This window comes from Lactuca saligna, chromosome 1 (assembly GCF_052625555.1).
Source record: "Lactuca saligna cultivar CGN05327 chromosome 1, ASM5262555v1, whole genome shotgun sequence".
Lineage (NCBI taxonomy): Eukaryota > Viridiplantae > Streptophyta > Magnoliopsida > Asterales > Asteraceae > Lactuca > Lactuca saligna.
In genome coordinates this window covers 63,417,576-63,489,664 of record NC_136417.1, presented here as the reverse complement: position 1 = coordinate 63,489,664, position 72,089 = coordinate 63,417,576, and the positions used below count along the sequence as shown (strand labels likewise).

At 32.1% G+C, this 72,089-nt stretch overlaps 6 protein-coding genes across 7 annotated transcripts; 1 reads left to right on the top strand and 5 right to left on the bottom strand.

Moving 5' to 3' along the window:
- The first annotated feature begins 6,874 nt into the window (after positions 1-6,874).
- Positions 6,875-9,594, top strand: LOC145007300 (uncharacterized). The gene is made up of 5 exons (XM_078966263.1): positions 6,875-6,885; positions 6,977-7,160; positions 7,590-8,148; positions 8,253-9,444; positions 9,555-9,594. The coding sequence occupies exons 1-5, from the start codon at positions 6,875-6,877 to the stop codon at positions 9,592-9,594; spliced, it is 1,986 nt and encodes a 661-aa protein (XP_078822389.1).
- A 4,664-nt stretch (positions 9,595-14,258) lies between these two features.
- On the bottom strand, positions 14,259-15,052 carry LOC145038106 (protein RALF-like 24). The gene has a single exon (XM_078986694.1). The coding sequence runs from the start codon at positions 14,958-14,960 to the stop codon at positions 14,595-14,597; it is 366 nt and encodes a 121-aa protein (XP_078842820.1). The 5' UTR covers positions 14,961-15,052; the 3' UTR covers positions 14,259-14,594.
- A 22,783-nt stretch (positions 15,053-37,835) lies between these two features.
- On the bottom strand, positions 37,836-39,740 carry AT-HSFA5 (winged-helix DNA-binding transcription factor family protein). The gene is made up of 2 exons (XM_078986693.1): positions 39,377-39,740; positions 37,836-39,077 (listed from the first exon to the last, which is right to left on the bottom strand). Exons 1-2 carry the CDS (start codon positions 39,605-39,607, stop codon positions 37,998-38,000), a joined length of 1,311 nt encoding a protein of 436 aa, XP_078842819.1. The 5' UTR covers positions 39,608-39,740; the 3' UTR covers positions 37,836-37,997.
- Positions 39,741-41,734: 1,994 nt separating this feature from the next.
- Positions 41,735-43,507, bottom strand: LOC145038058 (Pentatricopeptide repeat (PPR) superfamily protein). The gene has a single exon (XM_078986690.1). It carries the CDS (start codon positions 43,400-43,402, stop codon positions 41,807-41,809), a length of 1,596 nt encoding a protein of 531 aa, XP_078842816.1. The 5' UTR covers positions 43,403-43,507; the 3' UTR covers positions 41,735-41,806.
- A 3,675-nt stretch (positions 43,508-47,182) lies between these two features.
- Positions 47,183-52,771, bottom strand: LOC145038074 (putative acyl-activating enzyme 16, chloroplastic). The gene is made up of 18 exons (XM_078986691.1): positions 52,349-52,771; positions 51,455-51,643; positions 51,257-51,371; positions 51,027-51,114; positions 50,692-50,915; positions 50,475-50,593; positions 50,240-50,389; positions 50,079-50,146; positions 49,816-49,921; positions 49,545-49,703; positions 49,251-49,304; positions 49,078-49,158; positions 48,834-48,971; positions 48,507-48,666; positions 48,331-48,410; positions 47,785-47,930; positions 47,592-47,649; positions 47,183-47,377 (listed from the first exon to the last, which is right to left on the bottom strand). The coding sequence occupies exons 1-18, from the start codon at positions 52,592-52,594 to the stop codon at positions 47,285-47,287; spliced, it is 2,274 nt and encodes a 757-aa protein (XP_078842817.1). The 5' UTR covers positions 52,595-52,771; the 3' UTR covers positions 47,183-47,284.
- Positions 52,772-56,533: 3,762 nt separating this feature from the next.
- LOC145038032 (putative acyl-activating enzyme 16, chloroplastic) lies at positions 56,534-70,641 on the bottom strand. Of its 2 annotated transcripts, none has more exons than XM_078986688.1 (18): positions 70,237-70,641; positions 69,897-70,085; positions 69,699-69,813; positions 69,509-69,596; positions 69,120-69,337; positions 68,467-68,585; positions 65,701-65,850; positions 65,527-65,594; positions 65,141-65,246; positions 64,859-65,017; positions 64,575-64,628; positions 64,397-64,477; positions 64,161-64,298; positions 58,273-58,432; positions 57,681-57,760; positions 57,087-57,235; positions 56,838-56,895; positions 56,534-56,682 (listed from the first exon to the last, which is right to left on the bottom strand). In XM_078986688.1, exons 1-18 carry the CDS (start codon positions 70,480-70,482, stop codon positions 56,590-56,592), a joined length of 2,271 nt encoding a protein of 756 aa, XP_078842814.1. In that variant the 5' UTR covers positions 70,483-70,641; the 3' UTR covers positions 56,534-56,589. The 2 variants fall into 2 exon arrangements, with proteins under 2 accessions (XP_078842814.1, XP_078842815.1); XM_078986689.1 differs by lacking the exon at positions 56,534-56,682 and adding an exon at positions 56,684-56,784 and having other exon boundaries at positions 56,874-56,895.
- Between the last annotated feature and the right edge of the window lie 1,448 nt (positions 70,642-72,089).

Genomic DNA, 72,089 nt, shown 5'->3' with positions numbered 1-72,089 from the left:
TATAGTTTTATGTATTTATGTGTTTTTAAAGCTTATATATAGTTTTGTATGTTTTTTATATATATTTAAATGTATACATATTTTTTTACGTACTTATATGAATTTTAAGTATTTTTACGTACTTTTATGTAAGGCTGTAAAAAACATTTCACGTTGGTCAGAAAATCCAACTTAAGAGATTAATCAATAGGGTGATGATTAATCAGAGATCCGAAATTATTAGTTCTTTAGTTTTTAAAAAATTAAGTATGACTAATATAATAATAAAATCCGTAAATATCAGTAATATTACAACAAAATAGGTTAATGTGATTAATAAAACACTAACAATTTCTTAAATAGTTTTTATTGAGATGTATAACATCTTCAAAATGTTAAAATTTTATCTTTTGCTACTGCTTCGGTCATTGTTGTAAGTAGAGATTAATTGCTAATCGTTTTCTAATGGGAAAATGAACTAAATGCCCTACAAACTTTTTAGGGTTTACCCGTTGAGTCTTTAAAGTTTTTATCGGACTTTATAACTCCCTAAACTAGGATATGATATGCTCTTTTAGTCTCTGTCAACCTGTAATAGTCGGTTCACTGACCTTTTAGACAAAAAAAAAAAAAAAAAACTCACATTGTGTCCCTATAAAACCAAAAAAATAAGTTCGGGGATTAATTCGTACAAAATAACTCTCATTTTCTTCTAAAGCTGGTACACTCTCAATTCGTATTGATTCTCGAACTTACTTTTTTTGGCTTTATAGGGGCACAATGTGAGTTTTTTTGGTTTAAAAGGTCATTGAACTAACTATTACAGGTTGACAAAGACTAAAAAAACAGGTCATACCCTAGTTTAGGGATCCATAAAACCGACAAAAAACTTTAGGACGTCAACGGGTAAACCCTAGAAAGTTTATAGGACATTTTGTGTCATTCTCTTTTTTCTAATTGGTCGGGTAGCGTCTAAGGACTAATCGGAGATTAATCGAGACCTAGTCGAGATTTTTACAACACTGCTTCATGTATTTTGGTATATTCTTCACATATTTATGTATTTTTAAGTATTTATATGTATCCTTTTAAATATTTTTATGTATTTTGTTATAATTTTTTACGGATTTATGTATTTTTTTATTTTAATTTTCATTGGAAAGATCACTATTCGACCTTATAAATGAAGGAAAAAAAACATTACAGGACTTCAAAACATATATTATTCAAATAGGATCCCTAGCAATCAACATTATTTTTTGCAGTTAATTTTTTTTTTTTTTTAAATTCAGTTTGTAGATGAACAAAGTTTATGAATATCTTTATTAACAACAACTATACGCGTAAACTTTATTCATCTATAAACTGAATTCAAGAAAAAATGAAAGATTTTACCTGCAAAGTTAACATTGATTGCTAAGGACGTCATGAATAATATATGTTTTGAAGTACTTTAGTGTTTTTTTCTTTAATTACAAAGTCTAATAGTTAACTTTCAATGAAAATTGAAGTAAAAAGAATACATAAATATGATAAAAGATATACTAAAATACTTTGAAAATACATATAAATACATAAAACAATACGTTTATTTATTTGAAATACCTAAATATGTAAAAAAACTAGATAAAAAACTTTAAAAAATCACATAAAGACGTGAAAAATATACCAAAATAGTTAAAAGTACGTAAATTTTTTTAAAAATTTATAAAAATATATAAAAAATATGTTTATACATTTAAAATACATAAAAAAAAACATAAAAAACTATATAAAAAACTTAAAAACACACACATCCGTAAAAAATATAGAAAAATACATATAAATATGTTTATATATTATATACAAATTTTGAGGAAATCTTTAGAAAAATGTCCCATTATTTTTGGAAAATTTGTCGGTTTCTGTAACACCCGTAGATTCGGGTTAGTCAATTTGAATATTATAAACGTTAAAATTGACTTTTTGATAGAATATTATTTAGGATAAATAATTTTAACAAAAATTATAGTATATGTGACAAGGATTCCGTATATATAGCGAAACGCCTAAATTTGACTTCGTAAGAAGAAGTTATGGATTTTTTTTAAAGTTTTGGCGTAATAGTATACGACTCAAAAACATAAGTCAAGATTGGTTGATTGTTAGGAAAATCAATATAAACGAGTGTTTAAAATCTCATCATTACCTATCCACCGATATAAAGACAATCGAGAACTAATATCATATGATAGCGTTATGAATTTTTAACAGAATTTAACAGTCTAAGCATGCTAAATATATAACTTTAAAAATAAAGTCAAAACTTGCCAACAAAGTCTAAATGAAAGTTGTAGATCTCGTCGATAGCTACACATGGATATAACACCGGTCGAAAACGAAGCTCGTATGAAGAAAATGAATTTTCTAAGAAATCATAAATTTCTGTGTGCGGCCGCGCACAAACAGCATGCGCGGCGCGCACTAACACTCCACCTAAAAGGATGCCACATGTCACCACCCAAATTTCGCCATGTCACCCTGCTGACCACTTGTGCGGCGCACCAAGACAGGGTGCACGACACACAATACCTTGTCTAGCCAACATAATGCTCACGAATGCAAGTCATTTCTCACTCAATCCTCCAAGATCTTTCTAGAAATCTCTCGTACATTTAGTCTCTTTTACCCTCCGAGTTTCCGGTTACTTTCGCGAGGCCCTGCGGTGCCAGAGTGATGGCAGTTAGAAGCTCCCAGATTAGAGTTCTGCTCATATAATTCCCAATATTCATCAGAATGGTCTGTAAGTTAAGCTACATTATTTGATTCAAGTGTAACTTTTAATTATAGTCATAGTCATTATTATGAACCTATAATTAAGATTTATCAGTAATTCCAAATCATTATACTGATTGATCTACTTACAGGGATGAGGTCTAGGCTGTATTTAGTGAGGTGTTTAAAGTGAGCTTTCCAAACAGTATACTTTGTATACCAAACAAACCCCACCTCCGATATGATCATACCTGGTTGTTCCTTACTTGATGGATCTTGATGTATGCACTAGGATTAGTGAGGAATCTAGACTATTATTTAAATAGTTGCTAGGGTTATGAAACTTGGCTAAGACTTAGTATTATACAGTTAGCTCTTTGAAAAGCGTGAAGGTGAAACGATGCCCTAAGTTTGAGTCACCTACTTTTATCAGGTGTGTGCATAGTTACTTTCAACTTACACATATATACGAGTATTCTAAATGGTTAAATATTGTGTGTGTTGTTTTTGATATGTTTAACCTACTTGTACAATATGATATAATTGCTACTTGATCTAATCGTATATTATACTAAATAATATGATTGGATAGTAAAGGATTGTGCGAAATAATAAATGAAAGGCTATGATACAGCCGTATAAGATAGTGGCTGTGATAGTTTAAGAGTTGTGCAAAATAATAAGCTGTGACTTGTCGTGCCTATCCGGAGTACTATTGTTCTGTCATGCCTACCCAAAGTATTATTGTACTCTTGTGCTATGTCCAAAGTATTATTATTATACTATCGTGCCTACCCATAGTACTATTGTACTACCGTACTATGTTCAAAGTATTATTATATTGCCGTGTCTAATCATTTTGGGAAATATAGAGGGCTAATGTCAAAGATCCTTTAGAAATGATATCTTGAGATCATCATGGGAATGGGGTAATTGAGATATTTAAATGCTGAAGATTTTATGATTAAAAGAATGTAACACCCCAAAAGGCATGATAATTTTTTTTTTATTTTTTATAAAATATTCACATAAAACCATAAGATAGTAACCCATTGTTCTAAAATTAAATCATAGAATTAGAGTGTACGATCATGCCTTGACTTCACACAATCAGCGATGATACCTAAAAAATATTTATAAACAATTAGGTAAGCACGAAGCTTAGTGAGTTCCCCCAAAATACCCTACACAACATTATATATATATATATATATATATATAAGTTCAAATAAAAACAATAAATAGTGTGAGAACGTAAAAACACTATGTTTATGTTATTATTCCGTAATGAATGTTGTATATGTATATTGTTGAAGTAATTATAATATGAAAATTAACATTTGATTATTCATATATTAATTAGAATGTTATTATTCTATTATAAATTCATATGTGTACATTTTTGTAGTAAATTTTAATTTAAGTTTTAACTTGTGACTATTCATTTATTCATTGCTGAATAATGACATAAAGCCGTGGATACAAATTCATTGCAAAATAATTACATAAAATAGTGTTTTTATGTTCTCACACTTTTTACTGTTTTTATTTGAACTATCCCATATATATATATATATATATATATATATATATATATATATATATATATATATATATATATATTTAATGAATGCATAATGGGCCTACAACACAATATTTGACCGCACTTGAGCCTGCAACATAAATCTGGACCGCTCTTGAACCTACAACATAAAGTTGGACCACTCCCAAGTTTGTTGGCCTACCGCGCAAAGCAATATCGTCTCAACACAACCACACTATCCTAAGCCTACAAAACGAAGTTGGACCGCTCCTAAGCCTACAACATATACCTGGACTGTTCCCTTGGGCCTACAATATCAACTGGACTACCCGGGTATCATGGCCTTCAGCACAAAGCAGGACCGCCTCAACCCATCCATACCATGTCGACTTATGTAACAAATAAACATAAACATATAACCAACAAGTACATGTAATCATACTGATATACCAATCTAACAATTCACAATAGAATAACAACATCCTATATACCAAGATACATAACACAACCTAGTGGGCTGACATTGGTGTATTCGGACCACGAGTACAATGAAGAAAAATCACCTCAAAGTTTCCAATATGGAGGTTTACAATTTCTTAATGGATAAAGTTTCCAAATTTACCCATCAAGACAATCCCATCAAGAAAGATCTAAACTTTATGCACTAAAATGACCAAAATTGCTAACACTACATCCGTGGCATAAAGAACAAGTACCAAGTCCAATAAGTCTCAACAGTGTTCCATATACCTCAAAAGGTGTTGGAGTTTCCTCAACTCCCAAAACACAAGCTTAAAGGGCCAAAAAGTGACAAAAATGGCCAATAACAAGATCTAAGAAATCAATGAGTAAGATAGAAGCTTTTTACTCACAATGGTCCGTAAATGAAGCAACCTTGTTGGATCTTTACTTGAATCCTTCTTTCATGCACTTTAAAAACACCTTGTTCTTCAAGATTTAACCTCCCAATGGAGAAATAAGCTCATAAAAGATGCCAAGTACAAAAAAAAGCAAGATGAGGCTAGGATTTTTCGAGGAATGATCTTAGGTGATGGAGGCTGGTCATGAGAGGGTTTCCCAAAAGTTTGAGCCCTTAAGTAGGGCTTAAAACAGAAGAATTGGGGTTTTGATCTACACCGATCCACATTTAGAAAGCTACGCCCTACATAAACTAAGTTACGCTATGCTTATCCCATTAGAAACACGATCCACATTCATAAAAACTACGCCTTGCGTAACTTTCTTGTGCCATGTGTAGGAAAAAACCACCAACATCCAATTCACCTTCAAGCAACTATAACTTCTCTGTTTCAACTCCATTTTAGGCGTTCTTTATATGAACATAAAGGTATTAACGATCCCCATACTACTATCTAGTTATCTTTGGCTTAACACATGTCGAACTAAAACCATAATCCATGCAAGAAGCCCGATACATAACTTTTTCCATATTACTCTTTTCTTCGAAACGTAATTCAAGGGCTTTAAACACTTAACCAAACATTGCCATCATCCGATAGGGTCTAAGGTTTATTCCGTTGTAGTCCAAGACCTTTACTCGATCCATTTACGACCCACTATCCTGATAAAAGAAACATCCAAACTAAATGTTACAAAAAATATAATATTGTGGGTTGAAAACCCTATGTGCTTACCAGGTTTCCCAACCCGACCCCCTCAGTTTATTTGAATCGCAAGTAATTAAATAAAGATACTTAGATAATGATGTATGTATCTGCTGAGAGATTCAAGGGGATGTAGATCATTAGTATATTGAGACATTGTTAGTCCCCGTTTATGCTTACGTTTCTTGTATCAATTATGACATCCACATTCTTAATAAATCAATGGAAACATTTCTCGGAAATACTTTTATGAGACCAAATTCCACATTAATAAATAAACTTTGTATTAAATAAGCATAAATAAAAGTTTTAAAATGACCGTAAAATTTGAGAATGTCAAAGTTTCCAAAATAATGAGGTTTTTCTTAAGATCTCTCTCTCAATATTAGTCATTGTTATAATCGATAAATATTATGCATTTTATTTTTGAGACATCCTGATAAAAAAGTTATTCAATCTCGTGGACGCGGCGGAGGGAGTGGAGGGGCTGCCGGATGCTTAGCCCCCTCCAATACAATTATTAGAATGTTAAATGTAGTAGAAGCCCATGAAGTACTTAAAAGTTCATATAATAATATAAAATATATGTATCAGTTAGCCCCCATTTAGCTTTAAGATTGTTAGACAATTAATTTAGAACCACATGTTTCATTTATTTATTTATTTATTTGTTTTGAAACAGTGTCTTGGTCGGTGGGTCCTAAAACTAGAAACACATGGACTACAAGCTAGAAAAGCCCAATTAATATTCATCTTTAATTTAATTGGTAGAATTGGCTTTTAATATTAAACCTAGCCACACAAACCCATAAATTACATATCCTTTTTCAATTAAACGACAACTTCGAATACAGAATACATTTTTTTGTTTTTGCTTCTGCCTCCTGTTACACCAATTAATCAGGTAATTTTTCTTTCTCATTACATTTAGTTTTTCTAGCAATTTGTAATTGATAATATTATCAATTTGTAAATGGGTAAATCGTAAGTAGATAACCAGACAAGTAGTTACATGATATGGTTTTGCTAATTTGGTCTATTACAATTATAAATTTATAGGATATATTATGAGCAGGAAAAGAACCATCGATTCTTTTTTCAAACGAATAGAAGATGTACGTGATCCACAATTGCATTCGGTTACTGATAATACCAAAGAAGATGATCATAATACACACCCACAACATGATGGAAATAGTAACATTGAAGAGTCCAATAATATTGAACCAGAAAAAAATGATATGTCAGCTTTAGGAGAGGTAAAATTAAATTTTTTAATTCGTGATCCAGGAGAACGACCTTCAATCTTAAGCTATCCAAGTAACCAACGTAATGAGATTAGACGATTATACATTAAACTTGGACCATACCAACTTTAAAAATCAAAGTATCCATTCAGTCCAAGTGGTCGTAGCGGGTCTATGCGTAGTTTTCAACAAGCTTGGTTCAAGAATTTTTGGTGGTTAGAATATTCTGAGAAAAAGGATGCAGCATTTTGTTTTCCTTGCTTTCTTTTTAATAAAAAACCTATTGGCAAAGCCGGGTCAGATACATTTACCGTATCGGGGTTTAATAGATGGAAAAAGGTAAATTGTGGCAAAGATTGTGCTTTCATCGTACATGAAGGTAAAACTCCAGCCTCAGCACATAATTTTTCTGTTAGATGTTATGAAGATTTAAAAAACCAGTTATGTCACATAGAGAATGTGATAGAGAAACAAACGACCCAACAAGTTATGGATAATAGACTACGCCTTAAAGTTTCTATTGAGGCCATTAAATGGCTCACGTTTCAAGGATGTGCTTTAAGAGGTCATGATGAACGACCTAACTCAAGAAATCAAGGGAATTTTCTTGAATTGATAAAGTTCCTTGCTTCTTATAACAAGACTGTTGCTGATGTTGTGCTAGAAAATGCTCCTCAAAATGCAAAATACACATCACCAGATACCCAAAAAGAAATCTTAAGTGTTTTAGCTACAAATGTACAAAAAACAATTCGTGATGAAATCGGGATGTCAAAGTTTTGTTTAATAGTTGACGAGTCTCAAGATGAATCTAAGAAAGAGCAAATGGCTATTGTTGTGAGATTTGTCGACCAAGATGGAAATGTTAAAGAAAGATTTTTGGACTTAATTCATGTTAAAGATACAACTTCATTGACCTTGAAAAATGAGATATTATGTTCTTTATCTTATCATAAACTTAGTGTTCAAGATATCCGAGGTCAAGGATATGATGGGGCTAGTAACATGCGTGGAGAATGGAATGGGTTGCAAGCGTTATTATTAAAGGAATGCCATATGCTTATTATATACATTGTTTTGCCCATCAACTGCAATTGGCTCTAGTTGCAGCGTCGAAAGATGTGTCTGAGGTACATAACTTCTTCAAGACTTTAAATTTTGTAGTTAATGTCATATCTTCTTCTTCCAAACGTAATGATCAACTGCAAGATGCTCAAATTGCTGAAATTTCTCATTTAACCGAGGTCGGAGAGCTTGAGAGTGGAAAATGTACAAATCAAATACGAACACTGCAAAGGCCTGGAGATACTAGGTGGAGTTCTCATTTCAAAGCAATATGCAGTTTGATAAGATTGTTTGGTCCATCTTGTGCAATATTGAATGACATTGCTTTAAAAGGTTCTACATCTTCTCAAAGAGATGATGTGGCATATGCACTTACACATGCATTATCATTCGATTTTGTCATTGTTATGCACATGATGAAAGAAATAATGGGGATAACTGACAAGCTTTGCCAAACCTTACAACAAAAATCTATAGATATTGTTAATGCTTTGGCCTTGGTATCTACAACAAAAATATTGATTCAAAAGTTGAGAGATGAAGGTTGGCAATCTCTATTGGATCAAGTGGTTTGTTTTTGTGAGAAAAATAACATTCCTGTCCCTAACATGAATGAAGCTTATAGATATATAATTCGCCAACGCCGTGAGAAAGACAATATAACCACAGAGCATCACTACCGAGTTGAACTATTCATTGCTGCTATTGATAGTCAGTTGCAAGAGATGAATTCCAGATTTAATGAGTCTGCAACAGAGCTTCTCCGTCTCAGTGTTATGCTAGATCCAAGAAAGTCCTTAAACGTTGAGGATATATGTAAATTGGCAACATCACATTACCCTATGGACTTTATGAAGCACGAAAGGAATTTGTTGAAACTTGAGTTAAAACATTATGAAATAGATGTGCAAAATCACCCACAACTGAAAAATTCTTCTACAATTTCTGAGTTGTGTAGAGGCCTACATGAAACAAGAAAGTCGAGTACTTATCCCTTGCTTGATAAGCTGATTCGTCTTATATTGACTCTCCCTGTTTCTACCGCGACATCTGAAAGAGCATTTTCGGCAATGAAACTTGTGAAAACACGACTCCGAAATACCATGAGTGATGATTTTCTTAAAAGTTGTTTGCTTGTTAACATTGAGAGAGAGATTGCTGATACATTTCCTACGGATGAGATTATAGATGATTTCTATTCCATGAAACAAAGACGAGCACAACTTAAAGTGTATATATATATATATATATATATATATATATATATATATATATATATTCTAATATTCTAAAATAATCCATATGTATATATGTTCTAACTAATTATTTTAATATTCGCAGGTTAATGGATGAATATAAGTCGATGCTTATAGTTAGTTGAATTGAAGATTGAGGTTAATGGAGACAAGTATTTAATTCTTTGTCATTTTTATTTCAAAATTTTAGACATATTAGTTTATTCGGATATAACATTATATTTTAATATATTATTATGATGTAAGGCTATCAGCCCCCCTTATTCTTAAATCCTGCCTCCGCGCTTGCTCGTGGTACCAAGGTTATTTCGACATCATTATATACTTAACCAAAGGTTCTAAAAAGCTTGTAATTTTCGAATTACAGTAATATTATGCTAATTTAGTTGTTCATTGTATGTTGTCATCAATATATATGATAAGTTCTTTTATGGGAGAATTTCATATATACCCTTAATAAACATTAAAATATCATATTTGTTCGATCTAATTTTAAAATATCGTATATACCCTCTATAAATTACAAAATATTATATTTATCCAAATAATTTTTAAATATTTTTATAATCATTTATCATAATTTAAAATCATTATAATTATAAAACAAATCTTGAATACCTATAATACCCTTACTTTTTTTTTTTTCTAGGATTACATGAATTAGAATATGAGAAATACAAATGGATCGATCGCAGCGGAGGACGATTCTTCCATTGCAGATGTGTTCTAGGTTTATGATGCAATTGGGTTTTTCCCTCTCAAACGTGACTTAGGTGGCTAGGTTTTAAGGACGATGAAGATTTAATTAGGGAATTATAAAATCAAATTCAGGTCTTGCCTTTAATAAGCTTGATGCGATACACATGGTAAGACACAACCATTTTTCTTAAACTCATCCAACATAAGAATTAATGATCACTCAAAATAATAACTGAAAAACAGGGAATTGCTTTTCCAAGCGAGGAGGAATGTCTACGAAAATTGATTGGAGGAATGTGTGAAAATTATCTATTAATGGGTTCTGTAAATGGGGAACATTGTTGCTGCAATTAAATTAGTCAAGAACATGGAGAAGAGAAAAACAGAAGTTAGAATGCAACAACTTAATTGGAATTTCAAGGATGCACCATCAATCCTTTTATACATACTTTAAGTACTATATATAATTTTTTCATTTAATCTTTATAAACTGAAGGCAAATATTGATTAAAAGAATAATTATGTTTCGTACATGTAGAAGAGTATAGGTTGAAAAATAATAATTTTGTTTCAATACTTTTTCTTAAACAATAAGGATAAAAAGTTGATTAAAAGTATAATTTGGGTAAATATGATATTTTGAATATTTAGGATGGATATAGATGATATTTTTAACTTAACCTTATAATAAGGGCATAATAGTCAATTGATTAAAACAATGATTTAAATGATTATAAAATGTTAAAAAATAAGACTTAGGCAAATATGATATTTTGAAATCTTATAAAGGATATATATATATATATATATATATATATATATATATATATATATATATATATATATATATATATATATATATATATATATATATATGATATTTAAAGATTAGGCCGGATAAATATAATATTTTGATGTTTATTAAGGGTATATATGAAATTCTCCCATTTTATATGATCATGTACCCTATTAATTATCAATTGTTTTCAGCACTCTATAAATTTGCTATCTATAAATCACATAAAAAACTACACCCTAATGTACCACATTTGTAAGTTCCAAATCTACACAACATACAAATAATGATAATGGAAAATAAGTTGTAACTAGAACACACATTGGGGGTTCATACCCCTGCAACTAATACGAGGACTTTATACCTCTAATTCCAGTATACATGGACTTTATACCACTCATACACATTCGACCAGACCACTACTTGGCTGGAGGTTCCATCCTAGCAATGCCTCAAAATGTCTAGATAATTTCAATTTATGATCATATTCTATTGGGGATTTCATACCCCTAGTCCATTATCAATGATTCGCATATCGCGTGACAATTAAATAAATTCTAAATTCTTCACATCAAATAGCTTTTAACATTTCAATAAATGAAGCATTCATAAACATTCAACAACTATGACATGTGGTAGGACTTGGGAAAACCACTATGTACTCACCTTGTTAGGTGGGTCACCCAACTATGAAAACTCCTTTTGCTCTTATGTTTGCCTTTTTCCTTATTCCTCCTATTTGACTCTTACAGCGTTCATGAACAATAATTCTGACAATTCAACACCATCCATAATACAATCCTATATATTATTGTCCATTTGACATGTGGTCCTTTTTATGACAATTCCATATCATTTCTTCATATTACCACATTGGTCGTATAGGTATTTAACATGGTATTTGGATGGGTGTTAGTTACTAATTTACTTCATGATATAGTTCATAACAACCATATGAAAAATTCCATAATTTGACTCTTTTGATATTTCAATCTAATCACAAGTATTTAACCAATTTCTAATAAACTTTCCATATTCAAGAATTTTACTCATGCTCTTAAGCATGAGTTGTACCTTACCCTTGGTATTGCATTAACCACTTGTACCATATTTGTGATTTACAATTAAACTAACCTTAACATGTGCATGTTCATGAATAACATGTTATCTAGTATCTATCCCCCATAAATGAAAATCAGATGTTACAAGCTGGATGTCCCAGTAGTGTTATTTAATTTATCTTTGTCGTTTAGAAACCTAACGAACAATGGATTTATTTTAATAGATAACTATCGAATATTATTATTATGTTGTTGTATTATAATTTATGAAGTATAAAAGAGTTGTGCTGTCGACTACCAACTATAATCCGAGAATTACACATGCAAATTTCATGCAAAGAAGGTACAACTCGACGAAACATCATGTGCATCTTAATTTATCTACTATAATTAATAATAAAAGTGTCGATGATAATGATGAGTTATTGTATAACTTTACTGGTTATCAACAACTTATTGGGAAATTAATATATTTGTCTTTTTCAATTCAAACATTAAGTCATTTCATGTAAGCTCCTAAAAATCTCGTTTGAGATTAGCTACTAGAGTTCTTAGATACTTAAAACTCTTAATGCAATATTCTTGCGTGTGGGTTGTAAATTAAGTTGCATATTTGTTCACTAAATCTCTTAATGCAATATTCTTGCTTGTGGGAGGATATAGAGAACTATATATAAGCTAGGAAATCTCAAATGTTGGTTAATCTTTAGTTATTTATTTTAATATTGCTGGTTTAATATTTTGTGTCAATGTTGCACTAAACAATTTTCATTGTTATACACAATTGGGCTTAAAAGATGTTGGACTTGGAGTTGGGCTTGGAGTTGCTATTGATGACTAAATAAGTGCTTAAGTAAACGTGGTTCTATACAAATTGTTTATACTTTTAAGTAACATGCTTCTTTATCTTTGTCAAGAGGTCCACCTATTTAATCCATCATTTCATCAAAGCATAATGTTATATAAAAACACAATCTTAACATTTTTGGATCACTAAATGTTACCTTTCCAATTGCATCCTTCTCGAACCAGAGTTCTACTCCATTTCAGAAATTCTACTACTTTGTAGCCTCATGTGATCATAAATGATATTGTATCACATGGCCACTTTTTGTTGTATCCCAATACACTATTCACCAAAACATAACAAAAGCAGCTATAATTTATATGGTTTCTTTACAAAAATATAATTTAATTAACCAATGTGGTTCCTTTTTTAATGATCTTCTTGTGGATAGTTTTAATTTTATTATTTAATTATTTTGTATTTCGACAAATTTATGATATCAATGTGCATGATTTATTCTAATTCTAAAATAGTTTTAAAAAGATTTTGTAGACAAATTACAAATGCAATGACGATGAAAGTATTTACATTTTTTTTTTCAAATATATATATTTGTTACATAGTTGCCAAATATGTGGTTACATATTTTAATATTGAATCTTATTCTTTTCTTTTCTTAGATAAATAGAATGCTATGAACATATGTGATGTCAAGTGTATTTATGTATACAAATCCAAATATAATTGATATCAATCTTGAATCTTGATGCATAAATGATACCTTATTGTGATTTTTTTGAAATTATGATGATTAGCCTAAGGTATTTGTTTGAATGAATTGGTACAAATACAATCACCCGATTAAACGAATCCAATCTTATTGCCATCAATGTTTTAAAACCCGGGTCGACCCGGCCGGTTCAACCGGTTGGACCGTGACCCGGGATAAAAGGCGGGTCAATTGAGACCGGTTTTTTGTAAAAATACGAACCGGATCGAATCGGCCGGGTTTCCCCTAAACCGCGGTTCGACCGCTTATGTTGAACCGGTTAAACCGGATTGACCCGTTTTAATAAACCTTGGATAGTTGGATACAAGTAGTGAGCGCCTAAACAACAAACCGTTTGCGGATTCTTCAATGTTTTTCAATGTTTAAACTTTGTAGACATCAAATTATTGGTTTTATATGTTTATGCATTATGCATGAAAGTAAAAATATATAGAAATAGAAAAAGATCATAAACCGGGTTGACCGGCGGTTCAACCGGTTGAACCGTGAACCGGTCATCACACCGGGTCAACTAAAAACCCGGGTTTTAAAACATTGATTGCCATTTTTAAAATACAGGTTTGAATAATTTACAATCTTGTAAATAATTCCTTTTTTTTTTTTCGATCCATCAAATAGGGTTCTTAAAACACTTCTATTTGGAAACAACACAAATCTTCAAAAACCAAAATTGACATTATAAATCATGTGATCATGTCTCATAAAGATCTTGACAGTGGATCATTCTGTGAGGTAATGCCAAATGACAAAAGTGCCCCTGCCTCCCCTATCCACCATCGTTTTAGGGTCACAAAACAGTACATACAATACATACATACACCTTAAGAACCAAATTATCTTGCATTTGATTATTGGAAAGTAACATTGTAACAACAACATGAATGATCTCTAAGTTAAAGTAAACCAACATAAATCAAGAATCCAAGAAACATGGATACCCCCAAATAGAACCAAAAGAAAGATTAAAACTTTACCATTTGTACCCCTCAAGATTATGTGTTTATAGCATCTCTAGCACATCTTGTGATGATTTCACAGCCTCTATTATAAGGGTTAGCGACCCCTTTGCCCTTACAATTGTAGTACGAAGCTCCAGGTGTACCACAAGGTACAAGATCCCTCTTTAAAGTCTCATAGCTTATGTACTTTTTCTCCATTAACAAGATCCTCCTACTGATCTCAGATTCCATCATTTCATCTTCTGAACACCCGCCAATCGTCCCACTACAAACCCGTTTCACCATTGGATCGAATTCATTGTTTGTTAGAAAATTAGGGTTTAAACTTGAAACCCCGGATGAAATCTGGAAGTGGCAATGTAAGAAGATGAAGAGGAAGAGTAGAAGGGGGGACTTCATTTGAGGGTTTTGAGATGATTTTTGCAATTTGGGGTTTTTAGAGTGAAAATCTAAGGAGGATTTTGATCACAATTAATGAAAGAGTATGAATGTCGTAGTCTCTCACCTACCAGGAAGAAAAGACCACCCAGTAGTGGGTCCCTTGTAAAATCAACTTCTACTTTATTTTAAGTAAAGCATTTGTTTATACATGAAAGTTTGGGAACAAGGTAACGTTTTTTTTTTTCTTATTTGAAAATTAGTTATTTTGTTTGGAAAAGACATTTCAGATTAATTGCAACCGGAGTTGGTTAAATTTGAAGTAAAAGTATAAGAATCATGTATATTCTAGAATGGCAATGAAGGGGTGAGTATTTGGGCCGATCTTTTTCGGAAAATATTGTGTCCTATTGATTAGATAGGAAGAGACTTACCGAGTCCAAGCTCAGGGTTTTTTGATTTTTGGACCAATTTGAACTGATACAACTTTACATGCATACGGTATAACTTGTTAAAATGCGTTTTTGGGTTTGATACGATTCATTAAAACGAATATGTCGTTGGGTTTGATATGTTACAATTCGTTAAACTGAATACTTTTTTAGGTTTGATACGGCACAACTTGTAAAAATGAACATGTTCTCATTTCTTGTGCTCTTTGGACCGGTCAAATTTTGATTGTTTATATTTTATATCATTTGTTTGAAGGATTGTAACTGATTGAATATAACCACAAAAAACAATAAAATTATAGTCTAAACTCTTTTACAAATTCTAAATTACATGTGGGAAAAAACCACATGTCAATTCAACTTAAAACAAATTAGAATTTTACAAAATACAAAAAAGTTTAAATTTTTTGCTGAATAGCTAAAATATTTTTGTTTTGATATCTCGTCTTAGAAGAATTGTAACTCATCGAATATAACACCAAAACAATAAATTTATAGTTTAAAATCATCTACAAACTTTAAATTATACGTTAGATAAAACCGTATGTTAATCCGACTTAAAACGAATGAGATGTAATTGTTTAAAGAATTTCACATAATACAAAAATTTAAATTTCTTGCTGAAAAGCAGAAATATTTCAGCTTTGATATCTCATCTTTGAATGATTGTAAATTGTTGAATATAACATCAAAAACAACAAAATTATAGTCTAAAAGTATCTACAAACTCTAAATTACGCGTTAAAAAATATTGCATGTCAATCCGACTTAAAACAAATGAGATATGCTTGTTTAAAGAATTTCACAGAATATATATATATATATATATATATATATATATATATATATATATATATATATATATATATATTAAATAAGTTGGTCCAAAACCTGATTTTACCCTGAACCGGCCGGACCGGACCGGTTTTGCTCAAATCCTAGATTCGAGAACTGGTCGGGGGTAAAAAAAAAACGGTCCAATCCGGTCCGGTCCACATGTCCAAATGCTCACCCTTACCGGAATGTACGAAGTTTCAGAGTAATATTCTGGACTGGAGAAAAAAAAAAGTCTAAATGATGAGTTCAGAGTTCTTATTCATTTGTTTACTTCTTTATGCATTCTAAATTTGTTTAGAGTTCCAAATCTTCATTTATATAATTGAGTACAGGTTCATGTAATAAGTATTTCAGAATACTTGTTTGTAGTGGAGGACTATAATAGCAAATAGACCACTCTATGCATTATATTACTTCAGATCACACATGTTTTGTTGTCAATTTTACCAATGATATCAACGTTGGTGGGTTGATTAACTAGGTGGATTCCAAGTCCAACTTAAATACTAATCATATATGTCTGTCTTTTAAATGTCTCAGATTAAACATAGTTATGCAGAATATGTATGTCTTTTAAATGTCTCAGATTAAACATAGTTATGCAGAATATTGACGACATAATATCATATACTTTGTATGTATGCGTCCTAAAACAATACAATTTTGTGTTATTAATCATTATGTGGAAAGTTGTGTAGATCAATATATATGGGAAAACTATTATGGTGATAATTAGTAGTCTGATTTCGGGAGTAACAAAGTATGTAACTCATTACCTATGATGTTGGCTTATCGGGTGTCTGTACAAGTGGGGAATGTTAGGTATAAAGGTAAAGAAGTTGCTTACATTGTTCCTGCTTTATGATGATGATGAATTAGAAAACTAACAGTAAAAATTAAAGATGTTGGTTATGATATAAACGTACTTGCACACTACAAACTTGTTGAAGAGTTCAAGTTTTTAACATGTTATGATGATACATAATTCGATGACGAAGAAATTGAGCCCTGGTGACCCCGTAACGTTAATTCTTCATTTTATTTTTCCGAATCTAAAGAAACTCAAACAACTCACTTGGGAATAATTTTACAATTTTTGGTATGGTTTTCTTGCTCGTTTTTGTATTCTGTTTGATTTGATTTGTTCGTTTTCATCGATTTTGAGGGTTTCGTTTTGTTTGGTGGTTTTGGTGATTATTGTTGGAGTTTTGCTTTGCTGCTATCTGGTTTCATTTTCTATGTGTTGGTTTTGGTTTACTGTATCTGGCAATATGATACAAGATGATTCTCTTTAGTCAATTAGTACACAACTCGATGGAAAGAACTATTCCTACTAGAGTTATGTTATGACTAATTTCTTGCGAGGGAAGAATATGTGGGGTATTGTGAAAGGTAACAAGGGCAAACCAACAAATAACAAGGATGCGAAGTATGCAACCTTACTGGATTCATGGGATACCAATAACTCCAAGATCATTACTTGGATTATTAATTTTGTTATCCAGTCTATTGGTACTCAGTTGGCTCAACAATCATATTAAAGTGATATTTCTAATTAACATATGATACTAATGAGTCACATTAACAACAACTTGATACGGTTGACTATTTATTAAAAATTGATTTTAATAAATATTTAATAAACGCTTATAATTAATTGGAAATTACTTATTTCATGAAAAGCAAATAACATTATATATATATATATATATATATATATATATATATATATATATATATATATATATATATATATAAACATGATTTATTAAGTCATGTACAACGTTTTGGACTATAAAGACTTTTTTTTTGTCTTTTACAAAATAGTTAATGTTTATATTTTATAAAAGAGTTTATAAAATTCACAAACTTTCTATTTTTTTAGACAAAATTGCAAAAATGGTCCCTTTAGTATGCATTTTTTTGGGGTTTTATTCCAAACCTCCAATTTTTTTGGCTTCGTGGTCATTTTGAGCCAGCTTCATTGCGTTTTTAGTCCATCTGAATAGTGAAATGACTGTAATACCCTTGGGTTATTTAATTTTCATTTTTTTTTAAAATCTAAATACTTATTTATTTATTTAACTAATTAAAAAAAAATAAAATTATCTCTCTCTCTCTCTCTCTCTCTCTCCTTTTAATTTGTTTTTTCATTCTGAATCAGAACCCTAAAACAATTTATTTTAATCAATCGCCTCCAATGATTCATCTGTCGAGAAAGGAAATAGGAGAACTAGGGTAGCTTATGCTACCGACGACATGAAAAGGGACCTCCGGTCTTTGGTTTTCATCTGATCGAGAAGGATAATCACGAACGAGGCAGTGATAGGGAAGGCTCGGTGGTGGAAGACCCGTTAAGAAGAAGAGCACCTCCAGTGCCTTATTGGTTTGTAGTTGGGGAGTAACGAAAGCAACTATGGCTGCTTAAGCAACTCCTGCGCTTCTTCTGTCTCGGAAGGAAGGTGCGAAGGTGGGAAATCAAAAGCGGGTTGCCGCCTCCGATGTTTTCTCTGGGGGAACACCCACTTCGGTGGTGGGTTTAAGCCAGGTAACGAAGAAGAAATGGACGATGAAAGGCAGCAGCGATCACAACAATCTTCAGGTGGGGGGGGGGGGAGTTCATGAGATTCAATTTTGCTCCATATAAAGATCTTCAAAGAAAGAGAAAAAAAAATCACTGGAAGTAGTTGCAGGTTTTAGAGTGGAATCCACAATCTGGGGCCTGAACACACCATTTAACTGAAGCCATGTTCTTATCACATCACCATTGAAGATTGGTTTGGACTTGACTTTTCTTCAGCTGCGCATTAAATCCTGATCTGAAGAATTTTTGGGTTTTTCAGTGACTACTCCAGCAAATGATTTGAGAGGAAAAACAGAAGAGTGTACTTGCATCGGATTTGAGTATATTCAGAAGCAAAAGGACGTTGATGTTTCGTTAGCGGTTTCATCTGATACAGAGCCACCGTTCTCCTTGTATGTTTCCCCAAGGTTGTTTTAGTGAACAACCACAAAACGACAGTGGGTTTGGGTAGCTCAACTCTAGGATGTGATGGAACTGGAGGTTCTCCAGGGTTGTGTGAACGGGATCTTGATGCCAAATCCATAATTGGGAAGATTGAAAATTGAGATAGAGAGAGAGAGAGAGAGAGAGGTGGGTGTCTCTAAACATCATTCTTCATCAACTTCCAAGCCTCCCAAGAGGATCCAAAGAACTACAAAGGTTGTAATTTATTTATCTTCTTCTTTGGTCGTGTTTAAATCTTTCTACAATTTGCAAGAGGATCCTTGGTGGGTATAACTTGGTTTTTGATTCAACAATTGGTATCAAGACCCACCTTGCAAGTTTGGTTAGATTTTTTGATTTTTGGAAATCTTAGTTTTTGGAGAATATGGATAACTTGGTTTTGTATAAAAACAAGTTCATACATATTTTCTATGACAACATTATAATTGTTATTATTTTTATGTGAAAAAAGTTTCATGCATCTTTTATCATTTAAAGAAAGGTTGTTTCATGTGTATGTAGATATGTATGATGTGCATAAACTAGCTAAAACCATTGTGTTTGTTGTGTTTCTTGTTTTTGTTATTAAAATGGTTGTAATAATTTATTTATTCATATGGTATGTAATAAATTAAATAGGTTTGTTTTCTTGGTTTATTTTTGTAAATAATCGATTAATTGTTAGAAATAATTTATTTGTACACAAATGTAACAAGAAATAAAGTTGGAGCCATTTTTTGAAGACAAGAAGACAATTTTCGAGGATTTGAGGTGTGTAGGGACAAAGACAACCTTTTCAGCAATTTGTTGTAAAAGAGGTTGTTGTTGACAACTTCCCTTGGAGTTGTTGGACCTAATGCAACTTTTTTGGAAAAGTGTTGTATATTGTTGTAATGTTGTTTTAACGAAGTTTTTCCAATCTTTTGCAAGCAAGGGGTGTTTTTTCAAGTGAGAGATTCTTCAACAATATCACAAGAAGATTTTTTTGGTCCCTTAATATGTCCCTTTAGGAATGGACTTGATATTTTTTTGTGTTGGCTCACAAAAAAATGATATTAATTGGTTATGTTTATGCACATTTATTTTTATGCATATTTGTGTTGTTTATTTTATGCAATTATTATGTGTGGTTGATAAATTAGTTTTTCACATGCTAAAATATTTTTGGACAAGATAAACATAACACGGAGTTTGGTTTTTAAAATTTATAATGTGGATGTAAGATGTAACAAGTTATAGTTTTAAAATAAAATCCGCTTTTATAAAAACGTTAATAACATCAAATTTTGAAATACTCACATATAAGTTTTAAAATGGTGATTTCTATAACTTATACAAACTCCAAATATATAAGTAATAAAATGAAGTTTTATTAAAGATATAAAAGGTTCAAATTCAATCAAACTTAATACCGAGTATTAAAATTGAATCGCATATAAAAACTAAATTTTTATATAGAACTTTAAAAAGTGATTTTAAAAAAAAAAATGGTATGCGTGTAATACCCATGATATCATATGTTTTTAAAACTAGAATTATAAAACATATAAAAGACCCTTTTGCAAACCTCAAATCTATGCAATCCATTTTGAAGAGCGTACACACATCTCTTGTATGCACTAGTAGGATAAAGGATACCTAACCGCTTAGTGTTATCTTTTGATGGTCAAGGTGTCTTCGCGATTTCTATAACCAAGTTATAGGTTGATTACACTTGTTTTTCAAATTTGATGATTTGATCGGATGTCTTTTGTGATAAAGGATACCCAAGTAAGAGAGTTCTGATGCATAGATGGGATCAAACATGTCTAATTAAATTTTTTATTAGTGATCTCATAAATCTAGGAATTATATAGTAAGATATATCTGATAGTCGATATCTACCTGGGTTGAATTCAAGTGGATGGGATAAAGGATATCTAACTGTTTATTTGTTTTGCAACTTGGATCATAGACATTGATAATCAGTGTTTTTGGAAACTAAAAGAGTATTGATACTGGCATATTTATACACATTTTTAGGCAATATCTTAATACATTTTAAGTAATATTTTGGTTAATTGCAAATATATGTGATACTTATTGAATTAAATTATATTTTGCATCCAAATAGGACATTCTTGAAGAATAAGGACCAGAAGTGACAAACATTCGAACTTTGGAGAATTGGAGCTTAAAAGAAGATGATTTCAAAAAAAAAAAACCAAGCTCACGATGTGAGACATTAATTCTCACGACGTGAGGAGGGAACTTCTAAAAGATTAGTACGTGGAAGCGAGAATCCTTGCACGATACGGATAAATACCGAGCTCACGACATGATGTGTCAAAGCTCACGACGGGACCACAATTTTCTGAAAACTATAATTAGTCCTTACATTTATCGATTTAGAGAGCTTTTAGGAGGAAGGATATTTTGAGATACTTGAATTTGGAGGTCAGAAACCTACGAAAAACATCTTTGGAAGGAGATGTCACTTGAAGATTATGAATTTGAAGATTAAATCATTACACTCGGTTGCATTATTTAATCTTGTCAATTTCTTATGAATTCGTGTGTTTGATTTCATTTATGAGTAGCTAAATTAGTTTAGCTAAATGAAACCTTAGAACTATCATTTAGTTTACTATTTATTGGATTTTATAAAGTTGGATTTATGCTTGTGTTTGATTATCCTTACCTAGCATGTTAAAGTTCCTAACTTTGTTGCTTAAATTCATGTTTAGTGTATCTTAGTGACCATTAAATTACATGAACTTGTTTACCTAGTAGTTTAGTGACTATTAAATTGCTAGAGCTAGAAGTGACGACATCTAGATCAAGTAATAAAAGTAACAAACTTAGCTGTGTTAGAGAACACAATTGTGACCATAATTGTGTTTGCGTAATTGCTTAGATAATTGTTACATAGCTCAATTATAATTAATAACTAATTATGTGTTTGCTTGTGTATGACCATACATAGTAATACATGAACTAGTGAAAATATTAGTATGTTGGACCAAGATTGATAATTACATAATAATTGGTAACCAACTTTATTAATCCATAAATAGTAGCTAACCATAGGAAAAAGGTGGATTCGAAACTAAACGAAAGTGTTTTTAATATATTTAGTAAAAAATATTTTTAATGGAGTGATTAAGTTTTTCTGAACTTGCAAAATCAGATAAACCCCCTTTTTAATTATTTCTTGCTTTTAAATTAACTTTTAGCAGTTATGTTAGTATATTAAATTCGTTCCCTAAGTTCGATACCTGATTGTTCGTGCTATACTATTTGCAATTAGGTCCCTTGCCTTAGACGTAATAGTTAGTTAAATAGTTGGTTAAAACTAGTAGGTATAATATTAAGCATCAGATATTAATTATTAAAGAGTTTAAATATTGAAAATACTAAATGAATTTCATTAAACTTCTGTAGTTAGATAATCCATTCTATTTACCATGAATTGCCATTTTTTCTTTAATGACTTAATAAAACAATAACATTCACTAGACACAACTTCAATAAATAGATTCATGTCTTAAGAGACAATCTTGTGAGAGATATGAAATTGTATACACTTAAAGGTCCTAGTCCGAAACTATTTGATTTGAGAAATAAGCCTAAACATTATACCTAGTAAAGTCATCAATGCAATTGTAACCTCCCATTTTCACAACCAAATTTTTTTCATTTTTATTAAGGTAAAACTTCCCAATTTATAAATCCGTTATTATGAAAACTGTTTATTCTAAATTATATTTATTAAAAACCAGAGTAACATAGAAAATGTTAAATCCTCAATGTTGTTGTTGAGTGTGTACAGTCTCGCCTTTGCCTTCCCATAGCTACCGTTGATATCTGATACAATAAACAATTGAGTAAGCACAAAGCCTAGTGAGTTTCCCCCAAAATAACTCATACGATAAACATATAAGCATCCATAACTGCCGCTCTTCGAGCCTTCGGCATAACTGGACCGCCTCGCATGCCTTCAGTTTATCCGGGCTGGAATACTAGGTTTTGTTGGCCTACCGCCTCAACCCAACCGCTCCTCCCGAGCCTCCGTGCCTACTGCTTATAGCTGGCTCGCACCGGGAATCTTGGCGTACAACACAAAGCATGGTCGCCTCAACCCAAACCAAACACAACATGTCGACATATAAACAATCAGGATCAAGTAGGCACATAATACAAGAAAACAACAATCATACAACTCACTACCACCTACTAGTCCTCTCACAGCATACAATCTTGCTACCATCTAACCTCCATAGAATTCGTAACCATAAGTAACCTAATGTGAGATAACCACCCGAATAGATGATCCTACTCTAAAGCCACAACCAAACAAGGAACAGGCAAGAAGGCCTAGACCAAGAGTTCTCAGGCTATCCTACATGACCACAAGCAGTCCCTAAGGGCACTCCATAGATGATAACCATCAAGCACATATAACATATATTTCTACAGATTATTATAACAAAACAACATACTCAATACTAGGAGACAGATCTAACAGATCACTACAACATAGCAACATACTCGATATCAGAACACAGATCTAACAGATCACTACATCATAGCAACATACTCAATACCAGAACATATATCTAACATATCACTACAACATAGCAACATACTCAATACTAGAACACAAATCTAACAGATCACTACAACATATCAGCATACTAAATATCAACAATCCAATGAATGCATGGTTGTATATACTCAGAGGTGAGATAGTCACTCGGACAGCTGATCCTACTCTAGAAACACAACCAAACAAGGAACATGTAAGAGATCTTGGATCAAGAGTCCTCAGTCTATCCAACATGACTATATACAGGCCTTAAGGTACCCCTCTACTAACAGATCACAAAAACTAGTGGAACGGAATTGGTGCTTTCGACCGACGAGTTGTTGGATCTATATGCCCAAGAATCATTATGGAGTGATATTGCTAATAATATATGATCCTATAAGGTCACACCTTTATCAAGTTGACACATTTTGTATATTTATTATTGATATGATTATTAATAAATAGAGTAAATTACTGAAATTGTCCCTGTGGTTTGGTCAAAATTGCACGTTTGGTCCCTAACTTTTTTTTTTGCAATCGGATCGTCCCCGTGGTTTGATTTTGTTGCGTTTTTCGTCCCTATGGTTTGGTAAAAATTGCATGTTTGGTCCCTAACTTTATGTATGTAAGGGACGAAAAATGCAACAAAATCAAACCACAGGGACGAAAAAACGCAACAAAATCAAACCACAGGGACAATCCGAATGCAAAAAAAAAAAGTTAGGGACCAAACGTGCAATTTTGACCAAACCACGGGGACGATTTTAGTAAGTTACTCTAATAAATAATATTGATTCTTGTATTTTAATTAGGGAATAATTATTGTTTTGTGAAAATAATAATTATAAGAGAGTATTACTAGTTATTATTTCATATGGTATGAATTAATACGCCATGCACAACATTTTGGACTTGTTGGATTTTTTGTCTTTTACCTAAAGACATTTTATATTTTATAAACTTGGAGTTTATAAAAAATAGAGTAAATTACTGAAATTGTCCCCGTGGTTTGGTTAAAATTGCATATTTGGTCCCTAACTTTTATTTTGCACTCGGATTGTCCCTATGGTTTGATTTTGTTGCATTTTTCATCCCTATGGTTTGGTCAAAATTGCATGTTTGGTCCCTAACTTTATGTATGTAAGGGACAAAAAACGCAACAAAATCAAACCACAGGGACAAAAAATGCAACAAAATCAAACCCTAGGGACGATCTGAGTGCAAAAGAAAAGTTAGGGACCAAACGTGCAATTTTAACCAAGCCATGGGGACGATTTCAGTAATTTACTCTAAAAAATAAAGAATCTTACTTTTTAAAAAGGCATAATGATGGTGTGGGAGGTTGCCTTTTCAATCTTCCCCCTTTTGTCTTCCATGCTTCTAAAGTCTACCATTACTTTAGATTATTTTCATGGTTAGACCTTACTTTTCATGGGCTATATAAGAGATGCATGAGGCTCACATTTTTGCTAGAGTGAAGCTCTTCTTCTTCCTCTCTTTTCTCTCTAGAACTGTGGGTTATTCTTCTCTTCTTCCTCTCTTTATTTTGAAGTTAGTTTGGTGTTTAGAAGACTTCTTGAGTTGTTCCCTTTAGTGCTTAATTGAGTTACGCACTTAAAGGCTTTAGACACTCAAGAATACAAGAAGGGGCTAGCATTTCAAGTGCCTTACTCTTGATGGTGGATACTTGTAGAGAAGATCATACACTTTGATCTTTTGTTATCTTCATCAACACCCCAAAACTAAGTGGGTTCAAAGGCTTCAAATGTTATCTCTAAAACATCCTATGGTTGGTTTTATTTCATTCTAACCTCTATAAATGGATCCATGATGGGTCAGTTTTGTTATGAACTAAAAACAAACTTGTTATTTTTAAAGTCTTTAGTAGCCGATTTTTAATGAAAAAAAAACTTTTATATCGTATCAAAACCCAACAGTGGTATCAGAGCTATCTTTTATATGTTAGAATGATTTTTTTATGTTTGATAATCTTTGGTTTTTGGAAAACAAGCATGATTTCTTTTTGTTAAGAAAAATCCATATTTATCTTTTTTGGCAACTTCTTGGTTAAAATTGTTTATTTTTATATATAAACATTTTTCATGCATTCCGGTTACATAAAAGTTGCATTAGAAAAAACAAAGAGTTGTTTGTTATAATATTTGATATGTTGTTGTGTATAAACAAACTATTTAGACCTTTTTATTGTGTTGGGTAGATATTTATTTATTTATAAGATGTAATAGATAAATAGGTAATTTTTCATTCGTTGATTTGTTGTAATAAATTAGTTAGACTAATTGTATTTCTTTTAAATGTAACAAGATGAAAAAAAGACTTTTTGAAGTGTCCCTTAAGTCATTTAAGAAAGATTTAATAATTCTTGTGATGACTCACAAAAATTATCAATAGATATGGCTTGGTTTTCATAAAATAATATCACTTGGAGTTTGAGTTAAACTAATTTAAAAGATAACATAAGATGGTTATAAATTAATATTTATAAAAACGTTTTACCGGTTACAGGTTACTGATTACCAGTTTACTGGCTAAAACTTAACTTTTTTTTTGTTGAAAATAGTTTTACTATAAAACTTATAAATACTTAACTTTAAAATATTTGAAATGGTTTAAAATATTTTTAAACATTATATAAACTCCATGTCTTTATAATAAATAAGGATTTTTTTTTATTAAAAAATACTAAAATTGGTTTATAGCGTTATAACAGAAAATAATAAAACTAGCGATTATTTTTTCCGTCGAAACTTAATATATGATATTGGTGTTTTAAACATAATGCAACATGTTGATATTATGTTTTATGCATGCTAAATGAGATTTAAAACATAAGTATCATCACCCAAGTTTTGGGTTATCAAAATATGACTTTTATCATACGGTTCATAAAGTTGAGTTTGTAAAATAAAATGAGTTTATTCTATAAATTCATGGAGTCATAAGTTTTTGATTGTTAAAAGAAGATTTAAAATAGTGATTTTATAACTCATCCAAAACTCCAAGTCTTAATTATAAAATATAGTTTTATTAAGATTATTATCAGTTTTTAAAATCGATCTATGACTAAACTTTAAAATACCGGATTTTAGTTTATAATTGATCGCGATTAATGGAAAATAAAATGAAGTTTTATTTGGCACCTAAAGGACCTCATAACAAGTGATATGAATTTTACAAAATGGTACATGAATTGTTGGATGCATGCAATATTCATGAGACCATGTTTTTATAAACTATAATTGTGAAACATATATAAACCATTATTTACAAAACTTCAAATCTATGCAATCCATTTAAAATTCATTTGGAATTTTTGTGCAGTTTATATGGATTTTAGGGTCACCTTATTCACTTGAGTTGTTAGAAATGACAATGTGTTTTGGTATTTGCTTATGAGATAAAGGTCACCTAACCATTTTCTGAAATAGAACTCACATGTTTTTTAAAAGGATGATTTGATCAATTTCTTATGTGATAAAGGTCGCCTATGCATAAGAGTTTTGAGGCATAGATGGGATAAACATGCCAAGCTAAACAATAGTTGTTTGGGATCTCATAATCTAGGAGTTACATATTGTATCAATTGGTAATCACTACCTACCGAGTTTGATTAAGTTTATGGGATAAATGTCGCCTAATCATTTACTTGTTTCGTTACTTGGATCATAGACTTTAATAAATTAATGTTTTAAGAAACAATATAAGGTATTAATTTTTAAAGACTAAATATTGAAAATAATAAATGAAACTAAATTCTGTTGATAACTGTTAATAATTTTATGCCCTGCAAAACCTCTCTCTAGTTGAGTTTCAAGCGACAGTAACATTTGATGGTTATAATTTTTATAACTGATATAATATCTTCAGGTTCTACCTTTAAGATAAATAGAAATTATATATACTGAAAGATCTCATGTCTGAATAACCTCTGCAACTAGTTAGTCTGATCATGATACTTTGATGAAAGTATTATTGTGATGATGATGATACTGAAGAAATTCAAGACCATGTTAATGGCTAACTCCTTTAGAAAATCGACACCCAGGTTCCCTAGTGTGTCAATGTACGGCTTTATTTTATGAACGTGCGCACACACAAAATTCTCATCTTGATGTTATAAGCCATCAAGGATTTAATGATCTCGAACCTTTCCTGCAGAGCTTGCTCATGGAACATTTCCTTGAGATGCTCATTAATTTCGAATGCCTGAAGACTCTCAAAACTCTTTTAAGCTCAGGAGACATTGTTTCCAACATTACGCAAGCAACTTTAGTAGATTCATCGATAGGTTTATTATAAGCAACTATTTCTTCATCCTAGGGTTGTTCATCCACATAAGGGAGATTCTGATCGAGGACATACTCTCTGCCCTTGTACCTTTGGGAGATCCTCAAGGTACGAATCTAGTCCAGATAGTTCTGACCGGTGAGTTTCTCCTTAGATAGAATTGAGATGAGAGAGAGGTTCGAGTTTGAAGATGGAGGAGGAAAAGGGTTGTCATTTTTGTTGTTTATCATCTACAAGATGAAATCGGTTTAGTTAGTTCGAAATTGTCTTTAAAATAAATTTTTAACCAAAAATGAACTATTAATAAGGCTACAATCCATAGTTGGCTTTTACAATGCGTAAAAAAATGTTGTAAATACAGAACAAAGTTTTTTAGGTAGGCAATGCAATTTGCCAATTTCAATCGTTTGAAACTCATAGATCACTTGAGATTCATTAACGATCAATGACATGTTAATCTCGTTTGTGATCATCTCAAATCTAATGATGGGGATACCATGAACCATTAAATAGATGGTAAATCAGCCATGCAAAACGGTGTGACCCTCGAAATGAAATTATTCTCATGTTGACGTGTCAGTTAACAATACACGATTCGTCAACAAAATAATTTCACGAGTGACACATCATATTAACTTATATTTTCGCAAATGAAATGCTGAATTTTCATACACACTTCATCATCGAAATATAAACAATATGTTCGTTTTTTTGGGTAACAAATGACTCTCGTTTTTAGATGAATAAAATAGCTTTTTTTTGTTTTATTACTTGATAAAAAATTTTAGTCTTGAAACACAACCGAATAAACTCTTTTGGTAATTTCGTTCTCAAAATAAAAATATGTGGTAATCGTGGTAAGCGCGAAGCATTTTAAAAACTAACTCCATTAGGAATCATAGAGACTTGCTTAAACCTTTCTTGAAGTATTAGAGTGGGTGAAGATAGTATTGATTCAGCGATAATAATTTTATTAACATGTGATATAATTGTTATACATATAGTAATTATACCATATACTAAATTTAAACCTTTTAAATTTATGTTCTTGTCTTTCTAATTTAATTCTCTTATTAAATAAAGTTCAAGATAGATATTCCAATTTTAATTAAATTTTAAATAATATTCACTTTTATTTAATTAGATATTCAAATTCAAATTCAAATTAAATTTAAATAATTTCATTTTAAATTAATTTGATATTCAAAATTGAATTCAAATTAAATATTATTTCATATTAATATCAAAACTCGAATATTCAGATTTAAATAGTTAAAATAATATTTCAAATTCAAGGCTTATCCCTAGATTTCCAAAAATTCAACAAAATCCAAAATCTAAAAAATCTGGACAGATGCACCGCGTTGGCCAAGGATGCACCGCATCTGTCGATTAAACAAGTTTCTTTGTTTTTTGGGTTTTACAAATTTGTGCAATTAACTAAAACCTATTAGGTTGTGATACCATTATTAAGTTTTATTTGCATCAATAAACTGTCTAAAGGTAGCGGGAATAATCTAAAGATTTTACTTAAGTGCACATACATCCTAGACTTAGGTTTTAGTAGTTATAGCAACAGACCTTATAAAACAACATAAAGAAACAAACTAACATCTAGATTGCTCAATTGAGGTCTCGTACGTGTCAGTGCTTGTAATAGATGAAGGATCCAAAGTTGAACCCCTCTAATGAAGTCATACCTACAACACTACAAGCAAAATGAATAAACCCTAGTTTAAGGTTTAGTCGAAATTCTCTAACCCTAAGAGAGAGGTTAATAATTTCGATTATGGAGAGAGAAAGACAGAGGTTGGAAGATTTTAATAAAGGATTCAATGCCTCTAGGGTCTACCTCTAGTAGTCTATTTATAGGTTGCAGATAGATTTCTTAAAGGATTCAAAGTCTAATGTTAATCCTTATCTGATCCAGACCTGCCAAATCTCTATCAAAGGGAGCCATCGAAACCGTCAACTCCTAGGTCTTTAATAGATTCTGGAATATTCCAATTTATCTCTTGGATTAATTAATATTCAAGCTCTTTAATTAATTAAAATATTTTAGTTAATTATTAAAATAATTTCCAATTAATTTATTAATTCCTTAATAAATTAAAACTTATTTATCTCCATTTCCTTATATTATTTTGGGTGATGAAGCCAATCCAAAAGGACCCTAGTATTGTTAGAAATATTACCAAAACAGTTAATGACATTGGATATTATTTCCACCAAAGAGAAGGGGTGATGGACAAATACCCCATTATAGTTGAGCTCCACTATGCAATAGAGTCCAAAATGATCATAATCGACATGTATGCTCAGATGCTCTATAGTGAAAGAAAAAACCTAGCTTTTTGTTGTGCTCCATTGTTAGGTTTGTGGATCGAAATGAATGAAGAAAGTTTATAGGTTTATGGCTGGATGTATAATAGCTGTTTTAAGAGGATGTGAGTTTAATGACATGTTCAACAAAAATAAACATTATTATATTACATATCTATGTCATCTATAGAAACCGGATGACTACTTCAAGTTCCCTATAATGACTTAATTGACACACAAACTAAAAATTAAGTGACTATTGCGTAAAAAACCATTAGGGATGTAATCGGGCCAAAAAGCAAATATTAATGGGCTACAATGTCATTTTCCTTTATGAAATTCTTGGAAAATGAAACATTAGTGTTAGTCCTATATCAACTTCTAGAAATTTAAAGCCAGTTTTGTTGTTAACAAAGAAACATTTTGAAGACTAGAAGCCAACGTAAGGTTTTAAATGTATTGCATTTGTTTGTTTTCTAACGTATCTTTAGATATGATTGTGTTAATGCCTTTCATTAGAATGAGAATATCTAATTAATTTCTCATGTATTTTGAAAAATCACGGAGTTTAGTAATTTTTTCTTGGTTCATAAGCTCTCGCAGTTACGCTAAAAAGATATTGATCTTCAATCTCTGTGCCTTATTAGAGTTGGTGATGGTACCTGCACTTCTTTTTGGCATGATGTTCGGAGGGACGATATGCCCCTGTCTGCTACGTTTCCTAGAATCTATGCGTTGGATTTACATAGACATGCTTCTATTACAAATATATTGTCCAAGGGTTTGGGAGTTAACACTCTCAGACGTGACCCTAGAGGTAGTGCGGAATAGGAGCAATGGAACAACTTTATTTGTCTTTTGTATAATTTCCAACTCAGTCTGGTCCCAGATAGACTGGGTTGGGATATTGATGTTTCAGATAATTTTTGAGTTTCTCCGGCTCGTAAATTCGTGGATGGTCTTACGCTTAGCAAGGGAGGTAACTCTACTCGTTGGAATAATTGGGTTCCAATTAAGATCAATATTCTTATTTGGAGAATTAGATTGTTTAGTATCCCTACTAGAGCACATTTATCCGATAGAGGTATAATGGCGGATTCTGTTCTTTTCCCTGTCTGTTCTTCTAGAGTGGAAACTGTTGACCATATTTTTGTTGACTGCCCTGATTTGAGTGATTTATGGTCCCGTATCGCGATCTGGTGGGGTGTCAATTGTCCTTCTCAGCAGACTGTGGATTCGATTATCAATTGGGCTGATTCTACCATCCGGCGTATTGGGCAGCGCAAAGCTTTTAATGCGGTGATCTTAACCGCCTTTTGGTGCATATGGAATTTCAGGAACGGTTTGATTTTTAGAGCGACTACGTCTAAGAAAACTATGATTTTTGATAATGTTGTTCATAATTCTTTTGTTTGGATTTCTAGTAGGTGTAGTAAAGCCAAGTTTAGTTGGTCCTCTTGGCTTCATAATCCTCTTTCAGCTACTATTTTGATGTAATTCTCTATCCTACTTCTTGCTAGCTTTATAAAATTCCGCCGTTCCAAATTTTTTTTGAGTCGTACATATTGTGATGTTCTCAATAGTTCAAAATCCTAAAAATAAGCATTTTTTAGACAATTAAAATTAAATTAGTTTATTTTTATGTTATATAAATTAATATGGATACAACAAAGTCATATTTTAAGATGACTTATCAACCAACAATTATATATAGTTTTCTTGGAAACATAAAAGTGTTATTCCATCGATAACAACATCAAAATCAACCTATAAAACCAATGATAATCATGTTGCTAAAAAGACAATCATATTATAATGATATTATGATGAATAAGTTTACTCACAACCTTTAGAAAATAAAAACAAAATATGTATCTATAAGTATATTTAATAGCCAGGTAGTGTCTAATTTTTGTTTTTCAATAACAATGTACTTTCTATTTTCTAGCCATTATAACCCTAATGGTTAACTAATATTAATAAATAACCGAATTGTATTAATCAACTAAAACTGATAGGAACAGATGCCCAATGGTTAAGGAATTCCAATAACTAATTGGTTCGGTTATGGTTCAATTTTTGGCCCCTAACCAACCATACACTCCCTAGTTACAATTTAGAAATGAAGATTCCATGGATGGTTAGTTGGTTACCCACGTAAAGATAGATAACAACAAGCGTTTTATTTTTTTAAGAATATTTTGTAAACGTGATTTATAATTGCTGTAAAATTTTGTGATTTGATTACTAATATAATTTTGTAGATTCGTGCATTTAAAAACTACATGCATCCCTTATTGTACTTGATGGTGTCCACCTGAAAGAGAAATGCTTGAGAACTATGTTCCTAATAGTAACCATGGACGACAACAATTACAATTATTCATTGTTAGAAAAACAGAAAGAAGTGAACGATTAATATTGTTTTTATTGAGGCTAAAGAATGTATTGTGGATATGAATCATTTAGTCACCATATCTAGGACCATTTCCATTGACATGGTCATCCAAGTTGTTTTCACAGAAACATATTGTAGGCTATGATGTCGACATTTGCTGATGAATTTGCAAAAAAATGATCAAAAACATGAAAGAATCGAAATTTTGTTATACGAGACATGCAAACATTATAGAGAGTTGATTTTAAAAATAACTTGGATAGGTTACGATATACACTTACTGATGAGTGTTGTACATGGATAGACATAGTTGGTTACCATAAATGAGCAAGGGTGTGTTTCCTGGTGGTAATTAAAACATCTAATCTCTCGATCGTACAATTCTCCACATAATCATAGATAAATGTTAATCAAAACATTTAATAATATGATATAGAAAAACTATAAAGTAATATGCATACCATGGAAACATCTATGACATGTGCACATTTGGTCGAACCTAGACGCCTAAACCTCGACTATTCCATGACCTGATGAATCACACACAATATTATGTTATATAGCGCCTGACGGTATGAAAAATCTCCATGATCTAGATCTATAATAGGTCAGACTTTAGCAAACATAATCATGGTAAATAAAAGATATTAATACGAAATACTTTTTTTCACCTTAAAAGCATACATAAATCCCTTCATGTTATAAGAATATCTTTGGCCTGCTCTTGCATCGGCGGGGTTAACATTCTCCTTGATTTTGTTGAACACAAATGACATCTGTCTAAAGGTGTAATCTCATGCTACCCTATCCTAGGGTGCCTTTGGCAATATATATATATATATATATATATATATATATATATATATATATATATATATATATATACACACACACACACACAAGTTATTTAAGAAGCTTCAATCGATTAAAAGTAATCTAAATTCGTAAATTATTGGATACATGTTGAACTGGTTTGGATCGGATATACCAATGCAATGTATTCGTTGTTCATTAATTGGTGATGGTATCAACCACGAAACCCATTATCCAAGATACACAACAAGGAAGATCGTCGACATTCAGATAACTCATCAAGTGATTTATCAAAAACAAACTCCATATCAAATAAATTTCACATTTTACATTTCCACGACAAATGGAAACACCCGATGTTGGTACAATGTGGCCTTCAAACGAGTAGTGAAATAGTCATCCAACCGCAAACACATTATCAGGCAAAATTTTCTCTTAGCAAAGCAAAGCTCGTAGTCTCCCTATGGAAGTAATAGCTCATCCACATCGGTTCATGAATCAATCACAAGCCTCCTTGCAGAACAAATATTGGGCAAGTAATGGTTGCCCTTCCCCGCCCAACGATACATCAACCAACGTACCAAAAACATGACTCCTTGAAAAGCATCGCTCGTGTCAGGTTATGTCGTAGGCTTAGTCTTCAAATAATGATCCAACCCAAGTCAAATTTGCAAGTAGTAAGGACTAAAACGTCTTACACACAATCACATTAAAATAAAGATGAAAAACTTAACATTATGACATATATCATATTTATCCTTCATAAACCTTCAAAATATCATATTTACCTAAATCTTTTTTTATAATGTTTTTAATATTTTATAATCATTTTTTATACCTTAGAGTTATTATAACAATTAAAAAAATTATAACAATATTATATTTACATCTATGATAATGAAATATAAACTCCTAACTTGTTGGAATGTCGCTCTCTTGACAAACAAAATAATTCATCTTCAACCCTCTCTATAGAATGTATATTTTGATTGTTTAGTTTTTGTTGTTGATTGTTATCATGTTGTATATTGATGATATTTTAGATATTACCATTGATATTTTGATGTTTAAAAAATACATATACAATATTTTGATATTTAAAAAGAACATATATGATATTTTGAAGTTTAAAAAGAACACATATGATATTTTGAAATTTTATGAATGATAAATATGATATTTAGAAATTAAGTTGCGTAAATATGATATTTTGATGTTTAAGAATGACATATATATATATATATATATATATATATATATATATATATATATATATATATATATATATATATATATATGGGCACATACAGAGAGTTAGATACACGACCTACATCGGGTCTAAAATGTCCATTCCAAAAATTGTTTTTTTTTTTCATTTATTTTTATAAATATTGTTAAAGTTTATTGATTAATGAAGGTTATTTACATTGTTACTAGTTTGTTATCAATTTGTGTGTTATTTTATTATTTTGGTTGCATAAGTTGATACCAACAAATATATAATTATATAAGTTAATAAAAATATATCTTATTATATAAATTAAAAGAAACTTTATTCGGCAAACAAATGATTAGCTCTTTCTTCTAGAAGTGTTTAACTTTGTTGCATAGTTAGTTGACGAGATTGACTTGAGATCATAGTATAAACATGGATTCTTTATATTGTACAAACGTAATTAAGTTTTCAGATAATAATATGTCAATTTAGTAAATGCTAATTCAAACTCTTAACAAAACTTAAATAGTAACATAATATTATTAGAGGCATTTCAACAAGCCCACAAATAATACTGTTAGAGACACGGTTTCTCACTATCACACACTAGAGAGAAAGAAAGAAATCGGGAGTGGAGAAGTGATGGAATCACATCATTGGATTTATTTTATTTTATTTTTTGTTCTCATTTTGTTTTCTATGATGTCGACATCATTTATATATAAATAGAAGGGTTTTTTTTTTTATTATTTAAATTTTTTTATTATTATTTTAATTACAAAAGTTTATATTATATGACTCGTAACAAAAATTTATTACATATTTACACAGATCCCAAAAGGCCAAAACCTAACATTTCAATATGTTAGAATGAGCTTTTTTGGGCAAGCATAAGGTTATGATTGAAATGGATATGATTTCTTTGAACTCAAGCATAGTATTGGTAATGGTGAAACAAAGGTTGGCACTTGTTCTTTTTCAAGCATGATGACATTACAATCATTGCCAAATATTTCTGATAAGATTTATATATATATTTTAGAAAACAAAGACAAAATTACTCAGTTTCTAAGGCCATTTAGAAAACAAAGACAAAATTACTCAGTTTCTAAGGCCAGAGGAGAGAGAGCTTTTGTTATCTTATTTTTCAAAAACTACTCGGTTTTCAAAAAACTAATCGTTTTCTTTTTTAATTTCAAGTTTTAAAACATTTTTCAACCAAACTAAATACTAACACCTGTCTTTATTTTTCACCGTCTATCTCAAACATTCAACACTCATAAACTTCTTTCAAAATGGCTTCCTTAAACCCTCATCTTTGGAGCCCGACTACTGAGGTGACTTTGACTTGTGCATAGGTTGATGTACATGAAGACTCGATGGTCGATTTCCATGAATGCGGGTCTTCTTTTTGGAGCAAAATTACCCGAAGATTCCACAACAAAAAGAGTCAAAGTCGCTACCGAAGCAAAGAACAAACTACCAAATGGAGGCACATAAACCAAATGACAAGTTATTAAGTTTAATACATTGATATGTATTTTGACAAATGGTGAAAATGGTGAAATGTTGTAAAACATTGTTGTAGTTTTCCGCCAAGTAAAACATACACATTTCTTGTATCTACGGTTGTGACAAGTTGCTAGAGGGAGGGCAACATGGTGCCGATATATTGACTGAAATGGTGTTATTTTTATGATTTATGTTTCCTTTATTTCAATTTCATGTGTCAGTATCTATTATTATCAATGATTTGTCAGAATGATACCACTTTCTCTGGCCTAAAATTTAGTGAAAATCAAATTTCACGGTTTTCTTTTAAAAAAATCATAAATTTTGAAAGATTTTTTTGTTAGAAATGTTCATAAATCATTTCCACAACACAAAAGTTTTATATTGTATTTTTGACCTATATAATAACAAAAAAAAAAAAAAGATTTATCACTTTTTTTCAAAAGATTTTTTAGATGTGAGAAATCTTCTTTTGTTATTTCCGCAGGTAAAACTACAATATTAAAAAATATTGTCGTGGAAATGATTTTTGAATACCTCTGACTGACTCTCTCTCACACACACACCAAAAAAAATGTTGATTTTTTAAAAGAATTTTGTACCTGTAAATTGGATTTTTGCATATGACATCTATGAATAAAATTTGATTTTTTTAAAAATGATGTCGTTTCAAAGTTCGCAAATGTAATACGCAAAAATCACAGATTATTTTGGCCCAATAGCTCAAATCTTGAAAAGTATATAGTAGGATTCGTTGATTTGTCCCCTTTTCTTTTTAACATTCTACAAGTCGATTTAAATTAAACTCATTAAACAAATATTTCACACATCAAATGTTAGAATTCTACTAATTCACATGTAACAAGATTTTCTTTTTGTCGATTATTTTTCACATTTGAAGCTCCCGACTATCGTCTTGTCTTATCATGCTTAAAACGCTTGGCATCTTGTTTAGGGTTCTGATTTTCAACGTAGGGTAGGTTTCTTTTGAAATTTTTGTGATAGTCATGACATGCTACTTTTTGGACAAATAAGTACATGTAGTTCAACCTACCATAGCATACCATATTATTTTATTATTAGATAAAACTCTCTTTTATAAAGTATTGATATATCTCACAACAAGAACAAATATCACATAGTTATATGGAAAAACTATTGACAAACGTACATTATTTGGAAATACGAAACACCATGTCATTTTGATATTAACTTTCATAGTTATTGGCTTAATAATTTTTTTTTTTTAAAACTAAATACCTATATATGACAAAAAAAAAAGGGTCACTCGAAGTCATATATTATGATCATGATTTTAACTACTTTAATTCTTCATCTTTATGCATCAATACTTCTTGAAGCTAAAAACAAACATTATAATTTTCATCATACAACATATTACAAGTGGAAGCAAATTAATATGAATACTATCATACCTTAACTATCCCTATAATCAAAGGATAATGAATTCTTTCACATCATCTTATTCAATTCAAAGTTCAAACTAAACATATAAATTAGTAAACACATAAATATAAATAATGTACATTAAAGTTGACTAATATATAAGAGTTATTATACAAACAGAGAAAAGAACCTGGAGATACATAAGTAGCTTCTTCCTCAAAGAGTCAGATTCTGCAAATTCCTCGAATTCTCAAATGACGAATTTGCCCTCAGATTCGAACTCGCTTCCTCAACATCCAAAGAACCCGGTCTTTCAGTCAAAAACTGCTCCCAAAAAACATCATTAACCCTCGCCTGAGCAGTTGCAGGTGCCACCGGAGCCGCCGGAGTTGTGTTCTTTTCCGGGACTCTGGCGGCGGCAGCCGCCCACTCAGGCGGCTTTCCGATCTCCTCAAATGACTGTGGCATTGTGTCGGTATCCTGACACGTGTCGATTTGTGAAACACAAGATGCTAAAGTTAGATTCAATTGACATGAATCGTGGCCTTTGGTGGTGTCTTTATTGGAATCTAAACATGTTTTGTTTATGAAAGAAGATTCCATGTTGAAGCCAAATGAAGTGCAGCTATCTGAAAGTTCTTGGGTTTCTTGATTAAATGGAAGGCTGCCATGTGTCCTTTCAGATACTATGATTTGAGGGCTTCCAGTTCCATTATCTTCGTTTGAGCTTTGAGTGCTGTTGGATACAAAGTTTATGTCAGAAACAGCTGGCGATAACTCTAATCGAAGTTTATTTGAAAAATCACGATGAAAAATGTTTCCAAAATCTGGTCTAGATGGGCTCTGAGGGAGACTATTGGTATTAGTATTATTATTATCTTCGGGGAAAAATCTTCTTTTTTTGTTATCGGCTGAAAAATCCATCGATTCGAGCTTTTGAGCAAGGTGCTCGACAAAATCGGGATTTTGAGCGGCTTTTTTGAGGAATGTTAGGAGGGTGTCTTGGCGTTCTTCGATGGTGTTGACTCGGTGAGTGAGGTCTTCGAGTTGGAGCTTAGAAACTGGTTGTTGTTGTTTGAATCTCGTGATGTTTTTTTCGAGTGAAGTTTTTTCACGTGTGAGTTTGTCGATTTCTTCTTCAAAAGCTGCTCTTTCGGGATCGATGGTTGAAGATTGTGGATTACTGTGGCTGTGAATTGGTTTTCTTCGATGAATGTTCTTCAGAAGGTGTTTTTGATCTTTAGCGAATTCTTCGTTTGCGAATTCCCATCTTTCAGGATCGATCTTCCTGAAACCCTGTTAAACGGAATCATTCATCTTCAGAAAGTGAAAGTCGATTGCTCTAGTAGCTAAATTGATAACTAAAATTAGGCTTTCGTTTCTTCAAGCTAATCCTACGATATTCTCGAGAAAATACCTGATTCTCAAAACCTTTCGTCCTCATCAAAATCAATACTAGATCGATCAAACATCCTATAAAACTAACGATCTAAACATGAATGAATAAATTAAAGATAAAACTAGGTTGAATTTCATCTAAACAGTTGATCAAAAAACGAGAGAATGTAAACAGAATCATAAAAGTAATCACTTACATAGGTATTGAGCTGTCTAATGAAGCTGGAAAAGTTATTGTGCTTGAAATAAGTTGGCAACAACAGGCGAGCAAATTCAGGAGGGTTCCACACAACGAAACTGTTCCTGTTCGTGCTCCACGATACTATTTCATCAGTCATGGAGTCGTCAACCATATCGTACGTCTTTATAAGAAAGGGAGCTGGTCCTCCTCCACCTCCTCCACCTGATACCGCTTGATTACCTTCCATTTTGGGAGATTTCCGGTCGTATCGGCTGAAGATTTTGGAAAACCCCTAAATTGGAGTCTCTTTACAAGAACATCATGACAGTTGACTCTTTACCGTCTACAGGTAGTCGTCGTACGACAGCAGGACGACGTCGTAATGTGTAGACACTGCTACGTTTCTTCTCTTTATGTACACTTTGACCCCCCAAGTTTGTATTTAATTTACACTATAGTTGTAAAGGTTCTTTTAACAAAACTTGAAGGGCTTAGCTTGACATACATCTCAATTACTCCAAACACAATATTTTGGATATCAGATTTTGAACCTGGATTCTATATGAAATTACATTCCTGAGCCACTGACCAATCTTTTAATCTTGTTAATGCCGATGTAATTTAATTGTGTTTTTTTTTTATTCAAATTTTTATTTTCGATGAATTTCATCATTGATAAGATTGGTTGGATGAAATGCAATTATTTTAGTTCTTTAATTTGTTAAACACTCTTTATATGCAAGAGAGAGTTTACTTGTAAATAAGGTGTGTTATTTTCAAACATTTTTAAATAATTTTTGTTTAGTCTTCACTCTTACATATGTTGAATGCTTGATGATTATGCATGCTACTCACAAGATAAAGTTAGACTAATATTAGCTTTTGAGAGAAGACAACTTAGACATTTAATAATGTTTGTTTTCTCTAAGTTTTTTTTATCCATGTTTTACATAAACCATATTTAGGAAAAAAAATCCCATATTCAAAAAGATTTGTTAAGAATAATAGAAAATAAAAAATGGATGAACAACACAAAGCCTATCACATGGGGTAAATTATGGAACACTAACAATATTTTGGATATGAAAAGTTTGAATGTTGAATCTTCTTTATATAATTATACATCCCAATCGCTAGACTCTAATAATAGAAAATAGACATGAATAATAAAGAACAATTTATAATATAGAAAATAGACATGAATAACAAAGAACAATGTGTAGGATAAGATGAATGATGAATTAATGAATTAGTATTATACACCGTCATACATTGAGTAAGATTTGTTTGATAGCTTTACTAACGATACACTTTTGGATTGTTTTATAACATGAAAATTGATCAAGAACAATTGTAAGACACTTGCAAGTATTTTTGAAAATGCATTTGATCTATGATATTATTGGCAACCATGCTTGTTAACCGAACTTTACCCACTCACTTAAATTGGACACACCTGATTTTAAACTCTAAATTTGACATTTATTATATTTATAATTAATTAAAAAAAATCATATAAAAATGAAAACTTAAAAATCTCATAACTTTTTTTTTTTTTTTTTTTTTTTTTTTTTTTTTTTTTTTAAAATTCACATTCATTTCCTACCATTGCACATACCAAATAAATTATACATCATTGCCTTTTTATTTATGAGTTTGCCAATATAAATTATATATCATTTTAATTGCCAGATTTTAAAAAAATGAAACAGCAGTTAAATTAGACAAATCGTCTAAATGTATTTTTAATACATACAATCTTATAAAAGTTTGCATTCAAATAAAACAATCTTCCTATCTTCCTACACTGATAAAAAATATAGTTTGTTTGTCATTTGTTATTTTTTTTTATAATTTTTTATTTTCTTTCTCTCACTCTCTAAAAATAACTTTTTTTATAATTTTTAATTTTCTTTATCTCACTCTCTAAAAATGACACGTGCCTTTTTCTATTATTTTACAATTAAATTTAAATTCTTCAAAATCCCTTAAAATTAACATTATTTATTACCATTTTGAAATTCAAAAATACTTAGTAATCAATAATTATAATTTTATTTTAATCAACGATTATAGTTTTACATAATAATAAAACATAAATATCTTAATTACTAATTTATTAAAAACAACAAATTAATAACTATGACTTCCTACTATAAAAATTTATTTATTTTTGTAACTGTGTGGTTTCTACGGGATATGATCTAAATATCTTAATTAACAATTTATTGAAAATAATTGATTAATGATTATGACTTTTTACTATAAAAATTTATTTATTTTTATAATCGTGATTACCACGTACTATAAACTAAAAGATAAATCTTCTCACTTATGTTTATAATCATATTTAACACATAAACTAAACTAAAGATTAAGAAAAAAAATTCATTCAAAAACTGTTTACAAGCAACCCCAATTAATTTTTTTTTTTGTTTTTTCCTCTTTAATCCCCAAAATCATGCAACACAAAACTAACATCAGGAACATATCCTCTTCTCCTCATTTCCTCATCTAAATCCTTAAGCAAAACCAAAATCTCATCTTTCATTACATGACACATCTCACCCGCATAAAAAACCTCACTTTCTTTACCTAAATCAACACAACTATAACCAGGTTCTTTCTTTACATCCATGGACACCATCATCTTCCTAACTTTTGCTACTTTTTCCCACATAAAAGCACCCGCATAAACATTAGATAACACTATGAAAGTTGAAGGATCTTTAACACCTAACTCCATTACACGATCAGCAACCCTAATTCCCATTTGGGTATTCCCAAATCGCTTACAACAACTCAAAAAAGAAGCCCAAACAGCCTCATCGATTTCAAAAGGCATGGAGTTGAGTAAATTCTCAGCCTCGTTTAGATGCCCTGATCGACTATATAGATCTAGTAAACATGTGTAGTGATGAAGATTAGGGTTTAATTTGTAACACTCAACCATCGATTTGAAAAGATCACGACCTTTGGAAACTAAACCTACATGGCTACAAGCATAAATCAAGCCAATAAATGTTACCTCGTTTGGTTTGATTCCAGTGGATACCATGTCATCGTATAGCGATAATGCTTCTTGAGCTCTTCCATGTTGAGCTAACCCCACGATGATTGAAGTCCATGAGACTACATCTTTTGTAAGAATACCATGGAATGTAGTTTTGGCTGCGATTATATCGCTACATTTTGCATACATGTCGATGAGGGAGTTGCTGATGTATAAACTGGATTGAAAACCGAGTTTGAGAACTAAAGAATGAACCTGTTTACCAAGTTCGAGTGATGAGAGATTAGCAGAAGCTACGATGATGGTGGAGAGAATAAAGGGGTCGATGATTTTGATTCCTTCTTTTCTCATTTCGATGAAGAGATGAAAGGCGCTGATTAAGTGACCACTTTGTATTAATCCAGAGACTAAAGCAGTCCATGAGAAAAGATCTGATTCCTTCATGTCTCGAAGAAGGTCGACAGCTTCTGATTTTCTTCCACTCCGAGCATACCCGGAAATCAGAGTAGTCCAAGAGATCGGATTTTTTGAAGAAATTGAATCGAAAACAGAACGTGCAGTGTCCACCGATCCACATTTTGCATACATGTCAACTAAGGAGGATTTGACAACATCGTCAGATGAGAATGGGGATAACATGAATTGGGCGTGCAATTGTTGTCCGATTCGTAGCGCGTTTAAGGCAGCACAGGAATTCAGTAAGCTAGCGAAAACGAAGTGATCGGGTTGCAAGGAATCTCGAGTGAACATGAAGGGGAAGAGGGAGAGGGCATGGTTAGGGAGGTTGGATTGGTTGTAGGCTGTGAGAATAGAAGCCCATGATACTACGTCTCGTTGAGGCATTTCGTCGAACAGTTGGACGGCGTCTTTGATGAGGCCGCATTTGCCGTACATGGAAATGAGGGTATTCGGAAGGGCTCCATAGCGGTCGAGGCCGAGCTTTAGGATGTTGGCATGGAGAGTCTTGCCGTGAGATGTAAGGCGGCGACTGGCGCAGAGACGGAGAGGTTGAAGTAACTGGTGATGCATTCATGACGGATTTAGGTTTCTAATTTCATGGCCCTTGTTACGATTGTGAACGTTGTATGCTAACGTTGACGTGCTAAAAATCCTACACTTTTCCTTTATCACTTTTTTGACTAATTGTCTTGATATCTAAATCTTAGTATTTCATAGTCATGATAATACTTCTTAGTCACTGATAATACTTCTAACATTTTAACTTTTTTTTTTTTTTTTTTAAATTAATTAATTTAAATAAATTTTTTAAACCACAATCAATTAATATCAAATAAATTATATATTTTAAAACGCAACATTTCATATTAAATTAAAAAAGTTACAATAAAGTTTTGCAGAGGGTTTTGTGCTAATTCTAAAAATTTAAATTGTAAAAGAAATTATAAGTTGGATCTATCATAAAGCTAAAATCAAGGGACCAAAACTGTCAAATCGTGAATCTGTGTCTTCTTCCTCGGTGTGATGAACAACTTGATAATCTTTCTCTTTTTGTAACCTGCAAATTTCGATTTCTTGAAAACAAACTCATTTGCCAATCACATTGTCCCGTTTCTTTCTCTCCTCTCGCTACACCCTTACACCCCGTTCTCGAGTTTATCAGAAGAAAAGAAAAAAATAGAAAAGAAAGTCATAAGAGAAAAGAAGAGAAAGAAAAGGAAAACAAAATTTTCTTTTGTGTTCCCGAGTTGGAGAGAAGTGGAAAAAAAATTAATCATTTTCTTCTTTCCTTCCAAATCCTCCCAAATCGGAAGGAAAGATAGGAGGAAAGTGATCCTTCCATTTCCCCCCACTTCCTTCCTTTAATGAAACTCGGGAACACCAAATTTTTTTTTATTTTCTTCTCATTTCCACCCATTTACTTTCCTTTCTCTCGTTAAGTTGAACTCGGGAACGGGGTGTTAGCGAGCTCCTCCTAACGAGCTTCACAGTGAACATTGAGGGGTGGTATAGCGTCTCTTGACGAGACTGTTCGCAAGGCCATTCCTTCAAGCCTAAGTGTATAACCATCAACCGCTTATGCAAATGATAATGTTGTTTTGGGTACCACGCTAATTTATTTTTAATATTTATTTATTTTTTAATCCGGACCGTGGTGTCGTCAGGCGTGAAGCACTACTGACCGGTCAATGCGAACAAGTGTGCCACCAGACATAAATGTGTGTGTGTGTGAGAGAGAGAGAGAGAGTTTTTCTTTAAATTTGAATAAATAGAAAAAAAAATTACGTTGTTTTAAAAAAAAATCTTATAAAAAAACTTTATATTTTATATTTTTCCGGATTAAACATGCAATTTGTCTACTTCGGTTCACATTTCAGAGAGAGACAAAGTAGAGATGGGAGTTTTTGGTACTATACGCATACAACCTGTTTTTTCAAACGCAACATTCACAATCAGCCTTCCAAAGTGAACGGTGGCTACCCAGTAAGGCCAAATTTCCACCCCTCATCTTAATCAAATTTCATTTTATCCCTTAATAATATTAGTAGGGAAAATGTCATTGAAACCCAACGAACTTTCAGGTTTTGGTTTAAATGATCATTTATGATATTTTTTTTTGCATTAGAAGGGAACGAATTCAACTCTTACCGGTTACTTTGGCCAAGTCACCTGTAATAATAGGTTACTGATGTCAAAAAGAGTGTCACATAGGAAATAATATGTTGATTTGTAATTATATACCTCTGTTTCGGTCATAGTCAACAAATATTGATCCACACCACCTTCTTCCCTTATTTCCTTCTTCATATCATCTCATTCCTTCCTTCCACCCTGGTTTTCTTTCTAAGATAAATGAAAGCCTTTTTTTATCATGGGTATGAAAATGAAGATGAAGGTATCCCCGTTAAAATTAAACCCAAATCAAACCTCACCATTACTTCAAAAAAAAAAAAAAAAAAATCACAGATTTGAAACCTATGAACGCCCTGTTTACCAACCCTATATATCGTTGCTCCCCGTTAAAATTAAACCCAAATCAAACCTCACCATTACTTCAAAAAAAAAAAATCACAGATTTGAAACCTATGAACGCCCTGTTTACCGAACCCTATATATCGTTGCTTTGGTTACTGTCAACGACGATGCCTCCTTTTGTTGTTGCTCTGCTTCATCTCTACTTCAACCACCAGCCGGTGAAAGCCCTCCCTTCCCCTTCACTCACTAGTTGACCCTTCCCCACCGCCCAAATCAGATCAGGGGATGAAGATCATGTGTTTATGGTTGGAGGATGAAATTAAGCCTAAATCAAACCCCCACCATTAAAAATTGAACCCAGATGAAATTAAGCCTAAATCAAACCCAACGTCCTGAATGTTCAAGAAAGAAGCAGTAGAGCTTTACGAGTATATGATGGATAGTCCTTACAAGTAGTTTTTTGATCAGCCTTAGGAGCTTCAAGGCCTCCTCAAATTTCCTCTCTAACAACAGTTTTTTGATCAAATTCTTGTAGGTCGCCTGCCATGGTTTCACCCCACCTGTATTGTCTCAGTCATTTCAACAAGCACCTGGTGTGCTTCAATGGCCTTGTTTTGACTCAAGAACCCATTTACCAAAACGTCCAAAAGATCTGCATCAGCCTTGCAACCTTTCTCGATCATGTTGGCGAAAATGATCAGAGCTTTGTCAACTTCATTGGCTGAACAATGTCCCTTGATTAGAATCGTCCATGTCTTGACGTCACGATTGCAACCATTTGCTTGCATTTCATCGAGCACCTTGGCTGCATCTTCTAGTCTTCTGGCTTTACATAGGCCAAAGATTAATTGGTTGTAGGTTATGTTATCGGGTTCGTATCCTACATCTTTTATGGTTGCCATCATCTTCTTGGCTTCATCAAATTGACCTACACTTGTTAATGATCTATGAATACCATCATAAACGCTTTTTGAAAGAGAGTTTCCTGTGGCTTCAAATTTATTTACTACCCGAAAAACAAGATCCAAATTTGGTGAAATGTTGCCTGCAATGGTTCTTAGAAGAACACTACAATGTTGAATTGAGGGCTTGTAAGGACTATCCGTCATATTCTCATAAAAAATCTGGTTGAGGACTCTCGAGATCACAATCACGGGAGGTTTACAAAACGTTGGAGTCGATTCACATTTTTGGCAGGGTCTCTTGATCTAAATATGATTCATAGAGGTTGCAATATAGAGAAATTCATCGATCCCATCACATCTCAAATATTCAGACAGGTGGCAAATGAAGTGGCCTACTTGTCTAATGGTACATGATGGAAAGGAAGGGGTTCACTGGGTGACCCCTTCACATTCTTGATAATGACATTTTAAATCCTGAAAACATGAATTCGTTTCCTTATAATGTAAAAAATATCACAGGGACCATTTAAACCAAAATCTAAAAGTTTATTGGGTTACAGTGACATTTTCCCATAGTAGTATATTTTACAAGTTTGTTATCCTTTATCAATTAATCTAATTTGTTAACATATGCAAATTAAAATTATAATGTACTTTATTAATTTCATTATCTTTTTATATACATAACTGATAAAATAACACCAGTATGAAATAGTTTATACGAGATGTGCTTAAAAAACAAATAATCCCAAACAACCCTAAATAACAAAACCAGATGGTGTTCTATGTAAAATAACCATCAAATTTGCAAATGAGTTTTGGAAAAATATAATTATTACAAAATTGTGAAATGTTTGTCATAAAGCAATTTCTCCAGCTATTCTTTGTGATAAATAAATATTCAGAAAGAGGTCATTCTGTAATATAGTGTGACAAAACCAAATTGTAATACCATGGCAACAAAATGAGATATCTCATAAGTTAGAAATAGATAAATAGAAACCAAATAAAGATTATTAGGGGTGAGACATTTTGGATTTTTCTGAATATATTAAACGTACTACAAGATATTTTACTTATATAGATCATGTATCTGGTCTTTATATAGTTCCACAACCTGGTTCCTACGGATCTTCATGGTTGCAGTCATCAAACCACTATCAATCTGAAATTATTTTATCAAAAAGATTAATTATGTCTGCATGTCTTTAAATCTAAGGTTATTATTGCTAAGTGAAGGCTCTCTATTTTTTCCCGGATAAATAATCTTAAAATATATTTGTAAGAATTTAGGACTTAATGGGAGAAACCTCAGAATCATCACGTACTTAAAAGTATTTAAAAAAAAAAAAAAGAAGGTAAAATGGATGTGGAATTACCGTAAAAGGCTCTTCAATGACGAGAATGGGTCCCACCTGAAATGAGCAATCTGATGTCCTGCATGCATGCATGAAATTCAATGTAATAATTGGGTGGATTTTCAAAACTTTTAGCATGCTATTTGTAGCATTTATTTAGCCTAAATTTAGTTAAAATATGTTTGAGATAAAGTAAAGTTGGTTGGTTGGTTACCATTTACGAAGGTCTTGAGATAAGATGGCAGCCATTTTCTCTTTGGTAAGTTGAGCATTACCAGAATCTGACATGGACACGTTTTTTGATGCCAAAACAATTTCATCTTTATTTGGAACAATTATAGCTCCAAGACGACGTTGATCCTAGTTGTCATTTATAACATCAAAGTTCAAACATAAAAATAAGTATATGCATTACATTTTTGGTCCCTAACTATAGCTGCTTTTGTCAATTTAGGTCCCCAAAACTTTTCTCTTGCAGTTTTTCTCCTTATTTGTAACGCTTTTCCAAGTAAAATGACTATATTTTGGGGCCAAAATGGCAAAAATCATCTGTACTCGAGGAGCAACTGACCAAAACTAGTCATTTTACTTGGATCAGGGACTGAATAGGTTACAAGAACCTCAAATAAGGACCAAAATTGCAAGAAACCAAACTTGCAGAAATCAGCTATACTTGGGGATGAAAAACGTAATTTACTAGTTTATTAAAGGGAAAATGAAAAGAAACTGGGAACGAAGGTTTAAAAAATTGAAGCGTTACCTGACCAATAACAACTATTTGTTGAATTAAATTACTTCTCATGGCTGCTGCTTCTATTTGTTCCGGTTCAACATTCTCCCCTAGTAACCATTCAAAAACCAACATTCAAATAAACTTGAAAAAAAAAACAATAAATACATAAAAGAAACTGTCTTTCTATTTTTATTTTTTTTAACCTGTAGAAAGGACAATGGTGTCCTTGGCACGGCCTTCGAGAACAATAATGCCACCAGAATTACGACTTCGGCCTAACGAATGGGAAGTGGAAATCCAACCGATATCCCCCGTGTTCAACCACCCTTCCTCATCTATTGCTTTCTTTGTAGCAACCTCATTCTATTTCAATTAAAATAATCACCATCACCATCACTAATTTTAATTTAATCATCTTTTTCTTAAAAAATTACACCTGGTTTTTCTTTTCCCCATTGACTGGCTGAATGGGTAAAGTAGTTGAATGGGTCTATTCCTTTTCTAGACTCAATAAACCATTTTATCCTTACCTTGTAATAACCCTGCATGATTTGTGGGCCCCTGGCTTTGACTATTCCCTTTGAACCGTGGGGAAGGTCTTCACCGGTTTCATCATCCACAATTTTTATTTCTGTATCTCGAATTGGACGCCCAACCGATCTAAGAACCTTCAAGTCTCACATTTATCATTTTCTCATTCTTTATATATATATATATATATATATATAATATAAAATCTATATATAAAATTTCACATCTGGATTTGTATATTACATTTAAATATGGCTGTCGAGCAGCTATGACAGGAGATGACTCTGTTAATCCATACCCAACTTGGACTTTTGTTCCAATTGCCTGTAAAAACATTACAATTACGACAATTTTTTTTATCTGTGCTTTAATCTGGTAATTAACATATTAGAAAAACAAATAATGAATTTATAAACCTCGAAGAATTTGTCAACATGTAACGGTAAGCTTCCACCTCCACATATGCCAGCCTGTCGAATGCCAACAGATATCACATTTAGAAGTTTGTTTAAATCTTCTTCAAACAACTTTTACAATCCTAGACATCCTATGTAAAAATTATCAGGATAACAAGGGCATTCACGTCTTTTTCACAGACAACAGATCAATAGTGAGTTTTTGTCACATATTTTCGGTTGGAATAGTAAATTTCAGCTACAACAGACAACAGACAGCAGACAACAGAATGACATAAGGATAATGTATTAAACCTTTGAAATCCCAATAGACGAATGAATTTTACTGTAAACAAGTTTGTTTGCCAATAAATGTAAAGGGAGCAAAAAGGCAGCAATAATCCGTGCATATATCCAATCCAATGTTGCACCAATGTAAGAAGGTTCTTTCTGACTTCTTGACAAACATTCTCCCTATAAAACAACATGAAGACTAATTAGTATATATAAAATTAACCAAAGGTAAATTCCCTCATGCACAAACACAAAAAAGTCAAAAGTCAATAAATTGCTAAAAGGTTTGAACCTGATATATGTTTTTGAACGCCATGTACACCAAACTGATATTTATCAATGATAATGCAATCACCTTACGGATAGCAGATGAGGTGGATATTTGTTTCTGAATCCCACTGCATAATAGAAACAAGTAAATACAAGAAATAACAATCTACTTTCTTTATATTACAAAATTTTCTTTCATCATAAACAATTTGATGAAAGTACATTGTTATTTCTCACATCATTGAATAATTGTAAAGTTTTAAAGAGTAAACAGAGAAGATGTACTTGTATAAAGTTTCAAATACTAGAGGGACAGATATCATGTACTGTGGCTGATAGTGTCGCAAATCATCCTACAACGAAAATAACTAAAAAGAATTTAAATCACAAAATAGAATGGGAATATTCTGGATTTAAGAAATTCCAAATGGGATAAAAAAAAATACCTTTAAGTATTTCACGTTTGTGTATACTTGCTCAATTCCCAAAGAAAGTATAAAATACTCACAAGCACGTTCATATGCATGCCAAGGTGGAAGCATACTTACAAATCTATCCCCGGGCCCCGCAGGGACAATGTCAAACAAATTATTAACCTACAAAAAGTATAAAAGCATAATAATATCTTGAAGACATGAAAATTTGATCAAACGAATGGGGCAAAAGAGACATTTGTAGTACCTGATGCAAAAGATTACTATGTGTAAGCATTACTCCTTTTGGATTCCCAGTGGTCCCACTTGTGTATATAAGAGCAGCCACATCATCAGACGTGATGGGTTCATAAACATACTTTTCACCTAAAGATTCACATAGTCAGTCAACAGACACCAAAACATGCTATGGAGTATGGAATGGAATCTCCAATTCCAATTCCGAAGTGGTGGATTTGACTTACAGGCATCATGTGAATCAAGCAAAAGCGTACGATGTTGATGGCCAATATCTATAATCTCCTTGTAGGTATAAGCAGGGATTCCCTCCATCATATGGCTATGGCTATGGCTATTTAATGATGATTTATCCCCCCAAAGTAAGATCACAAATCTAACAGATGCCTTTGAATTAAATCCCGTTGCAACCCGATGATATAATTCAGGATTATCCACAACAAGTGCAACACTGTTATCCAAAGAAAGAAAATGGTTGACATGAGGAAATATGAGTCTATTTATACTTTTATAAACTTTCTTTCGGTTTTGAAGTTAAAAGTAATTTAACTTTTATGCTAACCTTTCAGAATGAGTGTAGATGTGTAAGAGCTCTTCCACAGATGATCTGGATCCTCTCACAACGTTTATTGCTCCTGTAGCCATAATACCTACACCCAAACTTGTTACTTTTACTATATAGTTTTAAATTAAAATTTAAAAGAAAATATAACCATACATGTGGTTTGTAGTTTCATGTGTATCAACACAAGGAATAAGAAGAAGAAGAAATCATGAATTCAATGTATCTACCTTGATCAGCAACAAGCCATCTGCATGAATTGTCAGCAAAGAGTGCAACTTTTTCACATGGTTTGATTCCAATAACTCTTAAACCTTCACAGAAATTCAAAATATCCTCCTCTAGCTGCAAATAACGTTCAAATTAAATTGATTGGAGTTTTTAATAAAGATTCCATTACTTCCGAAAAAAGTAAAAGGGAAGAAGACCTGGTTGTATGTCATATGAGTAGGCGGGTCATGATGTGGATCCACCAATGCAACCCGATCACCAAATTTTTCTGCTGAAGATCTCCAAATATCAGGAATCGCCTTCAATTCTGCAGTTGATACATTCTTCTCTGATACCAACTGACTCTCGAGGATAGGTGAATACTTTCTTACTTCCTTTTCTTCTGTCTACACTTGAGATTATGTTGGAAAAGTCATTATCTTTTCATCAATATACAAGCTTACTATATCATGCTTTTAAACCTTTGATAAGAAAAAAAAGTCATGAAACTGACACTGATAAGTGATAGCTGAATCATAGGGTCTTACACAATTAATATCCAAAAAAGACCTCGTTATCTAACTTCAAAACCACTACTAAATTTAATTGTTACGAAGTCATGTAATTATCAAAATTTTGATTGGTCATATAGATAATTTATGTGAGCTTTAAAGTTGAAAAATTCTGAGTAATCAGCATTTGAAATCAATCAATTATTGATTTATTGTACATGTGTTTCATTGTGCTTTATATTGTTGTGAAAATGTCAAAAAGAAAGAAGAAAAGGAACGCTGATTGTCAGGAAAAAAAACATAAAAAACAAAAAGGAATGCAACAACCCAATTAACTCTGAGAGCGGCTTTTCGTCAATTCTCAACTACCTTTACAGTTTGACCTCAATTATGCCTTTCCCTAAGAAGACATGAAGTAGAGAAGGATCATATTACGTTGCTAGTATAATTCAATTAATGCATCAAACGAGATCATGCCAATTTGATCATCACAAAGAACTGATTCCGATCCTCTTTTGGTTCATAAAAACATTTCACAAAAACCACATATATAGCAAAATAATTATACAATTAAAAACTAAAAAGGAGTAATTCAGATACCTTAGATTCGGAGTAAGCTCGAATTCGATTCAACAAACTGACACGATCTCGCGTGCCCTTTTTGCTATTAAACAATACATTTCCGGCATTAACGTACTGGTACCGGAACTGATAGCAAAACTGAGGTCGTGGCCGACGGTAAGACGGTGAAATGATATAGTTCGTTGAAGTAATTGTAATCGACATCGAATCGGACATTGAAGGAGCTTGAAACAGTGGATTCAACAAACCTCCACGAACAATCATGTTGTATGTTGTGTGTGTGTGTGAAGTGGATCAGAGTTTTAGTAGGTGAAGCTTTGAATTTTCCGAAATTGAGAAGACCGGAGAGAGAGAACACAGCGAGTCATTGGAAGATTCGTAACACATCCGGCAGTGTATATGCTTTCAGACCAAACGCATTGCAGAAATTCCGTGTGCATTTTAAGGTGAAACGATATATATCGTTTTCCAAATAATTGTTTTTCAATTTTAAAAGAATATAACATCAAAATAAATGAAATTTATATATTTAAATCAAAGTTATTGGTCAACTAATTATCAACTAATTAAATTAGTAGATCAGAACCCGTTAACTATACAAGTTTATTAAAAAATAAAAATTTAATATTAATATATAAATATTAAATATTTAAAAAAAATATATTTTTATATAAATTCTAACGATATAACGAATAAGTAAATAATTTAACTATACTAATAAGAAACTATTGACATATATTAAATAATGATGTTGAATATTAAGGTGTAAATATTAAATATTTTTTAAATTAACTTTCAAAATAATACAAACGAAATAATGAATAAATAGTTATTGAATCTATACTGATAAAAAAATTATTAATATATTCTAAATAGTTATGAATCAAAATTTCAAATACTTCTTTGAAGATGATGTTTTTTTTCATTTATTAGGATAGAGATACAGATATATTATACATACATATTTATTTATAAAATTTAAATAAATAATAAATTTGTTAGAGTTCAAATTAAAAGTCCAAAATATTAAATGTATGTTTTGAATTATAATATATCATCAAATACAGTTAATTATGTCATTAGAGCATCCATTTAAATTCAAATATATTTGTAAATTAATAAACATTTAAATAGAATGAATACTTTACATATATAATTTAGTGGAACTGACTATTGATTAATAAAAAAATAAAGATACCATATAATGACATGTGAAATTTAAATAATTGTAAAATCTCATATAATAACATGTGGCAAAACTTTGATAAAATAACAAATGACAAAAAAGAACCTTCATTTATTAGAGAGGATATCTCATGATAATTAAATTACTAGAAAGAAAATTTATATTATAAAAAAGCTAACTTTTTGTTTTGTTATAGGGAAAATGAGTTGACAAGGTAATTAACTTTTCAGTATGTTCATATCTAGGTAACTATCTTTTTCTTATACACATCTGAGTAACAAACTTGTTGTAAGTCTTCACATATGACCATTATGACCGGTTATAGAAAGTCACATCCTAGATGTGAACACTTTCAACAAGTTCGTTACCTAGATATGTATAGAAAAAATAGTTACCCAAATATGAACAAAACGAAAAGTAAGAGTAGATTACACAAATGGTCCCTGTGGTTTGAGGAAGTTTGTGTTTTTGGTCCCTAACTTATTTTTTAAAATTATATGGTTCATACTGTTTATTATTGTTGCACGTTTGATCCATCTTACCTAAAAAGACTATTGTGCCCTTATTAATTTATTTTTTAATTAATTTTCTTATTTATGTATTTATTTTTTTATATATTTAAAAAAATTAATAGACTCCACATATCTGTATCTCCTCACCGTAAACTTGAAACCACATTTGAAAATTTTAATTTGAGTCTCACCGGTTATTATCCCATCTCTCATCCTCCTTACTAAAAACCTACCTCTTTTTTTGTTTAAATTTTTTTAGACCACATTTTTTGTGGAAAAAAACATAATATACCGTTGTTTATGATTTTTCGTCATCTTTACATAGAGATCCATGTTGATATATAAAAAATGAATTTTTTTCGAAAAAAATTCACTTCATTTTGTTATTTTTTTCAATATTTAAGTTTATTTTTATCCAAAAAAATTAATTATACCAAAAATATTAGTTTTTTGTAATCTATTAATAAACATCAACATCGATTAAAAAAAATCGATCAGTGTAGATTCACATTGTGAATTTAAACTGTAAATATTTCAATTTTTAACATTCACAATGTGAAAAGTTCAGTCAGTTAGTCTAAACTGTAAATATTTCAATTTTTAACATTCACAATGTGAATTTGATTTACTATTTAAACTCTTTGATTATTCGCAAATTAACTTCGTGAAATTTAAATATGAATCAAAATATATTTCATGTAGTTTTATAATATTTTAACGTTTTAATTACTCATAAATTAGTTTTGTAAAATCAACAAATGGATCTATTCAAATTGTGAATCTGACTTACTATTATTCACACTGTGAATCTGAGCTGGTTCATATTGTGAATTTGAGCAGGTTTACAATATGAATATGAACTGAAATTTCAATTTTTTTTAAACATCAATATGAATTTATGTTTAAAATATACCAAAAAATATGAAGTTTGAAATATTTATTAATTTTTTTCTACAAAAAAATAGACCTTAACTTTTCAACAAACAAAGAAAATGAAATAAGTTTTTTGAAAAAAAAATTAGTTTTTATATATTATTATTGATCTCTATGGAAAGAGGACGAAAAATAACGAGCAATGATATATATATATATATATATATATATATATATATATATATATATATATATATATATAACTAAAAAAAAGGAATGAAGTTTTGTAATAATCTAGTGTATGTACGTCCATTGTAAAAGTCTATAATCATTCCTTTTGCCGCTGCTCGCTTTAAATTTAGACGTTTTAGATTGGTTTCTTGGTTCATTGATGAATAATTAACTTATGAAAATCTTATTAGGTAAGGATGAAAGTGGACATAGTTTCGAAATACCGAAAGGAGGAGAGAATAACAGGGTTTCAAATTGCAAACTTAATAATATTTTGGTAATTTCTTAAAAGGATGATCAAATTGTTAAATGTAATCAAGAATGGTGGTCATTTTCGACAACCTTATGAAGTTTATTCTAAACTTCTCTTAAAGAATGCATATCCATGAGATTCAAAAATGGAGTAAAAAATGGGATAAATAGTGTTTCATCTTCAACCTTACTTTATTTTTTTACCTTATTTTTACCTCTAAAAAGTATATTCCTTGTATATTTCATTTTTCCAACTTATATAGATTGTCAATCATACCTCTTCTAGTAATTTGGTTTTAACAAATATATAATCTATATTTTTTTCATTACAATACTATTAAATAAATAAGATTATATTTATAACACCTAATTATAAGCTTTTGTAAAATACATTATCTTATTTTAAAATTTCAATATTTATTTAAAATTTCATATGAATTTGATAAACAAAAAATAAAATATATATTTATAATTAATTAATATAATTTAATACATAATACAATATTATAAGTATTAAATAATACATTTAAATTATAATTAGTAAATAAAATAAACTAATAATGTATAAATATATAAAAAGAAGGATTAAAACTGACAACTCAACGTTCATTCCCATTTTGGGGAAAATGAATAGTATAACACCATATTTGGTGTTATACTATTCATTTCCCCCAAAATGGGGGAATAAATGGGGTAGGGTTGAAGAGAAATGAGAGAAAAAATGAAAAATAAGAGTAGGTTGGAGATGCTTTGACAAACCTATTTCAGTATTTCTTATTGATTATATTTAAAGCTAGTTAAGCAAGTTTAAACTATTAAAGATAACTAATATAGCCAAAATGAGTGGTGCCTTGTCACCTAATAACCAACATTTAGTGTAACATAACCATCAATATTGTTTTGCCTTATGAATATTGAATGGTCCAACTACACATTTATGTAGATAAATTACAAACTTCTAGTGGGACCCTCATTAGGCAATTTTACAAAAAAATAAAATAAACAATGTATGGTTCTTTTTGCAAAATTGATGGTTATTTTGTGACGAATATTGAAAAGGATGTTTTTAAGAAAAACAAATTTGTAATTTTACATGAAAAATGAAATGTCTTCACTCATAAATTACCAAAATATAGATTATTAGCCATGGAGAAAGTACATACACATTATGTATTTTTTTTTCTAAATATATTAAACATACAAGATTACTTGTATAAATCATCTATTTGGTCTTTATATAGTTCTACAACTTTTTTCCTTCGGATCTTCATGGTTGCAGTCATCAAACCATTATCAATCTGTAATTCCAAAGTGTTGTCATAAAAAATAATTGTGTCTATAAGTCTTTAAATCCACAGTTGCGACTTAATGGGAAAAGCTTCATATTATGTTCTTTCCTTCTGAAAAAGATAATCGTTTTAAAAAAAGAAAGATAAAATGCAAGCGGAATTACCATAAAAGGTTCTTCAATGACAAGAATGGGTCCCACCTGAAATGAGCAATCAGATGTCCTGCATGACAAGATAAATCTAGTTAAACTATTTGATATATAGACAACCTGGGGTAGAATTACAAGAATTGATAGACTATTTACTGAATGATTGAAACAAAAGACGTGATTACAGAGTCGACTTCCCTAGACTTTCGAGAGGTCATTATTTAAATTTGTTAAAATATCTTGAGATAAAGTAAAGTTGGTTACCATTTACGAAGCTCTTGAGATAAGATGCCAGCCATTTGGTCTTTGGTAAGTTGAGCGTTACCGGAAGAAGCTGACATGGACGCATTTTTTGATGCCAAAAGAATTTCTTCTTTATTTGGAACAATTATAGCTCCAAGACGACGCTGATCCTAGTTGTCATTTGTAACATGAAAAATAAAAATAAATAGCCTTATTTTATTAAGAACAATATATATTACATGTTTGGTCCCTGAATATAGATGTTTTTATCAATTTAAGTCCCAAAAAAGTTTTCTCTTGGAAATTTGTCATTATTTGAGGTTTTAGTAACGTTTTCGGTCCCCGTTCCAAGTAAAACGACTATTTTGGGGCCAAAATAGCAAAAATTAGCTATACTTGGGGAACCAAAAGTAGTCATTATACTTGGATCAGGGACCTCAAAAGTTACAAGAACCTCAAATAATGACCAAAATTGCAAGAGAAAACATTTTGGGATCGAACTTGCAAAAATCAGTTATACTTAGGGACGAAAAGTGTAATTTACTATTTTATTAAAGGAAAATAAAAGGATCTGAAAAGAAATGGAAATGAAGGTTTTAAATTTTGAAGTGTTACCTGACCAATGACAACTATTTGTTGAATTAAATTGCTTCTTATTGCTACTTCTTCTATTTGTTCTGGTTCAACATTCTCCCCTAGTAACCATTAAAAACAACATTCAAATAACCTTGAAAAAGAAGAAATAGAAAAATAAATAAATAAAGGGTAGATTTTGCAAAGTATAATGTGTAAGAAAAAAATGAAAAGTACAAAGCCATAATTGGGTAGATATTTTGAAGTACATTGTCTTAATAAAAATAGTAAACGTATGGTACTGTAATAGAAAGAAATCAAAGTAGCAAATGGAAGTATAATGTCCAAATAAGAAAAAGTTCACCCAAATAAATGATTGGATAGATTTTGAAAAGTACAAAGTAGCAATAGAAAAACATTTGAAAGTACTATACTAAATTGGATAGATTTTGGAAAGTTTAATGTCCTAATAAGAACAAAACTGAAAGTGTAATTCCATAAAGTAAAAGTAGAAAGAAATGAAAGTAGGGTGTTATAATACACAAATATATGTATGTCTGTAGATAACTCTATTTAGCTAATATAGAAAATATCAAATAGATCATTGATAAACCTCAAGTAACCCCCTTTTTACCTGTTGAAAGGACAATAGTGTTCTTGGCACGACCTTCAAGAACAATAATGCCACCAGAATTACGACTTCGCCCTAATGAATGGGAAGGGCAAATCCAACCGATATCCCCCGTGTTTAACCATCCATCCTCATCTATAGCTTGCTTTGTAGCAATGGGATTCTATTTCAAATTTGCAGATAAAATAATCACCATGAGTAAATTTAATAATCTTTTTCTTAAAACATATATGTGGTTGTTTCTTTTCCCCCCCATTAAGTCATGTATGAGTAAAGTCAAGATTGTAGAACTCGTTACTCGGTGCCTGTTTGGCCGACTACCGAGTAGTGAGTACTCGGGAGTACTTGAATTCGGTAATTCATATAGAAATCTTTTAGGGAAATTATATATGTCAAAATCACATGTTCAAATCATAAGTTAATTGGAATATATAACCAAACTAGATACATGTAAATACACAAAAATTGAAAAACACATAATGGTCTCACTTTGTGAATAATTACTGAAAATTTCAGGTATATATGTAGTAATAATCACATGTGTGTGTGTGTGTGTTAAATAATAAATCATTAAGTATATTATACATATTAATCACCGAGTTTTACAACATTGCTCAGTTTAGTTAGGGACCGATCGAGGAGTACTTGGGATTCTATAACTCGCCTCGGTAAGGGGCCTATAGCGAGTACTCGTAGGAGTAATCGGCTAACTCGGAGAGTTTTACAACACTAGGTAAAGTGGTTGAATGGGTAATGGATTTGTTTCTTTTCTTGACTTAATCGATAGATCAAAACTGTTTTTCCATTGATACCCACTTGCTGAAAACGATTTAAATCACTCATATGCGGGAAGATGATTTGTTTTCAGAGCTAAAAGTTGCTAATTTAATGAAGGAATTGATGTGGGTTCTTAAATACCGTAGTCATGACATGGGTGTGATTCAACGTTATAATTGCTAATGGTACTAATTGAAAATTTTGTTTTGTATCTTAATAGCAAGGAACTCACACCTGAGGAGACCAAAAATCGATGGGATCAAGTTTAACAAGAACTTGTTGCAATATGGACGGACACCGAGTAGAAGATGATGGCGATGATGGCAGACTCCGAACAAAAGTTAGTGATGATGAGGGCAGAAGCTGAGGTGCGACATGCTCAACTGATGGAGAGGCTCTTTAACATTAGCCAACAACATCCAGCAAACCCAACAATCACAACCCAATCGCACCCACCGCATTCGATAACCACCGCCACTGCAGCGATCACTGCCCCCACTACCGCCGCCACCAGATCACTCACCTTGTCTGACACAGCACCACCTCCACCGATGTTCTCATCACAATATGTTTAGTGGCAGTTTTAATGACTCCTCACACCATGAAATTAAAAGGAGAAATTGGTGGGAAGAAGTGGTAGTTTTTATCAATAGTGAAGCCAACTTGCAAAGATCTGAAGCATCTCTCCAATCGTTTATATGAGGAATACCACACGCTAGCGAAGGATATTGGGTGGAAATCAACAGTTTGGACGAAAATAAACAGCCCGATCCTCTGATACATTCTCCCCTTAATGATGTAACACCCTTAATCCAACAGCACCAAGAAGGGAAAGGAAAACCCTAAGTCAAAGGGTCAACTCGTCGAGTCCATGGGAGAACTCGAGAGCATGTCCCGTGTCGCGAATTAAGTAACCGACTCGGCGAGTCAGGGAGACTGACTCGGCGAGTCAGGTCTGGGTTGAGAAACCCTAATTTCGGGACTTGGTGCCCTATTTAAACATCATTTCAGGCCTCCGCCCCAGCCTCCATCACTCCCCCACCTACTCTCGAAACCCTAAGCATCCATTGAGTGTTCTTAAGCTTTCCTTGCCATTTTTGAGTGATTTGAAGCTAGATGAAAGAAGGAAAACCTTGGTGATTCAAGAAGAGGCAGTAGATCCAGATCTTGGGTAGCATTTCAGAACGTTTGGAGGTATAAAGCTTATGCCTTGGATGTTATTCATCTAGATCCTCTTCTTAGCTTGTATTTTGTCACATTTGGTCCATTTCCAAGGCTAATCTGAGTATTAAGCCTTTGAAGATGTATTAGACTTTATATATGGGCACTCTTGAGCTTTAGAAGCTCAGAGTTGCCAGCTTTACCCAACTATGGCTCCATTCCATGACACAAGCCTCCATTTTAGCTTGGATTTGGAGTTCAAGCTTTATAGCACCTTGCATGCACGTAAAGTTGGCAACTTTACGTGTAATGCTAGCCTTAGGAGTCTAGATCTACAAGTGGGGAGCAATGGAATGGACTGTAATCAACAGAATGAAGATGACACAAGTGGACTCGGCGAGTCTGTTCATGGACTCGGCGAGTTGGGTCGCAAACCCAAATCCCTTCTAGTTATAAGTCAGATCAGTGAGTTGAGTGGTGAATCATGTGGGTTGAACAGGAATAGGAATCAGAGATTGAAGGACTCGGTGAGTCGAGTCATGAGGTGCATGGTTACGAGGTTATGAACTTGGCGAGTCATTAGGCTGAGTCGACGAGTATGGTCAACCTGGAAGACTGACTTTGACCAGGACTTTGACTTTGACCAAAGCTGACTTAGTTTGACTTGGGAAGGAAAATTTAGGACTAAGTGTTATATTGATATTGGTAGCTCGGGGAGGTAGAGGAGCAACGGTTCTTAAAGTTGTCGGATAGCAGTCAGGAGGATTTCAGCAGAAGCCTCAAAGTGCAAGGTGAGTCTCCTCACTGTGTGAATGGGTCTAAGGCCACAATACCGGCCCATATAGTTATAAGTATGAAGACCCGGGGGTTATACCTAGGCAATGTATGCTAGTATGATATTCTGGACCAAGGTCCAATGTCGGGCGGGTGCCCAAGGAATGTTTTGCATGTTAGATTATACTTGTTTTCTGTGTGATACTTGTATGTGCCGGGTAGGGAGGTGGGTGTGGGCGAGGTCCTATATCTCATCATTAGCAGAGTATGGATGGGGTTCCATACCTCATTAGTAGCAGAGCAGGGGCGAGGCCCGAGATAGGAGAGGAGTGAGTGAGGGAGGGGGACCGTATCTCACTAACAGCAGGAGCATGGATGAGGTTTCATGACTCACCAGTAGCAGGACAAGGGCGAGGCCCAAGATAGGCAAGGCCTTAGCACAAGAATATAATAGACTCAATTAGCTTATGTGTTATGAATTATTTATGTGCTTGTATGTGTTTAACGGGCGCGGCCTAAAGACAAGCGGTGCCTAAGAGAAACAGATATGTATACTGAGCGGGGCTCGAAGCCAAGCGGGGCTTGGGGTCGGGCGAGGCCCGATGTAGTGGGCGAGGCTCGAAGTAGCGGGCGTGGCCCAGTGTTTACAGTATGTGATTACATATGGTATGTGGTAGGTTGGGGAACTCACTAAGGTTCGTGCTTACGTTTTTCAGTTTTGGTTTCAAGTACTTCCGGTAGCGGAGGGAAGGGCTCGGGATGATTGCATCGCACACACACTAAGAAGCTTTAGCCTGGGAGGCATATACTCTGATAAAAGAACATGTTTTGAGATGATACTCTGATTTAATATAATAACTTTGGTTTATAAATGATATGATTTGTTATTATGGTTTTTGTTACTTAATTAAAAAAAAAAACCTGGATCGTATTTTGGGATGTTACAAATGATCTCCTTAGTAACTTCTCTAGATACTTTTAATATGTCAGACGGGTTACCACCACACCGTGAACATGAGCACACCATTACTTTAAAATCCGGAACAGAACCTATTAATGTCCGATCATATCGTTACACACAATTGCAAAAAGATGAAATCAAAAAGTTAGTGAACGAGATGTTGATGGCAGGAATAATTCGAACAAGTTCAAGCCCGTATTTAAGTCCTGTCTAACCTGTCAAAAAGAAAGACGAAAGTTGATGTTTTTGTGTGGACTATCATACACTAAATAAACCAATGATTTTGGATAAGTTTCCAACTCCCATGATTGATGAGCTCCTTGACGAGTTTCATGGGCCATGATATTTAGCATGTTGGATTTGAAATCAAGTTATCATCAAATTTGAATGAAACAGGATGATATCTCTAAAACAAGCTTTAGGACCCGTAAAGGGCACTATAAATTCTTGGTCACGCCCTTCGGATTGACAAATGTACCATCAACCTTCCGGTCTCATTTGAACAAGGTTTTTCAACCTTATCTCGAAAATTTGTGCTTGTTTTCTTTGATGATATTTTAGTGTACGACAAAAATCTCTAAGAGCATCGTGAGCAACTTACCACCGTGTTCCGGAAACTAAGGAAGGTGAAACTATATTGAAAGATCGAGTGGACTACTTGGGACACGTAGTAACGGAAGGTGGCGTGATGGCAGATCCAACAAAAATTTCAACCATGATTGACTGTTTTATGCCTAAAATCATTCGTGATCTTCGTGGATTTTTCATGGGCTATTATCGAAAGTTTGTTCAAGGTTATGGTAAAATCGCTAAATCTTTAATCAACTCACTACAAAAAGATAAATTCCATTGGAGTAAGGTGGCTACACAAGCCTAAAATTTGAAGGAGGCCATGACTCAATTTCCAGTTCTTGCGTTGTTGGATTTTTCCAAACAAATTACCATGGAGACAGACGCGTCCGGACATGGGGTGGGGGCGATTTTGATGCAAGACGGAAAGCCCATCGCGTATCTCAACCAGGTTCTAGGAAAAAAAAAGCCCAGTTAATAAAAACCAGTCTATGAACTTGAGCTCATGGCAATTGTCATGGTAATCCAAAAATAGCAACATTATTTGATAGGAAGAAAATTTGTTGTCGTAACCGACCAAAAAAGTTTAAAATTTTTACTCGAACAACGCATGGTTGTAGGCAAATATCATAGGGAGAATCAAGGTTAGCAGGAGTGGCTGATATAGTTGAAAGTGGAAGGGGATACCTGAGAATGAGGCGACTTGGAAAGATCAGTTGTTAATGTAGCACATGTTTCTAAGTTTGAAATCAATTGATTCGATTTATCTATTTTACACTGTAATAGATTCAGGTTCATGTTAATTTATCTATTTTATATTAATACTCTTATTTACATACGATTGTTATTTACATTTGGTTTTGTATACGTTTGCTTAACAATCTTATATATTTTATGCTTTGGTTTTGCTGAGTATTTTGCAAGAAGACGATGTTAATAGGTCGGTTCTAGATGTTTTGTGACTGTGACATTTATACATGTGTTGGGTTGTTCTTGTTATGTAATATAGATCATATATTTTAATTATATAGTTCCATTCACATTTTTTGGTTGAATTAATGTTTCTAGTTCTTTTGTGGACTTTTGAGATCAAAAATATTACATTCCACGAGTTATATATGCACTTTGTACTAAAGTTTAGACTAGAATTGGGGCAATGTTTTATTTATTTATTTACTTATATGTGGAATAAAGCTATGAAGTTGCATACAATTGGATTGAGCACTTGGAGTTATGTAATGCAAGTATGGTTCAATATGTTTTTGTTAAATTTGATGAGGAATTTGGCTTGAAATGATTTATGTTTAATTTGGATTTTGTATTTTTTATAATTATTTAGCAAATTTATTCTGAAATTTTATCAACTTAAACATTTTATTTTGCACAAATCAAAACAAAAGGGTAAAATGGTTATATTCAATATTTAGCACACTCAGCCACAGGCGTAATCAAACACAGTTTCGGTTAGAGGCAGATTCAGTCAGAGCACAGTCAACAACTATCAAACAGCCCCTAAATAACCATTGTGCCCATACCCATTAAGACCAAATTAAGTAAAAAAGAAGCAAATATGTATAGCAAGTGCTTAACCCATTAAGTCAAAAAGAAACATCCCTAAGTATCATGGATCTAATATATTTTGAGGTACCTTGTAATAACCTTGCATGATTTGTGTACCCCTGGCTTTGACTATTCCCTTTGAACCAGGAGGAAGGTCTTCACCGGTTTCATCATCTACAACCTTTATTTCTGTATGTCGGATTGGACGCCCAACCGATCTAAGAACCTTCAAGTCTCACATTTATCATTTTCTCATTCTTTATATATTTGTAAATAATATAAAATCTATAAATTTTCACATTTAGATTGGTATATTAGATTTACATTTAAATATGGTTGTCGAGCAGCTATGACAGGAGATGATTCTGTTAATCCATATCCAACTTGGACTTTTGTTCCAATTGCCTGTAAAAAAAACTTACAATTATGACATTTTTTAATCTATGTTTTAATCTGGTAATTAATATATTAGAATAATAATAATAATAATGAATCTATAAACCTCGAAGAATTTGTCAACATGTAACGGTAAGCTTCCACCTCCACATATGCCAGCCTGTCGAATGCCAACATTTATCAGAATTAGAAGTTTGTTTAAATCTTCTTCAATCAGCTTTTACAATCCTAGACATCCTACATAGATATTATGTGGATAACAAGGGCATTCACGTCTTTTCACAGACAAGAGATCGATCACGAGTTCTTGTCCCATATTTTTGGGTGGAAGAAAAAATTGCACGTACAACAGACAACAGAATGACATAAGAAGGATAATATATATTAAACCTTTGAAATCCCAATAGAGGAGTGAATTTTAGTGTAAACAAGTTTCTTTGCCGATAAATGTAACGGAAGCAAAATGGCAGCAATAATTCGTGCATATATCCAATCCAATGTTGCAGTAATGAAACAAGGTTGTTTCTGAGTTCTTGACAAACATTTACCCTATAAACCAATATGAAAATTAATTACTAATTACAACATTAGACTATAATATTAACTAAAGGTAAATTCCCTCATACACAAAGAAAACTAGTCAAAAGTCAATAGGATACTAAAGGTTTGAACCTGATATATGTTTTTGAACTCCATATATGCCAAACTAATCTTTATCAATGATAATTCAATCAGCTTACGGATTGCAGAAGAGGTGGATATTTGTTTTTGGATCCCACTGCATAATTGGAAGGGTAAATGGAAGAAATAACAATGTACTTTCATATATATATATATATATATATATATATATATATATATATATATATATATATATATATATATTCTTGCATCATAATTTCATTTTTTTATATTACACATATTTTTTTAGAAAATCTTCCCAATGATAGCATCATACTTTCAATTCTTTACTAACTATAGAAGAAAAATAAAAGTAGGATTCTATAATAAACAAAGTAATGAAAGTACATTGTTGATTGTAAATAGAGAAGAGGTACTTGTATAAAGTTTCGAATATTAGAGGGACAGATATTATAAATTGTGGCTGATAGTGTCGCAAATCATCCTACAACGAAAATAACTAAAAAGAATTAAATCACAAAACTGAATGGTAATATTATATAATATCCATTTTCTACATTTAAGAAATTCCAAATGGGATTAAAAAATACCTTTAAGTATTTCACGTTTGTGTATACTTGCTCAATTCCTAAAGAAAATATAAAATACTCAAAAGCACGTTCATATACATGCCAAGGTGGAAGCATGCTTACAAATCTGTCCCCGGGCCGCGCAGGGATGATGTCCCACAAATTATGAACCTAAAAAGGTATGAAAGTGATAAATTATCAAGATTTATTTTTATTTCAAATTAATAGTTATCTTTTATTATTATTTATGATTAGTATTTCCTTAATAATTATCCTTTTTTGTATGTTTTTAATTTTGGTAAGTGGGGTTTTGTCACAACACTATAAATAGGACCTAAGGATCATTTTATGATTGTGATGATATAAAAAGTATTGAGTCTTGAACTCGGTTTTGGAGGCCTCCCTGTTTCTTGAAGTGCAGGCACTATATTTATAATTTGTATATGTTCGTATCAAATCAAAAATCATAATATCTTAAAGACATGAAAATTTGATCAATTGAAGGGTGGCAAAATGTGACACCTGTTTTTTATGACATGCACTATTATGAGACATGTAATGAACCAAAAGCCTCATATTATGTGTTGCAGTATGTATTTCGTATAAATATGATTAAAGGTGAATTTAGTTAGTGAAATAATGATACTTCAGTGATGCAATACATAGGTTCTTATACATGTTGCATGGTATCTGAAAACGAGTAAAGTTTAGCCAGAGATTTATGATAGAAAGTGATAGTTCACTCTAAGATGATTCCGTGGATATACTTTTTTCAAAATTAGAGTTTGTATGAGGAAGTTATGGTCTTTCGAAGTTGAGATGAAAGTACGTTGATATTTCGAGAAAGTCAACAAAAGTCAAAGTCAAACGGTCAATGACGGCTCTTCGCGACGCAGTGTAGCCCTGACCACGAGCAAAGAGGGAGTGAGTCACGAGGACATGTGTCAGTTAGAGAGCAACATGTGGTGAAACAGTAAACATGTGGCTAAAATTGAAGTCTCCTCATCATCGCGACATGATGCATCTCCTGCCACGGCACAACGCATCCAACATATAAATATGAGCAATTTGTGTCGTTTAAAGATGTTGGCACAAACAGTCGGGGGAGCGGCTCAAGAGGTGTTCCTGGAGGCTTATAATCGGAGAGTTATACTAGAGTACGGGGGATACAAAGGTTGAGTTAAGGGATTAGTTGGGTTATATTTTATCCTGTTATTACATAATTATATTTATGTAACATTTTGTAAAGGGTTGTTAGACCCGTGTATGTGTTACATGATTTCGTGATATGGTGTTTTTACAAACCCGATGATTTGTTAAATGTTAATCTGGTTATTATGGGTTAAATACCCTAATTTACCGAGATTTGTCAATTGGGTTAACCGCTTGTGATGTTAAGTCGTTAGGTGATTGTATTTGACACTTGACTAATTTGGAGACAGATGGTTATTGAGTCTGGTTAGTTAGTGATTGTGGTTGATATAGTAAGGAGATTAGACAAGTTCTAATGAACTTAATATATTGTCCAAATAAGGTTGGACAAGTGAAGAATTGGAAAGTAGCGTAGGGATGGAGGCAAGAATAATAGTTAGTCTTCACTAACTAACCAAGTGAGTAACTTTATCTTTCTCTTGATAATTGTTATCCAGTATAATATCTGAATTGTTATTTATTAGTATCGTATGAGTTGAGTATTTGTGATAACTGAGAATTATAGCCGCCTAATGCTATGAGTCATTAAATAGAATAATTGAGAATTATCGTACTTTATTACGATTTGAGTAAATAGATGAGTATGATTGAGATACATAGCAAAATATAATATTCATAACGAGTACATTCGAAATATAAATTAGAGTGTTAAATGATGTGTTAATAAGCAACTATGATTAAGACATATAATTGTACTATGAGTTAAAAATCGAGTATTACTGAGATAAATAATAGAGTATTGTTATATAAGTTGATGAGTTAGTATAGTTGAGATATTGAGATATATATATATATATATATATATATATATATATATATATATATATATATATATATATATACAGAGAGAGAGAGATAAAGAGAGAGGAAGGAGACATAGAGAGAGTGAGAGAGATATTGAGAGAGATGGAGAGAGAGGGAGAGGGAGGGATATATATATATATATATAGAGAGAGAGAGAGTAGAGAGAATAAATAAAAATAAGTATAGAAGAGTAGAAAGAGATAATGAAAAAGGTAATAAGTATAAAGGGAATATATAAAAAGAAAGAGAATGAGTATAGAGAGAGCAAAGAAAGAGAATGAGTGTAGAAAAAGAGTATAATGAGTTGAATAACGAGTAAATGTAAACCTTAATAGGTAAACGAGTTTCGAGAAACTATACACCGATAGTCGTGTGTTTTTATGTCATCGTTATTATGTGTATCATTATTACGGATTACTCACTAGGCTCTTTGTAGGTTATCATTGTTGTTGATATGTGTTTGCAAGTAACTTTATTTAAGAAGAGGATCGGAGAGAGAGAGAGAGAGAGAGAGAGAGAGAGAGAGAGAGAGAGAGAGAGAGAGAGAGAGAGAGAGAGAGAGAGAGAGAGAGAGAGAGAGAGAGAGAGAGAGAGAGAGAGAGAGAGAGACCCGACTCGGAGCATTGCATTTTATTTTATTTGAACCGATCATGTTGATAACTGGTTTGTAACATAAGTGTACACAAATGTGTTTTATTAAAAATAAATGATAATTTTTTGGTGTACCTTGTGTTAAAAAATCGGATGTTACAAAAAAAAAAACATTTATACCTGATGCAAAAGATTACTATGCGTAAGCATTACTCCTTTTGGATTCCCAGTGGTCCCACTTGTGTAAATAACAGCAGCAACATCATCAGATTTAATAGGTTCATAAACATACTTTTCACCTAAAATTCACAAAGTCAGTCAAGAGACAACAAAACATGCTATGGAATGGAATCTCAATTCCATTTCCGCTGGAATTGGTGAGACATTGAAACGTTACATTCTAGATAAAAAGGAATTAAGGGATTATTTCTTTTTTACTTAATGAAATCAATGAGTTAATCACATAACCTGGAGAACTATATATGGTTGTTTCTTTTTTACTTAATGTGTACAAAATGACTTAATAAGTTAAGCAAAAAAAAAAAAAAACTTTGGTTAATGTATTAAAACACCAATCTCCTTATTTTTTCACCCAACTTCTCTCACCCTAATTTTTTTTTAATACTGTGAAATATGTTTGTTGAAATGTAAGTGTCAAAAGATCATTTAGTCTCATTCAAACACTTTATATTCAAACTAGAGAGGAATAGACGTTATGTATACAATATACAACACTTTATCCAGACAGACATCTTTACTCGTTCAATCACTTTAAGGACTTAATAGGTAAAAAAAAAAGTTAGAAACAACTCCTAACCGTAGATTTAACTTACGGGCATCATGTAAATCAACCAAAAGCGTACGATGTTCATGGCCCATATCTATAATCTCCTTGTAGGAATAAGCAGGAATTCCCTCCATGATATGGCTATGGCTATTTAATGATGATTTATCCCCCCAAAGTAAGATCACAAATCTAACAGATGCCTTTGAATTAAATCCCGTTGCAACCCGACGATATAATTCAGGATTATCCACAACAAGTGCAACACTGTTATCCAAAGAATGCAAATTGTTGACATGAGGAAATATGAACCTAGAAATCACTCCACTTATTTACTCTCCATGGCATATGGAAACTATGTTACATGTTATTCTACAATCTACATATTAACATGATCTTTTTGCAAGCTACCACCTTTTCTTTTTTTCTTTTGCTAACCTTTCAGAATGAGTGTAGATGTGCAACAGCTCTTCCACAGATGACTTCGATCCCCTCACAACGTTTATTGCTCCTGTCGCCATAATACCTACACCCAAACTTGTTACTTTTACTATATAATTTTAAATTAAAATTAAACATAATCATACATATCGTTTGTACTTTTACTATATAATTTCAATGTATCTACCTTGATCAGCAACAAGCCATCTGCATGAATTGTCAGCAAAGAGTGCAACTTTTTCGCATGGTTTGATTCCAATGACTCTTAAACCTTCACAGAAATTCAAAATATTCTCCTCTAGCTGCAAACAACGTTCAAATTAAATTGATTAGAGATTTTATTAAAGATTCCATTACTTCCGAAAAAAGTAAAAGGGAAGAAGACCTGGTTGTATGTCATATTAGTAGGCGGGTCATGATGTGGATCCACCAATGCAACCCGATCACCAAATTTTTCTGCTGAAGATCTCCAAATATCAGGAATCGCCTTCAATTCTGCAGTTGATACATTCTTCTCTGATACCAACTGACTCTCGAGGATAGGTGAATACTTTCTTACTTCCTTTTCTTCTGTCTACACTTGAGATTATGTTGGAAAAGTCATTATCTTTTCATCAATATACAAATTTGATTCATAAGAATTGATTCCGTTTCTCTTTTGGTTCATAAAAACGTTTCACAAAACCAATAATATAGCAAAATACAAAAAGGAGTAATTCAGATACCTTAGATTCGGAGTAAGCTCGAATTCTATTCAACAAACTGACACGATCTCTTGTGCCCTTTTTGCCATGATAAAATACAGTTCCGGCATTGACGTACTGGTACTGGAACTGACAGCAAAACGGCGGTCGCCGTCGATGGTAAGACGGTGAAACGATATAGTTCGTTGAAGTAATTGCAATCGACATCGAATCAGACATTGAAGGAGCTTGAAACAATGGATTCAACAAACCTCCATGAACAATCATCTTGTATTTTGTGTGTGTGTGTGTGTGAAGTGGGTCAGAGTTCTTAGCAAGTGAAACTTTCAATTTTCCGAAATTGAGAAGACCGGAAAGAGAGAACACAGCGAATCACCGGATAATTCGTAACACATCCGGCAGTGTATATGCTTAGATCATAGGCATTCATTTTAATGTAAAACGACATATATATCGTTTTTCGTATGTTTTATTTTCTTTTTAATACTTTTTTTTTTTTTTTTTATATGATAGTGATATATTGACTTTGATATACTTATTTTTTCAGTTTTGTCAATATTTTAGTAATTTAGCCGCAAGAAAGTCTCATATAGGTAGTGAATTTGTACATATTGTTGGTGTAAATAATATGTTTGTAGTATTAAGACTTTATTATATCCTAATAGGTAGCCCATTCTATGTTGGTGTATATATTATGTCTATTTAATGAGAATGTATGAAAATAGAATATCATTAAAGGTATCATCGCATATTACGACTTTATAGCCATCTTTTATATCCTAATAGTTAGCCCATTCAATTTTGGTGTATGTATTATGTCTACTTAATTATTTAATGAGAACTAGGAGATATATCCGTGTTTTGCCACGAGTTTTTTTTTTTTTTATTTATTATTATTTTTTTGTATTGTATTGTATGACCTTAAATAAATTTGCAAAGGGGTTGATCTCACGCGTCAAAATGCTGCTGGTGAAACCCCATTGGATGGTTTTGAATCAAAATTTAGGGATAATGAGGTTCTGAATTTGTTATTAGACTCGAATGTCACATGTGTTGAAGGTATATTATTACACCCAAAGCAGTAACAACTGTTGGCTTGTAGTTGTGTAATTCAAAGTTAGCGATAGACCGAATGACAACAGTGTTTGGGTTTGGCGGGTATCCATATCCAAAGCTAAACAAGCACAAAATATCCGATAGCAAGTTATATTCATTACCTTTTCCTTGTGTTAGGGTGTTATCAAACACGAAGTTCATAAACCGATGAAAATTGTAAGGCCTGTATTTTTCAGTTAGACATATCGTAGTTAGATTCCCTTTCTATGTTAACAAATCGATGTAAAGTGTATTATAAATAAATTTTTGAGAATTATTCTTACATGTGTGTTTCAAAAGTGTTCTTTGTGTGTGTGTATACACACAAACACTAGTTGTTTACCTGTGCAAAGCTGCGTCGATGAATAATTTCATTCGGTATTTAGTTATATTCCGAAATATGTTAAATTTCAAGGAACGCAAAATAAATACATATTGCTATTGATTCGTTTAACGACAAAGAATAGTTGTAACCCTAACAATAAATAAGGAAAATTTTTGTGTGCATGGTATTTTGATAATTGATTAGTTTCTTTTTGATGGATATCGAATAATATACTGTCAGCTAGGGGTGACTTTCATGTCATGTTCGGGTTGATGGTTTGCATGTTGATGGGTTAGAAGTTTCAACCCAAATACGGCCCCTATAAATATTTGTATCATCTTGCTCAACCCTAACCTGGATGAATCAAAATCCGGACATGACACATGTAACAATTTAATTATACCGGTCAAAAAATATCAAAGATAATTTGTGACCATTAGTAAATTACAAGAAC

Bases quoted from the DNA above. Each gene is read 5' to 3' on its own strand.
- LOC145007300 (XM_078966263.1), top strand. The intron at 8,149-8,252 runs GTAACATGCGTG...AATTGGCTCTAG, and splicing joins TCAAGGATATGATGGGGCTA to TTGCAGCGTCGAAAGATGTG. The intron at 9,445-9,554 runs GTATATATATAT...TAATATTCGCAG, and splicing joins AGACGAGCACAACTTAAAGT to GTTAATGGATGAATATAAGT.
- LOC145038106 (XM_078986694.1), bottom strand. From the start codon at position 14,960: ATGAAGTCCCCCCTTCTACTCTTCCTCTTCATCTTCTTACATTGCCAC.
- AT-HSFA5 (XM_078986693.1), bottom strand. From the start codon at position 39,607: ATGGAAGGTAATCAAGCGGTATCAGGTGGAGGAGGTGGAGGAGGACCA. The intron at 39,078-39,376 runs GTAAGTGATTAC...TCCGTTTAACAG, and splicing joins TTAGACAGCTCAATACCTAT to GGTTTCAGGAAGATCGATCC.
- LOC145038058 (XM_078986690.1), bottom strand. From the start codon at position 43,402: ATGCATCACCAGTTACTTCAACCTCTCCGTCTCTGCGCCAGTCGCCGC.
- LOC145038074 (XM_078986691.1), bottom strand. From the start codon at position 52,594: ATGATTGTTCGTGGAGGTTTGTTGAATCCACTGTTTCAAGCTCCTTCA. The intron at 51,115-51,256 runs GTAGATACATTG...GTTTGGGTGTAG, and splicing joins ATGGCTTGTTGCTGATCAAG to GTATTATGGCTACAGGAGCA. The intron at 50,916-51,026 runs GTTAGCATAAAA...TTTGGATAACAG, and splicing joins ATCTACACTCATTCTGAAAG to TGTTGCACTTGTTGTGGATA.
- LOC145038032 (XM_078986688.1), bottom strand. From the start codon at position 70,482: ATGATTGTTCATGGAGGTTTGTTGAATCCATTGTTTCAAGCTCCTTCA. The intron at 69,338-69,508 runs GTTAGCAAAAGA...TTTGGATAACAG, and splicing joins ATCTACACTCATTCTGAAAG to TGTTGCACTTGTTGTGGATA. The intron at 64,299-64,396 runs GTAAATCTAATA...TGAGACTTGAAG, and splicing joins CTCGACAACCATATTTAAAT to GTTCTTAGATCGGTTGGGCG.